Consider the following 71,765-nt stretch of genomic DNA (forward strand, 5'->3'; position numbering starts at 1 on the left):
CTTCTGTCTGAACTGTGGTATCCTGGCCCTGGATGAACCCACCACCAACCTCGACCGGGAGAACATTGAGTCGCTGGCACACGCCCTTGTAGAGTAAGTACGCACACTCCCAAATGTAGCAATACGACCTAGTCTTACCTTTTCAACTAGTGGACAATGAGGTGAAGAACTTAAAATAGAACAAGTATTTAAAGCGGACCTAGACCGGAAGTTCCTATTAACGCTGTTTTTTAGTGTGTATCTACGTCATTACCTTGTTTAGGAAGCCCTGAAGTTTTGAAACAAACAGTTCAGCCATTGCTGAGAACGCTGTGTTTATTGTAATCTCAGGGGCTCAGCGAGATCTCTGAAAGTCCCGTAATAGTTACGTATTATTAGAGGTTAGAGGTGTTTCACGATCGACAGTGTCTTCTGACTCTGGGTCTGACTCCGGGTCAAAGTCATAAAAGGGACTGCGGCGGGGAGTCGTGAAGAAGCTTTTTTTAAACATTGTTAAAACAATGTTTTGATAATGAGTAGCAGTGCATCCACCGTTCCAGAGGGGGGAGCTACGCTTCTGAGAGCTGGTGTGCTGAATAGTACTGGCGAATCACAAGACTCTGTCTTCTGGGGGTCAGAGTTCACTCTGAAACATCACGGCTGGCGAACAGCATCAGAAATGAGGATTTCAATCGGCTCGTGGTTTTTGACCATAAAAACAAGTTAATATATGTAAGTAGACCTCCATAACTAACATTAATGTGCAACAGGACCACTCTATGTGACCTTTAAGTATAATATGAATGACTGCAAACCCCTCCACATTCTGTGACCACGTGGATTGTATGCAGTGACCGTGCAGGCTTCTAAGGTGAGTAACACACCGCTTTTATGACATGACGACAGTAACGATGTCAGGAAGTCCTCTGGTACCCCGCAACCCATCGTTCAAAGGAGCAAACTCCTGGCAACAAATTGTCATTACTAGAATGGAACGTGAGATCGTGTACATGTGCGCAGAACGCTAAATTGACAATTCAAATCCCAACAGTTTGTGAAGTATGCGTGATAGAAATGTGTGCGCAGGTGGCACAATTGTTGTCTAAAGTGTTTTCAGTTGTCATTTTGAGTTTACAAGCAAGATCAGTGTCCTTGTCATAATGTGGTCTGCATGCACAAAGAGTGAGAGAAGAGAGAAGAAAATGAGCGCTCACTCTCACTCGGTGCACCATGGGAGTTCTCCCAGCTGTCTAAGACTATATCAAAAAGTAAAAAAAACAACCTGTTTTAACTTTGAAATAAAACAAAAGATGCAAATAAAACAAAACACAGGGTGGTTTAAAAATAGCTTGTTGAAGGCTGGAGTAAAAGATAAGTCAAAGTTTAGGGGCGTAAGTAAAATTAAACCAGCAGCGGATGTTCTTTGCGGTACTTTGCTAACAAGGAAGTTGGCAATGTAGCTTGATCCTCGCCAATGAGGTGCTTTGTATACAAGGAGGAGGAGCTTAAAGTCAACTCAACAGGGAGAAAATATGGCTTTTTTTCCTACCACTTTACTGATTAAAAAGTATAACAACTACATAAAACACAACTATATCTCCCCCTGCCCCGCTTTTCCCCCAGAATCATTAAGAGTCGCTCTCGCCAGCGCAACTTCCAGCTGCTGATCATCACCCACGATGAGGACTTTGTGGAGCTGCTGGGTCGCTCCAGCTACATCGAACATTTCTACCGCATCCGCAAGAACCTGGACCAGAACTCTGAAATCACAAAGTGCAGTATCAGCTCCCTTTCGTCCTACCTTCACTGAGCAGATCAGTGCAACTTCAAACACGCGTGTGGAAATGCACAGTAATCATTTATCTTGTAGGCTTTTTTTTCTTTTTTTTTTTTTACTAATTTCACAATAAGTTTCAATATTTCAGCCAAAACAATTAATCAGACGGAAAATAACTGTTCTGCAAAGTAGGTGACATACATTATGTAATCCACATTGCAGTGGGTACACTTATTAACCAGCAACACGCAAGTTTGTATTATTCATTTTCCATATCCTGTTGTTTTTGTCTATGCAGCTGGAAATAACTGATGTGATATTATTGATCTGTTTTATGCAATTGTTCAATTACCTAAGGGTAAGTTTTTCGGTTAAGTGCCGACAAAGCCGTGAAGGATCTGTGTCCTGTCTGTCAAACTGACACTGAATGTTATTGTCCTAATCGACTGGACATGTTGTGAAAAAGAGCAGTTTAAAAATGTGATTTGTTCATAAATCCATGAGTGAAAAAACTTAACAAAAACTTTGTCTTACTTTTTGAGAATTAACACTGGCTTCCCTTTCCTAATTTTTTAACCTGAGATGCTTCGATATCAGGGCAATGCTTCAGTTTTGGTTCCATCATTTAATGTAATGCAATGAGAAGACAACCTCTCCACTGTATCACTTTTATTTGGGCATTCAGCTCTACCAATCCACTTCAGGGAAACCTAGCTCAGTTTTTGGTGAAGTCTCTCATCAACCACTAGATCTTATCTCATGTGTAGCACGTCCCAAAGGCGTGGGCTTAGCCAATATAACTTGCGTGTTCTCAGCCAAAGATTTCAGAACGAGCTGTAAGCCGGTTATTGAGCCATCGCTTCAAGCGCTTTTGTTAAGACAGCTTCTTCCAGAGGGTTTGTATCTAAAGAGCTTCAGTCATGAAGATGATGGTGCCCCTGATGCTTCTGCTGGCGTCTGCTGCGGCTCTGCCCGTCAGCCCCTCTACGACCAAGTTGGCTAACCTGAAGGGTATAATTGACCACGCTAGGAAAGTGAAAGTCTCTCACCTTACTGTAAGTTTTCTTGTTTATTAACTTCTTTAACTTGTCGGAAAAAGAAACAACCCTGAAGCAATTTCTCACATTTCCTTTTCCAATTTTTTTGATACAGCAATTTGTGTCCGACGTAAAGCAGAAACATAACTGTAAGGTGAGAGATGTTTGAAGTTTTTAGTGTTGTTCAAATGCTGGGTTTACCGTTACAAAGCAAACACGGTAACTCAAGAGCCATTTTGCACATGTTTTATGTGCGTATGCGTCTCTATGTTTTATAATATTTGACATCTGTTTCCTACAGCACTTGTTCTTCTACAAAGTGTGCTCAATCCTAGCAGAGGATTTTCAAAATTTCACGTCCGGGAATGAGAAGGGTCTTTTGGAGAACCTGAAGATGTTTAATGAGGTAAGAATTTGCTCTGATTTGTCAAATCAGAAGCTGCACGCCTGTTCTAATATAGAGGGTTTTAAATACTACAAATAAGTTCAATGACAGTGATTTCTTCAGTGATTGTGACTGTGATCTCTTGTCTTTTCAGGGGAAATGTTCAGGGGTACCAAGGAATACGACACAGATGGTACAAATGTCTACCCTGATTGAAGACCTCATAGCTTGTAGCCAGAAGATATACTTAAAATACAACATCACCCAGAGCCCAAAGTCAACTGGTGCACGGTGAAACACTGGGGGACTTTCTGGGGGCTTCTACTTTGAAAAGTTTTTTTTCTTCATTTTCATGAAGTCAGTATTTATAAAGACGGCAAAGGCCAGTTTGTTTTATTCATGATTCATTTACAACACACTGTAATAGGTCACTCTTTCACAGATGTTTACTTTTAACTTATTGTATTTAACATTATGTTATTTTTTTTATTTAAGACTTTCACGTGTATTTGAATGATGAACCTTGAAATTAAAAAAATATTGAAGAATAAATGTTGTTGCTATAAGTGAACGTAACTGTGTGTGTTGCCTGGCAATTTACTTAAATGTGCCTCAGACCCAGGTGTTGCTCATTATGTTGACGAGGCTGTAAAAGTGGCTTTAAAGTTAATTCATTTCTTTATTTTCTTTTTAAGATATATGTCGATTTTATATACAACTATACTGATGGCTCCTATTACAGAGAACGTACCTTTTTAGACCGATTTAAAAACAAATGAAGGTTGCTTCATTGTCACTTTAAGGTCCACTATTACCTGAGAGGACACATTTTTAGCTTCAATATTTCACTTTATTCTGGAAAGTCATGGTACATATTTCAAAATAAACCTTCTTAAAATGACCACAGACTAATTTAACAGGGTAACACCTGTATGAGACAGAGTGAGAGTGACATGAATGGGAGGTTGGAGAGCCTCCTAGTGGGTTAATCCAGCATGAAATAAACATTTAAGATGTGGAATACCTTTGCTTTATTGCATTGGAATAAAAAAAAGTGTGAAGTAGATTTCTGATCCATTTATTAACCACAGAACAGATTAAACCAGATTTGCCTTATGCAGGGTTTCTAGGCGAGATTAAAGTTGGCTTCTGAGATTGTCTTTAATCTCAGAATTCTGACTTTAATCTCAGTATTTTTTACTTTTTTCTCAGAATTCTGACTTTAATCTCAGTATTCCGAATTTTTCTTTAATCTCAGAATTCTGACTACAATCTTCATAATTCATGCTGTTTTATTCACTCATTCATTCATTCATTATTTTTTTTAACCTGTGGTCCTAATCCCCTTCCGTACGTGTCACTGAAATAATGATGCAGAAACTTTTAGTTAGTTCAAATGATTGCTCAAATATTCATGATCAGTGTGAATCATTCAGCTCACAGCCATGCAGCATCTGAAGGAGCCTGTTTTTCACGGGGTGCACTTAGACAAACGGGGGTGACCTGGAAGTACGTTTGTGTCGAGGCTCTCTGCTCTGGCTCCCCCCCATGACTGAGTGAGGAGATCTTAGAGAAACATGTTTCACCACTCTTTTCCCCCCTGCCTTGGACAATGTACCCGTCACTCGGTGACTTGATGCAATGTGAGAGCTCGGGGGAGGCTTGCACTCGGTGGTGGCTGGCTCGCTGTGTGGCCTTCAGCTGTGTGTGTATGTGCGTTACTGAACCGTGGCTCCCTCATTACTAAATAAAAAGAATCACTCTCCTTTTCAACGCTGCTTTTTATAGAGCAGTTGGAATATTCCCAATATTTTGCATCACCTTTCCTCTTGGCTTCTTCCTTGAAGGAGCAGTCAGAGCCTTTAATTAAGTAGAGATGCAGTTTTTTTATCATCAAGATTAGATGAACTCACACAGGAGAATGACCTGTGCTATATTATTATTATTGGCTTTTCATTTGGCTTTGAAGCAGGTTTGACCGAAAGCAGATTTGATCATGAATGCAAATGTTTCACATTTTAGACACACTTTTAAAAGGTTTAACCCTTTAACACCTAACAAAGTCATGGACATTTGTGTGTCAAAGGGCCAGGAAATGATCCTGTGAGTAAGTGCTTTTGTCTTTTTTTTCCCAGAATAACTTCAATATCTGGCATTTATTTACAATGTACAATGTACTGCATGTTAAAAGAAGTGTATTAACAATTTAAAAGGAAGGAAAAACAAAAGGTTTTACTGAGGAAAAACTATTTGAACAGTATGACACATATTTAAAATAACATTTGTTTGATTCTTTTGGTTTTTCCAGCTTTCTCCACTCAAAGATGACAAAGACGCTGATTTGCCGGCTTCCTGCAACGGTGTGAGTAAACTTACCACATTTGGCTTTGACGTGCAACTTCTCAGCTTCTCAGAAACTGTTGGAGTTTTTCCGACAGCACAAACGGACGAGTGATTACAGTAATGCAAAGTGTTGTTAAAGGGTTAAAATTGCACATTTCGAAATTCAAATCCATAATGGCTGTTGGAATATATTGTTCCACATCACCCCTCCATGATCGGTCACAATCTTAAAGAGGATCTCCCATATTTTGTTATTTTTAAACAAGTTAAAAGTTATGTGCACAATGTAAAATATGCACAACAGTGACCTTTAGTGTTGAAAACCATTACTGCAATCCCAAATCAGAACAAATGACAGCATCTCAGTGTAGCGTGTGTTCATTGTCAATTAATGTCTTTTAATATAATACATGTCTTACAAATGGCACCTTTTAAAAGCTTGAGTCTATAACACATTTAGATTATTTATTGAAAACAGAAAAAGGATATAAAAACCTCTGTATAATTCAGTTTTGTTGTGATCGTTTGTGAATATGCATCATCTTTGGCTCGTTGCAGTGCGTTTGCCCCACGTCGGCCACCGTACAAATCCATTGTTCCCTCATCTTTATTTTAAGTTTTAGTGCTGGCTACCTGCGGCGTAAAGCGGATTTCAACAAATAAACTAAAAAAGTGACAAATCATAGTTTATGGATTTAAAGGAAGTGTTATTTGGGGTTGTAAAGAATAACCATATACAAATGTACAAATGCCATTTAAAGTGACCTGCTACAACCTCTGTATTCTTTCTTCTTTTGTACGTTGTATGTTGTGATGGAGTCCAGCAGGTGTCCTACGCTGTGTGAGAAGTGTTTTTGATTAAAACCCCACATCAAAGCAAGCTTTTCACTCACTGACGAGCATCATGTAAACATGAGTCTCTTAAGATGTGTAAAAGGCCGAGCTGATCCTGGAACCATCGCTGGTTGATCATTGTTTCTGTTTTTCTGTTTTCCCCTCTTAACTCACTCACTCACTCACGCAGCAGCAGCAGCAGCAGCGGCTTCTCCTGCAGCCTCCTCATTGTGTTCCTGGTCGATTAGCCTCAGGGCTGTCTTCAGGGCCTGGGGCCGGTGGGAGAAGACGAGGGGAGGGCGGGTGGCTGCATCTGCTCGGGGACGTGCTTCAGGGGCCCCACTGTGGCCTGGCTTAGTTTTCATGTCTGTCTTCAAAGGCACAACCTAGTGGAAGCAGAGAGAGAGTGAGAGTGAGGCAGACAGTTCAGCCACTGTGATGCTGTCATTGTTATGCTTTTCACTGCCGTGTTTACATGATTTCACACTCTTTAGGTCTTTAGTTTGTCCACAGTGAGCTACTGTAAGACACACACAGCAGTCCAACATGGCAGCGTCTGTGGAGAAGATGAAGGTAAATATAAATCCTCATTCCAGGCTAAATGGAAATAACAATTCATAGATTCAGGAATTCTTTTCATAAGTCTGTTTATTATCTTATAAAATATTTAAAAAATCTTATAACAGTGAAGAGTTGGACATGACTTTGACTGTCTCTCCTCCTCTCTCCTCCTCTCTCCTTCCCACTCCTCCTCTCCTCTCTTATAATCTATCCTTTCCTCCTCTCCTCTCATTTCTCCTCGTTCCTCCACTCCTCTCCTTATCTTCTCTATCCTTCCCACTCTTCTCTCATCATCTATCTTTCCTACTCTCCTCTCTTCCTCTCCTTCTCTCCTCTTTCCCTGTTCTCTCCTCTCATCACCTATCCTTTCCTTCTCCCCTCCTCTTCTTATCTCCTCTATCCTTCCCACTCCTCTCTCATCATCTATCTTTCCTCCTGTCCTCCTCTTTCCTCTCTCCTATCCTCCTCTTTCCTCTCTCTTCTTCTGTCTCCCCCACTCCTCTCCTCTCTCCTCTCATCATCTAGCATTTCCTTCTCCCCTCCTCTCCTTATCTCCTCTATCCTTCCCTCTCCTCGTTCATCATCTATCTTTCCTCCTATCCTCCTCTTTCCTCTCTTCTTCTGTCTCCTCCACTCCTCTCCTCTCTTCTCTCTGATCATCTATCCTTTCCTTCTCTCCTCCTCTCATCCCTCCTCTTGTGTCTTTCCTTCTCTCCTCTCCTCTCATTGGGTGAGGTGTAATGTGGGGAGTTAATTCTAAATTTCATCTTGTGTTGAGTGACATTTTTGTTTTCCCTTGAAGTGACCCAATGAAGGGACTTTGAAAACTTCTCCTCCTCCTCTCGGCTGCAGCTCCTCTGTGCCGCTGCTGTCACAGGTGTTTACTGTCAGAGTGTTTTCCGGGCCGACAGAGACTCACGTGGAAATGAAAAGACTAAATCCAGACTGTCAGGATGACAGACATGTCAACCGTCAGGGATTCGCCCTGTCTTTTGTCCTCTTCCCCTGCTATATTCCCTTTATTTTAACAATATTTCTGCTTCCCCCCCCCCCTCATCCTCAGCTCATGCATCCCTGCAACAACCTCTCCTCCTCCTCTCCCCCACGTCTCACTACACTGCATCGACATTTTCCTGGAGAGGATTATTATGTTAAGCAGACTGCACGGTAATTATGCTATGTTCATATGCTCTAATCTGAGTATGTGTGCAGACCTGCACTTGACCAGCCTAAGTGCTTTGTCGAAAGAAAAAGAAAATCACGCCACAGTGAGTTATTTCTAGATGGGCTAATCTTATTTCTCTGGGCACTTTGATAATGGAGAGGACTTGAATAATGAATAGGGTGTATAATACGCCTTCCTCAGGCCCCGCTGAATGAATTAAGCAAACGAACGGTTCTGTTAGTGTCTCCCGATATAATGCACTGTACCCCTCTCCTCCTACGCTGTCCGTTCAAAGCCACCATCACCTTGTTTTTTCAGACTTTTTGACTGAAAGAAGAAAAGTGGAATAAAGTGCTGGGAATCTGTTACACCTGTATACACTGAGTGTGAACGCTCAAGCACCACCTGAGCAAACACCATTATATTATAATACAGTGGTGTAAATAGGTCGAGCAAAATCTGCTCCTGCAAGAGGCAGATTTAATCCCAATCTCATCATCCTTCTCTTCCTCACATAATATATTTCACACACTGTCTCTGTAGAGTTTAGTTAGGACAGCATTGGATCAATAATCTTGTAGTTTAAGTTATTTTCCTAATAATAATCATTGATTTGATCAAAATTAAGTGTAAAACTAGGGCTGCAACTATCTATTGTCTCTTTATGTATTAATTAACTGTATTATTAACCCTAACCCAGCAAATACGGCAAACTGTCTTACCAACAATATAAAAGTTACGCTGTTATAGTGACAGGAAAAGCCACTTGAGACGCTTATGAAATGATAAATGATGTAAGTTAATCCATTATATTAATAGTTTCTGTTCCTTGAATAATTCACTTATTTCCCCTGTTTGCCACTTTGCCTGTCAGTCCCATTTTCCCCTTGAATTATGTCTATAGAGGACATTTAATAACTATAAGCGGCCTTAATGTATGCTTAAAAATCTAGATGGAAGAGCCTTCAAATTGGTGGACAAAGATCAATGAGTTAATACATTTTTGCTTTTACCTCACACATTATTTACCTTTTGTTTGTTTGTTTTGCTCATATATAGAGTCATAAGAACCGTGTGGATCAGCGCAGTCAAGTGCAGAGAAAACGTCTAAGGCAACGGGATCCAAATGGACAGAAGAAAAGACACCTGCATCACCCTGTCCTCAGGTTTCCAGGCAGTAACACAATCCATGTGTGTGTGCACAGGTATGTGATGCATATGTGGACTCAGGACTCAGCAGAGGCTGCTTTGGCGTCTGGTGAGGAGGATGATGATGATGATAATAGAAGGTGACTCACAGAGAGCTGTCTTCTTTCGCTCTGGTCACATTTTCATTTGTTTCCTGCTGGCGTCGGATGAATTATTGAGTTTTAGGGGGTGTCTTTGTGTTTGACGGTGGAGTGGACCGTGTGTGCATGTATGTGCATATACAGTACATTCTTTAGCAATTACACAGAGCTTTCATCCTCATTCTGTTAAAAAATGTCACACACCTGACCTCTCAACTGTCTCTATTATCTCTATGGAACACCACGCTCAGCTCTTAATTCTCAACCATAAATCAACATGTCTATGTTTTCATATTCATCCAAACTATCCTGTGTGACCCATGTCCACAGGAGACAAAAAAAACAGCAGTATAACCTATACCTTTTTGAGCTGCTGCTCAATTATTAACGTGGCCTCAGTCGCCACATGCTGCTAAAGCTCACAAGCTTTTCAGCTCAACTTACCCTCACAGCCACGACGTTATGATATCAGTCCGGGCATTACTGAGACACTCAATTATTCACGTGCTGAAGCTCCTTCTTTTAACCTCACGTTTACATGCAAAAGAAAAACACCCCCACCACCTCATTCATTCACTAAGGAAATAAATAACCCTCATCGCTTTCGGTTATATACATTTTATCACCATCATCATATCATTACCATTAATTATAGATATAGTGTAATTAATCACCGCTCAGCATCAAAGAGAATATTAATAAGTGCCATAAACGTATTGATCCCCTGCAAGGCTGCAACAACCCACCGACACGCAGTCTCAGTGGGGAAAGAACCCAGACGCAAGCACTTTTTAAAATTATTTTCGATTGAAAAGTGATTATTAAAAGTATTTTTATTCTTTTTTTTATTTAGTTTTTTGAATGTGGCATCTGCCGCATTTTTTAGCTTAAATTTCGTTCAGTCAGATAGAAAAAATAAAGTTAACATGTCAAGGTAATAAAAACACCTATTTTTTTCTGTCTGAATAGGCGAAATTTAAGCTCAATTATATTACCAAGAAGAAATTTTTAACCTATCACCATCATCATTATTGTTGTTACCAAAAATCCTGTATTTTGACTCGTACAAGATAACAGTCGATTCAAGCTAGATATTCAGAATTTAAATACCTCATTTGATCACATAATAATAAGAATAAAGAGAACAATACAGTAATTAATGAAAAAGCGATGTTTGTTAAATTTTGGCTGATATATTATAAAATTAAAAGCAGTCATAAATGGAAAAAAAATACTTACTGAACGAAAAACTGGAAAAATACACTAAATAACATCATTTCCTCCGCCCTGATACCTGTTGTGTGTCTCCGCCGCTCTTTCGTCCCCAGAGTCTCCAGAGTCAGACTCCTGCTCTCTCTCTCTCCGCTCCTCCACTTTTCCCCTGGTTTTTATACCAATATACGATTAATATTGCATCGTCATGACTTAATCATTTCAGAAGTCCCACGCATGCAAGACACAACCCCTGCGACATGAGGGGGGGCATCCATAATTAAAACGCCACTAATTAGACACAGGAAGGGGCCATTAGAAGCGGCGCAGGGGACGCGCACACAGAATGTGTGAAAACCGCTGTGAATGCGGAGGGCCCTTATTTTCCCGGCGGCGCTTATATCACACACGACACTATATATATATATATATATATAATTATAATCCCGGGAGAGGTTTCATAATTAAAACAGTGTAATCCAAAAATAAATAAAAAATCCATAAATCACAAATAACAAAAAGTCGTTGCTTCGGATGGATTTTTAGAAAATAACCGATTATTTATTTATTTAGTTTATACTTCACACACTTTTTTTTGCAACAAGAGTGAGGGAAAAAATAAACACTTAAATTAGGTGATGGTGTATATATACTGTTAATAACATAGGCTATATGAATCCATATATCCCACATAAATAAAAACCTATTCACATTAAAATGTTAAAATATAGCAGCAGCAGCCAAAAGCCACACTGGTGTGCATCAGTGTCATTTTAGTTAATTTGTTTGAATAAAGATAAAAAGACTGAGTGTGTCATAGTTAAATTGTTATTTCTGTCCGTGAAACACAATCACATGATTGCAAAAATCGTGGTGTTGGTAAAGTGTGAGATATTGTTGTTTAATCCTTCAAAAAAAACAACAGGTGAAAATACACTTCTGCATAATGTGAGGTGATAGGTCAACGCTGACCACGACCAACAATACAAATTCCAAATTCTATCTTTTTTCCACAAAAACACAACTGCACTGTCTTTCTTTATAAAGTATATCCCAACAGTAATAAACTCAATTTATGGTTATTTTAAAAAAACAATTAAACGTGAAATATCCCTGAATGTGACGAACTGCCAGGGTGAATTTACTGAAAATCCGTTCTTAGTGCAAGATACGAGCTCAACAAACACCAACACCTCCTCACAGTTGTTTTTTATAGATAACATCGTCGTTGATAATAAAGTCCCATATCAAAATCACAAAAATCCATCAAAGTGCAGTGTGAGTGACACGAAATGAAAAGCTTCAAAGACCAAAGTCTTTTAATCCCAGACGAGAGCTGTTGACAGATCCCTGTGAGTTATAGGCTACTTAGGTTATTATTAATCACTCGATCAAAAATGTAGTAGGCTATTTTATTCATGATGTGTGTGAAACTCAGTGCACCGCAGAGTATTTCATCCGTTTCTGTTTCTGCCGCTGGTTGCAGAACCACACTCGAACCACGTTCTTTTTCAGGTCCAGCTTTTCCGCGATGGCCGCAATTTTTTCCGAGGACGGCCGCGGCTGGATGGCAAAATACGCCTCCAGAGAGCGCTTCTCCGGCGCCGCGATGGACGTGCGCTTCCTTTTCCTCTCGTTGCCGCTGAAAAGGTCCGGCTTGTTGCTTTTCTCCCGGTACGCAGCCTCCGCCTCCTCCAGCCAAGCCTGGAGAACCGGCTTCAGCGCGATCATGTTGTTGTGGGACAAAGTGAGCGACTCGAACCTGCAGATGGTGCTCTGGCTCAGTGAGCCCACTCCGGGGATCTTGAGGTTGGCCAGCGCTGACCCGACGTCCGCCTGGGTCACTCCGAGCTTGATCCGCCTCTGCTTGAACCGCTCGGCGAAGGCTTCCAGCTCCCTAGGATCCGACTCCACGTCGTTGATGCACGCCATGCCGCCGTGCACTGACAAGGAGTGAGGGTGGGCCATGTTGGCCATCGCCTGATGCAGCTGCCCCATGGTCTGCAGGTGGTGGTGGGGGTGCTGGTGGAGGTGGTGCCCCGTCGTAGTCATCCCTTGTGGTTCCGGAGCACCCATCCCGGTCACGGCCAGGCTGGTGGAGAGGTGCTCCAAGAGGTCCCCGGCCTCCAGGCTTTGTCCCAGGTGATGGTGGTGGTGGTGATGGGACGCGATGGTGGAGGGTATGTGGGAGATGGGCACCGTGGTGGAGGAAGAAGAGGAGGCTGAGGTGCAGGGGACACTGCTCATGGTATGGTAAGTCACGTCTGGTTTGAACGGGTGACTCTTGCCGTGAGAGACAATGCTGTCAGCAGCCGCCAGAGCTTCTGCCCGTGCCAGTAGGCTCTCATCAAAGCCTCCGAATATATTGCCCTGCAGCTGCAAGCAAGAGTGCGCATACTGGAGTCAGTGGGGAATTCTGTCAGGCAACTCTCAGCATCTAAAAAACATTTTCCAAAGGCATGCAGCGCCGAGGAGAGCAGAGAACCCTCCTCAAAGCGCAGGTCATAAAAATTAATATGAAAGCAAGAGCATCGGTGGAATAGACGTGGGGGAGGAGGGGGAGATGGGAGGGGGGTGAGAGTGAGAGTGAGGGGGGGAAATAGGGGATAGAACAAAGTCCTGTCAAATCAACTTAGCAGACATTTTCCAGTGTGATATCACCCCCTCCCCACCACCACCACCTCCTCCTCCTCTCAACCCACTCCACTCCACCACCATGTCTACCGCGACCTGAACATACCTGCGGGGCGGGCAGACAGACTCTGCGCATGCCCTCCGAGCCTGAATGCAGGCCGGTGTACTTGGGCTCGTGCAGAGCCGGGTGCATGGAGAAATGCTGCTTGCCGTTCATGGTCATCCTCCTCCTCCCTGAGAGCACCTCGCAAGCAGTGTGGCCCCTGACATGTAAGCCGAAGGGGCGGACAGCTTCAGAGCTCCTCTGCTCTCCTTCACCGGACTGAGCTGTTCACATTGGCGGCGCCTCCCGGCATCGCCCCCAACCGCCCCACACCTCCTCCTCCCCCTTCTTTTTCAGCCTCCCTCCTCCTTCCCTCCCACTGACTCCTCTTACAAGTTACAAAATGTTGGCCTGTGTGCGCAAGCGTCGAATAAATCCACCAGAATCACTATAACCTGATAAAATATTGATACTTGAGACATTAATTATGACTATCCAGTATTTCATATATATTTTATATAATCATCCTCCTTGTGTGTGTTTTTTATACAAATTCAACATGGTCTATAATGACATTTTAGTCAAAATTACCACTTCTATAAACTTATTATTAGTATATAGGGAAGTATCGCTGGATAGTTTTTTACTCTCTTTCAGCACCAGGGACAGCGCAGGAGCGACACGCGTCACCTGTTGAACCCAAACTCTTTCAGAACCATGGACAGGGCAAGAGCGACTTGCGCCCCCCGTGGTCCGCACATTCCTTCAGCACCATGGACAGCACTCTCTCCGCGAACCCTATGTTGCGTAAACGCACCATGGAGAGCGCAGGAGCGACCTGCACTAACCTGTGCTGCGCAGAAACTAGAGTCCCAAATGTAAGTATTAACATGATTAAAAAGTTGTTTTTGCATAATAAGGGACCTTTAACATAGCAGCAGGTTTGGTCGTACACCGGCCAGGTTTCTGACCCAGGAGCCTTTGCCCGGCCTGTCCCCCCAAGACCGTTCCCGGTGCCGCAGCGTTACAGGCTTCTCATTTGACTGCCTTGGTTTAAACCCGCGGCCCGAAAGAGGAGCCAGGCGGGCATAGGTGAAATGATGACACTACGAGTCCATCTGATAGTGCCGGCCGCTTCTCTGGTTCCCCCAGACTCTGAATAATTCAGCAGCACGGTGGCAGGCATCCATTACCACGTTGGCATGTGCTTATTCATTACACAGATTGAAAAGAGCTATAAGGACTTTTCTCACCATGCAAACCTGTTGCAGGCCGAATCTGGAATTCATTCGAACATTAAAATCATTAACAACTCTTCGCATAGAAGACGAGGGCCACCTTTAAAAACGATTTTCAAACGTGATATCCTCAATAAAACACACTTGATGTTTTGATTTAATGGACCCATGTATGCGTTGCTGTGTAATCCAAATGTAAAATCTTAATGTATACATTAATCCAACCTTTAAAGGGACATTTTAGTGTAGAAATAAAAACAAATAGTCTGAATAAAGCATGAGGTCGCTTTTCTCACTCTTCCCCCTTTTTGGCAGCTTTCTCCACAACTGGCACCATTCATAATTGAATGGTTATTGTTTACACCTCTGTCATCTCTGTGCTTTTTATACTGGCGAAGATCGCATCTGACATGTTTTGTGAGGAGTGCTGTGACATATTTGCAGCTCCACTACACCAGCTGGCCCCAACAACTGTTACAGGATTCCCAGCACATGGTGATTGAGAAATTATTTAGACATTTTCTGAATTTCCAATGCAATAAATAAAAAAAAAAAACGTCTTTTATGTCTTATATTAATATCTCTTAATTCACTTAAGGGGCCATCTCTTAATTCATTAGGACCCGAGCAATCACACAGTGGTGATGACCTATTGGAATAAAAATAAATAAATACATATATATATATAAATATTTATCTAGAGAAAAGATCAATTTTTGGGCACTGAACATGAGAACTGGCAGAAAATGTGATAAAACATAAATAAGTATAGGGAAAACGTCAAAGTGCCTCAGAAGCGCACTCCTGGGGTGAAACCCGGTAGGACAAAGCCAAAAGTAAAAATGGAAAAAATGAAGGGCAAAAATACGTCCAGCAGATGGCAGCATTTCCTAAGGAGGTGGGTTTTCCTCTGTTTTAGCACAATGTTTTAAACTGACAATCATTTGTTTAATTAAGACATGACCATTGATTCATAACAGGTGCACAAAGCTACACTGATTTGAAGGCCATGGCATACTTTCCACGACTTGGTACATTCCACTCCTCCACTCTGTGTCGATTTATTTGGAACGTTCTGAGCTTCCACACAGGAGCAGGAAGAGGACGAGGAGCAGCGAGGACAAACGTGGTAACTGCTGCCTCAATGATCCACCACATTTCTTAGACTTTCTGTTGATGCTCTGTTCTCACCTGCTGTTCACATCCCACCTGAGTGATCCGATCACAGGTGTTCAGATTACACCACAAAGTGTCCTTGTCTAGTATGTCAACATATGTCCAAATATAAACAGTCAATAATGTCCTAGTATGTACAGCATAGAAGCCTGTTTTAGCAAATTACAGTGTTCAATTATAAATGTCACGTTTCAAATCGACTTAATATGACAAAACAGACTGGGCCAGAAAACATCAGCACATGAAAACTGAGTCAAGGGCATAGTGCCACCTGCTGGCAGGGTGGTGGCTGCGAGGACCCACACAATGCCACTTGCAGCTTTAATTTACTTTTTCTCTTCCAAAAGGATAAATATGTTTTTATGACAAAACTTTACCTTCCAGTTGTCAGGCTGTCCCTCTGAAGGGTCTGCAAGGATCCAAATGCTGCTCAGGGTCCAGCTTCCCCCCGCGTGAAACCTGAAAAAGCTCTTGCATTAAACTAAATAGACTCGGAGTGTTTTCACTTGACTTCCTTAAGTAAGAAGTGCCCTTGCATTATTGAACGTTATTTTAATATGTCATGATAATTATGTCCGTGAGTGCTGTAATTAAAACGAGAGTCAGGGGTCACACAGTGCTGTAGTGAGATTAGTTTGAAACCTTGAGTGTCAGCGTGAGTGTAACAACAACAGTAACAGTAACTTAATGGAGGTAAGCAATAGGAGGCAATAGGAGGCATTGCCTGCATGATCCAGTTGAATTTACTATCAGGATTATGCAGCTTTTATGAGTAATACAAATTAAGATATCCATCGCTCTCAGTTTGAAGTGGGCGCTTCAGGAACAGGTTTCAGAATTCCACAGTCCATAAAGTATAAGAAATATTATTTTTTCCTGATTGATTGACCAAAACACATAGAAGTAACACTGGTTAGATTTCCACAACATGCAGCCATCTGATAAATAGTTTGAGCACAACTTTGCTCTTTGAATGTGAACTACCACTTCTCTGAACTAAGAACTTAGTCATTACTTGAAATAGTCATTTTGTTATTCAAGTTCCTTACTCATTTGCACAATTGTGTCTTAGAATAACAGTGTTATCTAACAGGGGACTGGTGACAGCACAGTATAATACATCTCATATTATGAATTCTATCAATTAACATTAATCACAGTCATTCCAAAACAGAAAGAGTGAAAAAAAGGAGACCACACAAGAGATTTGAGGTCATATTTTCTGGAATGCTTTTGCTGGATTTTCCCTCCCCTCTATGCCAATGTTGACTTCTTGTTTTTTGAACTCAACTTTTTTTTTTTCTCCCCAAAATCCAATCCAAATATTATTTTTTCTTTCCTTCCTCCTTTTTTTTGATCGTCTTACAAGCACCCCATTACTACATCTTTATTGGCAAAAGCAAACATGCTTGTAAATTAGAAATCCATTTTTTTTTTTACAAACGAAACACATGAAGAAAATACATCCACATCCTGCAAATATAAACAGTAACAAATCCAAAACTATTATCCAATAAACATTTTACATTTTTTACACTATTGTCGTGAGTAGCATACAGAGGATAGTACAAAACATGTGGGGTGGGGGGAGAGAGAGAGAGAGAGAGAGACCACCTCTGTATCCTCACTTACACAAGCAGGGACCCTGTCACTGCAGGTTTGTCCTTTAAAATTGCCCCTCCCAGAAAATATATATATCACATGATCAAATCATTTCAAAGAACATGGTGTGAACACACCTGGACCTCAGTCTGACTGACGCAGTGAAGGTGAATATCAATTCAAAGTTATTGATGACAAGAATCCTCACAGTTGTTACCACGACTGCTGTAGGTGAGAGGAAGTGAATTAGAATTAGTTACATTTACACGCAGGCAGAAATACGTACATATTACGACCTGCGTGGACGTGTTAATGCGGACTCTGCATTCTCAACTTATATAAGACCAGTGAGTAAGGTTAAATCTGTAGGTTGCATGTTATTACGGTTATTTGTTCTCATTCCTCCCACCCAGAGGATTCTGTCATACAGTATAAGTTAAAATAAAAACGTAGAACACGTCGTCAAATGCAGGCAAAGCTGCTCGTGAGAGTATTGCCTCTCAACCGAGTGTTTCCACGCTGGCAGACGAGAGCAGCTCTTTGAAGAAAACAAGAAAGAAAATGCCACTTAGATGACAAAATGTTGGGTTATCAACAGGCGAGCTGGCCTCAAAATGCATAAACTGTCGTCAATGTGCAGAGACGCTATGCTATGTCATCAACCGACTCAATATCAAACATTTTAAAATGAACTAAACAAAACAGGGTGCGAGTGTGTGTGTGGGAAAACAAACAAACAAAAAAAACAACAGTAATTTTCCTCTTTCAAGCATTTACAAAATTTACAAAAGTAAATCACAAATCTTGTAAAAATCCAGCCATGTGCTGACTGTGTAAGGCAAAGAAATTATGTATATTTATATATATATATATTCATGTAAATATATATATATATATATATATATATATTAAAATCAACTGTTAAGTTTTACATTCAGACACCAGTCTATGGATCGTTTCTCTTTTTTTGTTTTTGATCCTTAGTGTGACCAGGTGACAAATTAAAAAGAAGTGGAAATTGAAATTGACACTCGTAGAAAATGTTTGAACACAGAGTGGCACTGGACAATGAGTGAAGAAATAAATACACACACGGGGGAGGGGCGAAACTGTATGTGACATGCATGGAACTGTCTATTTGTAAACATTGTTGTGGAGATTATTTTGTATTTTTAATCTATTGCACTGGTTTCCTTCTGTACCTGCACTGGCTCTAATGTCGTCGCGGTACAGTATCAGCACCTTTGAGTGCTGGGCGACGGAGAAGAGGAAAAAGTGGCTCTGCCTGCAACATGCACAAACTAGACTGTGTTCATGCCCAATGACAGCCACTGCTAATCATATTCAAATCCTTTTTTTTCCATCTTTAAAAAGAAAAAACCACCATGCCATACTGTGCCAATAAAGAAAAGGTATGGCGCAGTGCAATTTGTGCAGTGGAAAAATAAATAAATATCTTGATTGATTAGTGATGGAATGACTGTCCCTGAAGGGCAAGGAAAAAGATTTTTCAAAAACTGGTGAGAAAAGAGCTTAAATACCGTAATGTATAAAAATACCTATTCACAGTAGACACAAATGTTGTGCATTACTGATATATTTATCATCTGGTAAGCACACTCAAACTTACATATTTTCTATCTATGAGAACAACTCAACATTTATCTTTCTCAGCAAAAGTGAGATGTATTAAATAATTTAATCGAGGGATACAAAAGAGAGAAAAAAAACAAACTGTCTCGACCCTCTAAACTTCCTTTGATGTACAGTAAAGATGTTGTCACTTCAAATATAGTGTCTAAAAAATTACTGAAGTTTGAAAAATACTGGAAAGGAAAAAAAAAAAAAATGAACAAAAAAAGTGAGTTCTGTTGTGTTGATTTTTTATCTGCAAAAATAGGTCAGTCTGCTGGAGAGCGCGGCGGGCGCCTTCACCGTCTCCAAGATCGGCTCTCGTACTCGTCGTCTTCATCATCGTCCTCTTCCTCCTCCTCCTCTTCCTCCTCACCGGGCAAGTAAGCACTTGCTTCCTTCTGGTTGAGAGGGGGGACGTTTATTTTAGTTTTATATGCTTTTCAGGCATCAGAGTCATGATTTAAACTACAGATTGTAGATAAAAAAACTTTTTCAAACAGTCCAAAAATTAGCCAAACATCTGTGCCGCCATCTTGCACAAGTGACAACATCTGTGCAGTTCTGTTTCTTTGTGCCAATGTGGAACCTCACAAACCTGTATTTGTCTCTCAGAAACCACAGCCACTTGTGTCTTGAAGCTGTTATTATTTACACTGTTTATTTATATCTAAAATTAACAGCTTTTTTCTAATTATCTATTGCCTGAAGTAAATGAAAGTGAACTCAACACAACAAATTCTGTTTATATGCGTCTTATAGAGTGAATATTCCAGCATCATTGGATACTTGGCTTTTGGGAGATACATATTTAATAACTCGTGTCCTCGACAGAAAATGTGTCTCATTTCATGTGGATCAGCAGCCACAGGGAATTCCTCACCTTGCATTAACATGCATCGTAAGACAAAATTAACGTTACATACTTATAAAATGCATATTTAAGTGAAGGAGTCGGCCTTGGAAGATGTAAAAACTTGCCTCAAATCATGAAGATATAGTATGAGGAGTTCATGTGACAGTAATGTGTTTTTACTCAAAGGGCTTAGATGCTCTTAGTACAGAAGAGTCTGAGAGCTGAAGTTAAAAATTTAGGAGCACAGGAGAGAAATGGAGAATTAAAATTCAACTAAAACTTAAAAAAAAAAGTTTCCATATCTTCAAGAAAGACTTTTCCTGATTTCTGTCATGACATGACGTTATTTTAATGTGACCGTGTTTGTATGTAATGTCTCTAACCTTATTGTCCTCATCTTTAGACTCTTCTTCCTCAGGCTCCGTTGTAATGGAGGGCGTCTTCGGTTTGTACCAGGAAATCTGCAGCACTCGACCTTTGAACTTCGCTCCTTGGTTAGCAGCCTGGTAGAAGAAAACGGGCAGAAAACGGCAAGTTATATTTACCGTTTTCAATGTTTCGAGAGTAACTACAGAATAAGAGTCATGTGACTTACATTCTCTGCTTCACTCCGTGTTTTAAAGGTCATGACAACACTGGTGGCGTCTTGATCGCGTAGATCCTCAATCTCCCCAAATTTCTAAGATAAACAAACGAAAAATTAATTTTAGTGTTTGTTTGATGATCACCTGAAACTCTGTGTTCAACAGTTTGTCTTTAGGGCCTTACCACAAAGTGTGGCATTAGCTCTTCCTTCTCTTCCTGAGTGACCCCCAAAATGGCCAAGGCTCTGGGTCTGTGGTCGACCACCATGCGGTTCACGGCTCCACCGCGGCCCATCATCTCCCTGCTTCGCGCCCTTCCGCGGCCCATGTGCATCGAACCGGGCTCGAGCGCCATCTTCCCGCGGCCCCGACCTCGACCTGAGGGAGACCGGATCAAACCCAACCGCGTTGCCTTAAAGAGGACAAACAGAAGGTAAAGAAATTATTCACTGACTTCTGTGTGTTTTAGTGTACAGACAAATGAACCACAAATTAATCTTAATTTGTTTAAAACCATGTGCAGTAAATACCTCATCTACAGTGCTGAAACATTCCCCGCACACACTCGACTCCTCCTCCTCTGCCACTCTATGCCCTCTGCCATTAGTTGTCACTCCTCCATTTTTAAAGTGGCGTCCCCTTGCTTCCTAACCACTCTCTTACATCCTACATCGCTCTCACTTCTCTCTCTAATTGTCACCCTGTGATTTTCTTACAAGGACCAGTGGCTCAAACTTTAATGAGATGGGGGTTCCATCAATGTAGGACCGGTGCCTGATTCGGCTTTGTTAGTGTCTGTTCCTTTGGGTTTGCTTAAGTGGCTGCAGTTTAATGTGTGCATGGAAGGTTGGGCCAAGCTTTGGATGGATCGGGGGAATATAATGCATTTTTAATAACAAGCTAATTTAGGATCCACAGGGGTAGGGGGTTGGGGGGGTCATGCTAAGAAGGGTGTTGCTAACAGCACAAAAGCTGATCTTCTGAGCCATTTGTTTTCTGTGTTGCTAGTTTAAAACAGCAGAGAATGGAGATGGGGACCTGAATCTACACAGTTTTGTTAATTTTTTTTTTTTTTTTTTTTGAGTATTACCTCCACCTGTAGCAGCCCCAGTTTTCTCTTGAGATCTGTTGTGTCCTCCCCAGAACTCATCTTCTTGTGAAAGTCCAGCTCTGCATCCAGTAGTTCCTTCTGGGCCTGGTCACGTCATCAAAATAAGAAAATAAGTTCAATTCTTTAAGAAAAATTAAGCAATGAGGCTTAAGTAGTGGACTATACAAGAGGGCCCAAACTTACGTCCACCTTGGTCTTAGTCTGACTATGGTTGGACTTGTTGCTGGAGACCTGAAAGGCAGGATTCATTTCATTCTGTAGCTGGGTGATCTTGTCCGATAGCTCCTTCAGGGTCTTCATGATGTTGGCTCTCTCTTCCGGTTTCATGCCTCGATTTTTCTCCAGACGGTTTATCAATGCCTGCAGGGGAGGAAGAACAATGAGTGAAACACAGAATGGGAGTAAAAGGCAGGGGAAGTAGAGGAGAAGGAAATGTCTTACCTTCTGACACTCGATCTGTGTCTTTAACATCTCTTGCTTCTTCTTTGTCATGTCCTGTTGAAGTTTTAATGCCTCCTAAATGGAATAAAAAAATATTACATTAAATGCTACTACTATTATTTCGTCTTAGTAGTAGTCCGCTTCTCACTGGCGGCTCTCAAGAAAAAATAAAAAAAGAATAATCCAATTGTCGAAATATGCATTAAAAAATGAAGCAACGTGCCTGCTTCTTCTTGAGGATTTCCTGCGCTTCTAGTGCTTTCCCCGTTTTCCCAAGGCTCTTTGAGGACAACTTGAGTGCTGTGGAAGCGTAAGGGCTCTTCTGAGTGGTTGTCATTGCCGGCATCACCTAAGAGCCACAAAGAGGGAGAGGGCATCACATTTAGGTAATCAGAACAAGATGAAGAGAGCAGAGGCAGGTTTAACACCTTAATGACACTTAATGTCCAATTGAGGGAAGAAAATATGCCAGAAAGAATCTGACATTGAAATAGGTTGCAGATTGGATGGATAGTGTTACCAAAAGAAAACGTAAATGGCCACTGTTTAAAAACCTGGCCTCATGTCTGTGAATGCCTTCAAATTAAAACACAAACATGTGTAAATGAACAGTTGTGGTTATCTGGTGGCTAATCTTGCAGCAGGATAATGCCCTCTTGTACCATAATTATTTAAAACCAACACTAAGGCTGAACAATTCGGGTAAAAACTAAAACCATTCACACAACGTACAGTGGCAGCGTCTGTGTTTGGGCCGTCCATCTTCATTGCAGCAGTGTCCCCAGCTGCGGCTGCCAGACGATGCTTTGGTATAGTCTTGTTCAAGACATAAGCGGTCGGATTGTGCTGTTTTATTCCCTGCAGAAGAAAGAACAAAGAGATTTAGACACATGATATCAGAAATGTAGCAAAACTGGGATCAAGCAAAAAAAAAAGTATGAAGGATTTTAATGTTTCAGCGCTTTATGTTTAACCTTATGTATGTTGCTGTGCTGCAGCCCTTGGTTGGGAGCTGATCCCGCCATCTGACTCCCCGTGTTCTGGTCCTGCTGCTGAAGCCCCGTGGTATTGGTGCCGGGCTCGCGGTGCCAGTACACGCGGATGAATCGGTTGTTTAGGACCGCCTCGATGTTGGATATGGCTCGTCTGGCCTCTTCGTTCTTCGTGTACTGAATCAACGCTGCCTCTGGGTCGCCACCAAACACAACCTGGATTAAGAAGAGAATATGCAGGTGAGGCACACATACGCGGTGACTGCTTCAACACCCCATTCAATTTGACAATTCATTAATGTACCTTTGCATTAAACACATTTACCTGTATATTGACAATGGTTCCAAATTTGCTGAAGTGCTCGTTGAGCTTGGTGATGTTGTTGAGCTCACGAGGGATCTTGCGCACCTCCAGCTTGGTGTTCACATACTGAGTCCTCTTTGGAAAACAACTCTTATGTTGATTGTTGAAGTTTGTCCTGATACACACGGGAGGACAATAAAATAATCAGTAAGTGAAATATAATCCACATTGATGACCTGCAAGGCCAAGCCTTCATACTGTATTCCTACAAAGACAGGTCTTCACTTCAACCTGCTTGACACTCGAGTGCTCATGATTAGTGTGCACCTTTTGTGTGGTTTAGCTTTATGTGCACCTGCAAAACTCAGCTGCTGACCCACGAGTCATGCAGGTTTGAAACACAGCTCTCTGAGCAAGTATCTGTAACTGAATTCTTACTTCTCCATCCAGGGTTTCTTAGCTGCTGGTACATCAGCTGTATTATGTCCGAGGGCTCTCTTCCTGTTGTCCTGCTCTGCATTGAAGCGCGACACGTTGTTTCCTGGAGTGCTGGCTGCTGTGACTGGCTCGGTCTGGATCACTATGTTTGCAGCTGGATGATTCACATATCGACACAATCGGAGACAAAACAATTGGTACGTCATTAAAACTTATTAAAACTAATCTTCAAATTCTGCCTGTTTTATAGATTTACTTACAGAATTATTAATGTAAAGAAAAATTTGTCAAATAAAGTAAAACAAATGTCACAACACCTACCTCTGGATCCTTGTCCTTCATTGGAGGTGAGGCCGATGAGATTGGAGCGCTGGGTCTGAACTCGGGGAATGAACTGACGGTACTGGTTACGACCTGCTACGGTCAGGCCTGGGGATTCTGGGTTGTAGCCTTCTGGATCGTAGTTATCTAATGAGAAAGAAAAAAACAGAATGTTTAGTTGAAATAAAAAAAATAAAAATAAAACAACAGTAACAATCATGAGTTTAAAACTGAATTAGTTTCGGTCCAAGTAATATAATGTTTTAATACAATCGCACAAATAACACAAATTCACACCAATTTATAAATATCATAAAATGCTAATTTACAAAACCTATTTTAACACAAATGCAAGATAGGGCTATTTAATGAAATCCTTAATATTAGAAATAATTGCGAAATCCAAATGTGTAATTCAATAAAATTACTGAAATAATGTGCAGATTTGCAGAAAAGCCACTCGGTCTACACATTCAAACACAACAGAGTTGTTAAATGCATAAAGCTACAATGTCTGTTTGATTGATAAACAGTGCAACCCACTGGCCAACTGATGTTACTACTGTTTTAATATATGCATGGACACACAGACCAACTTTAAATGTAAACAAAAACACAGTAAAAAGCAACTCAACCTATCATATCATATTTATCACAATTATCAATAAATAAGGAAAACTTTCACAGTCCCAATCTGAACAGGAAAAGCACTGCTCCTTACATTCAGACTGGACATATTGGGGATGAAGAGGCACAGATGACACAGAGGAAGGAGGAGGAGGCTGAGGAGGAGGAGGAAGAGGAAGAGTAGGCGGCAGCCCCACACCAGGTGGTCCAATTGGAGGAGAGGAAGTGATTGCAGACTGGTGGTTAATGGTTTCGATGCCACTGGTTGCTATCAGTGGAGGTCCTGAGGGAGACACAAGGCCAAGCTATCACAGTGAGTCTTTAATTTTTAATGACTTTAAAATTGTTCTCATGCCACACTGATTTTGTTTAAACAGAGAGGAGCAGTGGTGGGAAAGTGAAGCACCTAATGTGTCATAATCTCTCAAAAATCAAATATTGGTGGTGTTATTACATGGCTAAATATAAAATGCATAATTTAGTTTGACAAAGTGGGCCATGGTTATTACAAAACATCAAAACGGGTCCTATCCAGTGCAAAAATGTAAAGAGAACCAATTGTTTTTTTGTTCTTATTAGGAAAACTAAAATGTGTTTTGTTCAATCCTTATGAATCAGCTATGGACACGAAAAAGCATATAAAAGATTCTCAGAAGTGGCAACAAATCTCAGTGGATATGTAAAATATCTACATTGAGAAATTGGAAGTGGATGAAAACTGTTTTTACGCTGTAATTAGTACTTCGGAGACCTTTTTCCACGATCTTTCATTACTGTGCTATCATTAGCACGTTAACATTTGTACAAGAAAAAGGCAGAACATCTTACCAGTCATGGGGAAGATGCCCGGAGGTGGTGGCTGGCCATAAGGTGGCATCGGAGGTATCCTAAGGGAAGGGGGCGGCTCAGTGATTGGAGGCATGGGCAGGCCAACGGGGGGCATGACCGGTGGGGGCGGGAAGGGAATAATATTTGGTAGATTGACATCATCCACAATGAGAGGGTCGTTGCCGTGGTCAAATAGACAAAGGTCCCCGCGGACGCAAAATCCTTTTTCTGTGAAGACAAAAGCAAATGCAACTTTTAGGCCACAAGGGATTTTAAAATCACAAACCAGGGTCAAGTGTAAGGGTATATCACAGTACGAACACTTTTTTCTGCAGTTATTTAAAAACTGCATACATGTTTCAAGTATTTTCTGGATGTGTTCCAGAATAGCGATTGAAAAAATATTTATCTAAATCTAAGATTTTTGCACTGGGAGTAAATAAATAAGTATTGTCCAACTTTAAAGCAACAGACATATGATATATTTACCCTACAGTCTCATTAAGGCTCTAGTCCTTAGTGGGTATGTTTGAGCACTGTGACAAAAAGCTGTATACTTTAGGGAGAGGGGGTAAGTTTAAACCCTCTTGTGTCTATGTGAAGAGTTGGGAGCAAGCCTGCTTGCTTTCCTGCTTTCCACTGGGAAAAGAGTGAGTGCTTAACAGTGGTCATTAGTGATGACACTAAACAAGGCAATCAATGACCCTCCTGGGGAGATTGAGACAAAGGTAGCCAGAGCAAACCTTACAATGTCCATGTAATGGACTGGAAAACAGGTCTAACATTTCAGTTACAGCGTATTAACAATAACACTGCATGTTACTCTGATGCCAGTTTAGAAAAATATCTGCTCAATGCAACAGCTGTACAGTGCTCATTGCTATCGAGTCATAACAGATAAACTAAATAATGGTGTTGTATCATAAGAACTGTTAAGTGACAGATTGACTTTCTTCCTACCATCATAATCCCTGCAACGCTGTTTGAGTGAAACGATCTTGTTGTTGAATGGCTTCCCCATGCCGTCTTGTCTCTGGGCGTTGTAGTAGCTAGACCAGCTATCTGTTGTACTATCAGGCAGGTGAGCCAATGTTGAGACGGGAACGCCACCAGGTCCTGAGATTCCAGTGGACGATGAAGACGTGGAGGAAAAAGGGTGCGTGGGTGTGGGCAGGAGAGGGGCCGAGTGCTGCTGCTGCTGCTGATGCTGCTGCTGCTGGGAGCCTGTGTTTGAAGAGTTGTAGCCATCAGTATCCTTTCTCTCCACCTCAAACTTTGACTTAAAGTCTGTTAAAGACAAGCAGAAACACAAGCATTGTAACAAAACACAAATAAATGTCGCACAAGTTTTCAACATGGCAACATCCCTCATGAAGCAAAACACTTAAGAGACAGAAAATAACCTGGCATGAAATGAGGCCAATTCCAGCCTGTGTTGCTGAAATCCAACAGATGTGAGTGCAAAGCTGTCCACATGTTTCCTTATTGATAAAAACTTTCAGCAACAATTTTGCAAAGCTACATCCAAATCTCCAGTCAGTTTGCATCACACCCAGGAAGTCTCCATCTGCTCCTCTGCATCACTAACGCACAGCTCAGCAATGGCAGCCTGAGCTCCAGGAGCTTGTTTCCCTGTGCTGTTGTTTTTGGTTGTGTGGGTGGGGTGCAGGGGGAATGTTCTCACCTCTGCCTCCTCTGTGCTCCCTGTCCCTGCTCTTCCCTCGGCTGCCACTCCTACTCCGGCTGCGGCTGTAGCTCCTCCCACGGGGGCTCCCCCTGCGGCGCTCATGTCGCTCCCGCTCACGGTAAGAGTCGCTGCTGTTCTTCACATGCCGATCAAAGTCACGGCGCTTGCGCTCATCTCTTCTTCTGTCGTCACGACTCCTGTGGGATTAGCGAGTTAAAGGGAATACATGTTTTTCCTGTTTGAAATCCAACATTCTAGTCACATTTACTCTTAAAACCAACTTAAACCAAGGACACAAACTGTATCAATGCACCTTATTCATTTGCTGCAGATGAAACTCCATATTTTAAGGCTATTAAACTCTGCATGGTGCATAATCCCCTCCAATCCCAAGACCCTGTTCAGACCTGGTATTAACATCGGTCCTCATTGATCCAATCACAGCCAGATCGTGCCACGTACAGGTCTCAACTATCCTAATGCTTCTCGAACACTTCCTCAGCTCTGATCACATTTGGAGGAGGTCTGAGGATGTAATTGTCCGCATTCTTGAGCTGGATGCATTAGAGACCTCCTCAGCTGACGTAGTTCCAGTTTTTAACACTAATCAGCAGCGTCATTTATTTGCATCCACTGCAAAAATATTAACATTGATCATATACATTTTTACAGAATGAGAAGAGCTTTGATTCAGTAAAGTTCCTTTCATCTCTTCTCTCCCTCTCTCTCTGTCACTTTCACTCACAGACAGTCATGACAACCGTTTAAAATACAGTGAATTCCAGATGCGTTCATAATGTCATGGGAGACACATTCAGGATGTATTTTAATACCATGTGTGAACAGCTGTACTTGGCCACGATCGGACAACTGAGGACGGATGTTGATACAAGGTCTGAACGGGGCCAAAAAACAGCAGTTTTTACACAATAAGTAGAACGAATTAGTGGCATGCATGGTATGGTCACACTGTTTAAATTAATGATAATAAATTAAAGTAAAATATAATTTATATGACCAGATGACAACTCAACTGTTATTACTGACAGTCTAAGAGTTACTGTGATGTCATGCATGCCTTGTTACAGATAAGGGACAGGCAACCAGTGTTTTCACTGAGCTACAAGCAGGACCTTATGGGATTTGGAACAAATCATGCAAATGCATCCACACAGTATCTCTACACAAGAAGAAAATTATGGATTTTCCATCTGTGTGTACTGCTGAACAATTCAGCTGTAGGCAGGAACAAAAATGATGTGCAGCTCACATATGAGACACACATCTGAATATGCCTCAAACACAGTCATTAAGCAGAGCTGAATCCCCAAAGCCACAGCCATACCTGGACTCGTTGAAGTCAGAGCGATTTCTCTGAGGACTTCTCCTCCATCTGTTTTCTCTCTCCTCCTCTGGAGTTTCAGCCTGATGGGTAAAATAACAGTTACTACTTAAAACTCACCTTTATTTCATGTTTTGAAAACAGAATCGTATTTAAGGGAGATAATATTGTTTACAAGGTCAAGTTATCGGAATCATGACATGCAATGATATACAGTATTTATCAAATCTAATATTTAAATACTGGAAAGGTATTTTGACGTATAACTACAGGAACATACCTCAACAACATCAGGTTTCACTGCAGGTGGTTTGACCTCCTCTTTTGGAGCCTCCTTGGGAGCAGGACTTCCCAAGTAGTTTTTTGTTGTGAGACACTCAAATAGTTTATCCACAAATCCTGTCGTCTCTGCAAGGATAACTCGTGTGAATAGATGTCATCTTCACTTGTATGCAGTTTCTCAGCATCGTCTTTCTAAGAGGTGACATTTGGAACGATATGCCCTCTAGTGGACATATGCTAAGAGATATTTGTGGACAACTGAACCACTCAGCTGTAAGATGATTTATTTCAAAAATGTAAACACACGTTATGCTTTTATAAAGAGCACTGTTTATCTATTGAAGGTTATCAATTGTTTTTCTTTTTTAATACTTCAGTTGTGTCATTTACCTAAAGAGGGAAGCAAATACGTTATGTTTCATCTTTCTTTTTTAAACCGGTCTTCGTGAATTCAGCCACTGTTGGGGAAAGTAATTTCACTCTCAGACCTCAATCGTGCCACCGGCTATAGTTCCAAAATGACTGATGACATAACTGCAAAGCCTGTTGTGTGTCTGTGGGATTTATGAGCAGAGTAATATGAATGTTGTTCTCTTGTTTGCTGAATGATGGAAATCTGTGCCGAAGGCAAAACTTCACTGACCATTGATCGTGAGGGTCAAAGCTTGCCTTCAATCACACTGGTAAATAAGTTTTGTATGTGTGAAGTTCATACCTTTCTGTAGGAAGACATCCAGCTGATCTGCACAAAGTGCTTTCAGCTCCTTTTCCGGTTTGTCTTTCTTCACAAGAGCAACCACATAGTTGGCCAATGCAGAGGGGTCTGCATCACATCTGCAAGTTAAATGTGTGAACATGAGCAAACCAATTTTGAATGCAACATAAAGGGAAAACAAATGGGTCTAACTGGGGTAGAAAAGTACAATTAAATGTATCGAATGCAATACAATGCATGCCGGTGATAATTCTTTGTCCAAATATTTGAGCATGCAGAAATGGTCACAATAGTTGGAATGATTAGTGTATATAGCTATTACTCCTACTATTGGGACTCAATTCTTTCTCACAACAACTTGTCATTCAACAACACGTGGTTATTACTGCTTGTTAAAGCATAACATAAATAAATACACACAATAACTCAAACCCTGCTAGGTCACAAATTATGAATTAAAAAGAAATACAATAAAGTAGATGTAAACTGCTATGGGTTTTTCTATAGATGATGCTGAACTGTCAGAAAGTGTAGCAGCTTCGCTGCACGTTTCTAACACTCGTGCCAGACCATCAGCACAGTTTGCTTGACATTTACACAACTCATCTTCTTCTGATTAAGTCCGGCAGGCTCATCGGTTATTTAATGTGTAATAGCGCACGTTCGTTGCAACAGCTGCTTAATGAAATGCTTAATTTGAAGTGTGTGTAACTATAGCAACTCACAATAGCTTATTCATTTAAAAACACCGAGCCACGCATACAATATAACTTAGAGATCGAGTTGAAAGCTATTTAAATCACAAGTAGCAGCATGCAAGTAATCTGTTGCAGTTTACTGGGATGCGATAAAGTTACATTATCGTGGGCCAACTGCGTGCCAACTAACCTAAAATAAGAGTGGGACTACCACGTAACACCGTGCACACAAGTTCCACTTCTTTAGTTGATAAATAAACCCTACAGTCTCTCTTTAACATGCAAGGCCAGTTAGCTGTGAAGGTGGCTTGCTAACTCGTGCAGGGAATTTGTCATCAGTTTGTAGCCAAGTCTCCATTGATGCCAAGCTAACCCGCTGGCTAGCCAGCTAACATAGCTACGTAGCATGCGAGCAAAATGTCATTTCAATTCAACACTCACATTGGCTCCAGGAGTTTTGCCAACCACGACTTCAAGGCTTCCACATTCTCTATGATCATCGTGAGAAAGACTACAGTGCTGTCTATTAAATGAAAGTGCGTTTTGACAACAATACTCTCATCGTCTATTAATTTATAAGCTTTTGGGCCTTCAGTCTCTCTTCACTCACTGGCAGCCTGGTCGTAGAAAGCGCTTTACGGCATGGCAACACAAAGCGAGCTGTCGTAAATCCGGCACTGACGTACGATGTCCCGTTATAATAAATCGTATTGTGTCGCTATTCATCTTTGATCTCTTTGATTTACATGACTGGGTTTGCACTTTTGTATTTAAAAATACAACATTAACCAAAATTATCACGATCGTAATATATCTAACATTGTGATGTAAATATCAAATGACTATAATTCCCATAACACCCCGCGCGACACTACTCGTCGGTGTCATCAGCCAGGCACCGGCGGCGTGGATCTCTTGTAAAACTGTAAACTATTTCTGCTGTCTAAACAACGGAATAATAACGAGCTGGGAACTTTGGGCAAAATGACGGTAGGTCCAACGCGTTAAGTATATACAGTTACAAGTGGTACGTGCGGTTTTAGTGGAAGTGGATACGTTATTATTGCAATGTTAAAACATTTACCGTAGCTATAGCCTAAGTTAGCTAACAAGCTAGCTGTCGAGCCAAGTGCAGAAAAAAAATCTGACAACTGGAACGAGAAATAACAGCTGTGTTGTTGTTAAAACGAGTCTGCCATTACATGCTTTTCTTTTATGATCTCATATACTAATAGTCTCCTGTTATGACTGAGTCATTCGTTGTAAATTGAACATGTGTTCACCTGGATCATTGTTCTGTTTTTTTTATTTTCTACAATTAACCTTCGTCATTAAGCCATTCGTTTTTAACTGCTTTTCCCTTATTCCAGGAACGGAAAGGAACAGCAAAGTTGGACTTTCTGAGGAAGATTGAGTTGGAAATCCAGGAGAAATGGGAGAAGGAGAAGGCTTTTGAAAATGATGCACCCTCAACAATTGGGGAAAGCACAAAGTGAGCATAGTGATGAGGAAGAACTTGGTCAGAACAGACAACAGAACTAGTCTGTCCTGTATCAGTTGGAAGGCAGTGTGTGAAAGAACATTTCCATAATTTGGCAGTTGTACTCAGGAATGTCAGAACAGTGTCAGTAGGTGCACTTCCTTTTATAGATGCCTGAAGTAATTATGAGATGGAAAATTCCTGTTTGCAGTGTGCATCATTAGACACATGATGTAAAAGCTTAAAAACGAAATATTAAAGCCTTTTGGTGTTAAATACTTGTTTTAATCGGTTGTCGTTTTGTTCCCTCTAGCAAAAACAAGTACTTTGTCACCTTCCCCTACCCTTACATGAATGGAAGATTGCACCTTGGTCACACATTCAGCCTGTCGAAGTGTGAGGTAGGTTTGCATGCAATAGCAGAAAGACACAATGCCAAAAACAACCTTGTATATCTATGCTTGTGATAGTAAAGTTGGTGCTTTTCTTGCAGTTTGGTGTTGGTTATCAGTCGCTGAAAGGGAAGAAATGTCTCTTTCCATTTGGGCTACACTGCACAGGAATGCCAATCAAAGTAAATATTTTTCTGTTCATTATATAAGTTTTGCATTTTTATTCACTATTATGTGCAGGTCTAAAGTTAAATTATAATAATTGATTGTATGGCTATTTAATACGTTTAGATTTTAGTTTTTTTTTTTAATTTAGTTTAATTGTTCATATCTGTTTTTTGTTGTTCCTTTTCCCTCTTTCTGGTAATCATACATTTATATTGTATCCATCAGGCCTGTGCAGACAAACTAAAGAGAGAGATGGAGCTGTATGGAAACCCCCCTCAGTTTCCAGACGAGGAGGAAGAAGAGAAGGAAAAGCCAAAGACCTTTGATGAAATAATCATCAAGGACAAAGCAAAGGGCAAGAAGGTTGGGATTTGATAACATTTTATATATTTAAATTAAAAGTGCCCTTTAGAGCATACCTATGCACACACTCTTTGATGTCCCATACCATACACGTTGTTCAGTTCAGTCATTTTATTCATTGACTTTATTTTTAGTCATATAACAGTGTAAATTCTCTTTTCTATTTTCTATTTTAGAGTAAAGCAGTTGCCAAATCTGGATCCTCCACTTTTCAGTGGGACATCATGAGGTCTCTGGGTCTGAATGACCAGGATATTACCAATTTTGCCAGTGCTGAACACTGGCTGGAGTACTTCCCTCCTCTGGCTGTTAAAGACCTCAAGCAGATGGGTGTTAAGGTAACAAAAATATAATATTCTAAAGCAAGCAGTCTGCCGTCTTTCTCTTTTTGTACCAGCTTGTTTTTGTTCACATACAAGATAATACACATTGTCAATTATCTGTTACTACTCAGTCGTGAAACAAAGGAGCAACATTTTATCCAACCACTTAAAGAGACACACATTCTTAAACTCTGATTACATGGACTGCTTGACTTATAATTACATGGATTTATTCATTATCAGGGTCATTTTATTTAGCAAATGGCTTTAAGTTATTTTGACTAAATCCTCGTCACAGGTCGATTGGAGGCGTTCATTCATCACCACAGATGTGAACCCCTTTTACGACTCCTTCGTCAGGTGGCATTTCATTACTCTGAAGGAGAGGAAAAAGATCATGTTTGGCAAAAGGTAGTGTTGTTTCTTGTTTGTTTATATTCTTTGTGGCTCTGAATGCACATAATTTTGGTTTCAGATAACTCTGCCTTTGACCCCTCTGCAGGTACACCATCTACTCCCCCAAGGATGGGCAGCCCTGCATGGACCATGACAGGCAGACAGGAGAGGTACCTGGCTCAGTGAAATACTGTCCTAGTTTTGCACAAATGTGCTTAGATGATCAACTGCATGTCCTACATCAAACATTAAAATAGTCTGTGTTTTCACAATGTTGCCACAGGTTTGAGACTCTTTTTTTTTTTTACCCTGCCCTGTGGTTTGATGCTGAAGAAAATGCTACATTAATTTGAGATGTTTCTAATTTCCACAATAACATTTAATTCTCATTTGTAGGGTGTTGGACCTCAGGAGTACACTCTCATCAAGATGAAGATCGTCGAGCCATACACAGCGAAATTCAAGTCCAAGGTCTTTTACAGCAGGTAATTCATAAACACTGAACACTTCCAAATAATCTTAGTTGGGAACTTAGGTCTGTTTCTGTTGTTGAAATTGTTGTCTGATTCGGACAATAATAAAATATTAATCCTGTCCTTCCCATAGTGGTATGAAGGGTAAAAACATCTTTCTGGTGGCTGCCACTCTGAGACCAGAGACCATGTTTGGCCAGACCAACTGCTGGGTGAGACCTGACATGAAGTATGTCGCTTTTGAGACAACAAGCGGCGACATTTTCATCTGCACCAGAAGGTCTGCCAGGAACATGTCTTACCAGGGCTTCACCAAAGAGAATGGGGTGGTGCCAGTGATCATGGAAATACTGGGACAGGTAGAATTTGTTTTATTCACTCCATGCTAATTCAGTAACTCAATTACTTTGTATGTATGGCTATGGTACAGACAAACTGCAAAGCTGATTCCTAACAAGTGTTTTTAATGTATAATGATGCATTAACAATGATAAGTTGTAAGAATTGGACTGACACTTGGTGACTTTACCCTTGATCTCCAAAATCTCATCAGTTCATCCTTAATTACAAAAGAACATTTGAGCCAATGTTGAAGAGGTTCCCTCAAAGCTTCTTTTTGCATTCAGAAAGAATGAGATGGGCAACGAAAAACTTCATCATTGTGTTATAATGATAAACCACACTCCGCTCTCCATCCTTTTTGCTTCTTTGTAGGATGTCCTTGGCTGTGCACTGAGTGCGCCTTTGTCCTCCTATAAGATCATCTACGCTCTGCCAATGCTCACCATCAAGGAGGACAAAGGTATGGGTTAGGGAGTTGGGGAAAACCTGTTTATTTATTTTTCTATGGTTTTGTAAGACAGAAATATGTCACGTTACAATGTGGTTGTTAAGCATTCTTTGTCGGTTCTGCTCATACCACTCGGAATACCTTTAGTGGGAGGTTATATTACACTTGCGTCAGTTGACAGTTGCAGAGTAGTGCAACAAAAGCTTCTTTATCTGTTTTTGAAATTAAAAATTTAATCTTGCTCTGTTGTTGTAGATAATATTTTGTGCACTGTGCTGCAGCTTGTATTGCTATTCTCAAAGTAACAGTCCACAGTCAACGTAGTTATAAAAATCTGTATTGCTGCTGTGTCAAAGAATGAAAGTGAAGACTGCTGTTTGTATCGTGTATCTGAATGATTAAGTTCAAATATCAGAATTCCGTGAGCGTGTGAATATGCATTTTTCGTTTTGGCTTTGTATAATGTATCCTACAGTGTAATTTTTAAAGCTTTAATACCTTTTATGTGTTGGCCTTCTGTATGTTTTACTTAGGTACTGGTGTAGTTACCAGTGTCCCTTCAGATGCTCCAGATGACATTGCTGCTCTCAGGGACATCAAGAAAAAACAGGTTAGGTGGCAGAATGTAAACACTTGCATCGTTTAAGCACATGCTACATTTTGAATTCAATTCATGTTTTTTGCTTGAATTTCTCAGGCTCTACGTGAAAAGTATGGAATTGAAGACAAGATGGTGCTGCCTTTCGAGCCGGTAAGCTAATCTGCTAAAGTCTGTGAATTTTTCAGTTCTGGTGAAAATACGTACATATGAAAACAATTTCAAACTATTTGTTTTTTTTCCCCCCACGCATTTGCAATTGTTAGGTCCCTATCATAGAGATTCCAGGATATGGGAACCTTTCAGCTCCTCTGGTGTGTGATGAGCTGAAGATCCAGAGCCAGAATGACAGAGAGAAGCTGGCTGAGGCCAAGGAGAAAGTCTACCTGAAAGGATTCTATGAAGGGGTGAGTGAACGTGGTTAACAAACGAAAAGCAGCTGCATAGTTTAGCAAGTCTGCAAACCCCACATGGATTCTACTCGAGGTTTGAAACCTGTATGATTTATCTCCTCTGTGATACATACCTTGAGGCTTGACTAAATTATTAATTAGCCAGCAATTAGTTATGTATTGCCCACACACAGTTTGAGTCTGTCTGACAGAAAATTTTGTGCTTAAGAGCATGCTGATTTTGTTAAATTGCATTCACTCACAGAGACACGTTGATCAGGCTTTAAATTATTAATTTTCATCCTTTGTGAAGTACATGTGTATTTTTACTGTCACATCATGATTAGTCATCATGTTGAAAATTACAAAGTAAGCTGCTTTCACTGTCACAAGACAGAAGATTTAGTATGGAGAGGAATTTAAATGAAGGCACATGAATTGCCACTGCAGAGCATTAATCATGTGTCCACATGTCTTCTTGTTTCAGATAATGCTGGTTGATGGCTACAAGGGGCAGAAGGTCCAGGATGTCAAGAAGCCTATCCAGAAGATGATGGTGGAGCGGGTGAGACGTTATCCAATATAAAAATTCACAATTACAATTACAATGTAAAATTCTGACTTTATCCTTGTTTGTGTTGGTTTGTTTCATATGTCCACGTTAACGCATCACAGGGTGAGGCCATGATCTACATGGAGCCAGAAAAACAGGTGATGTCACGTTCAGCTGATGAGTGTGTCGTGGCTCACTGTGACCAGTGGTAAGTACAATGTGAATTTTCATCTTTATTTAACTTCCATGGTTATATAAAATTGAATGGCAGTATTACAGTGGAATTGACGTGATTATGATGTTTATATTTCTTCAGATGCTGTATAATTTTCAAATGTGTCGCATTAAATTCAAAACAAGTATTTCCAACTGAAGAGTAATAGTCTGAAGCCTTTTTCCATCTGTCTCAGGTATTTGGACTATGGTGACGCTGAGTGGAAGCAGCAGGCCAATGAAGCCCTCAAGTCTTTGGAAACGTAGGTCATCAACTTCACTCCTCATCATATTTTACTCACTGTGAAGTTCATGAGGGTTCTGGGTTCTGGTTTTTGTATTAAGTACTCATGTAATTAGGGAGTTAATTGTCTGAGGGGACAAATAATAGCATCTACTCCCTGTGTTACTGTGTAGTTTTTTTCTCATTTCACTACAGATTTTGCGACGAGACCAGGAGAAATTTTGAAGCGACTTTGGCCTGGCTGCAGGAACACGCCTGCTCCCGTACCTATGGACTTGGTAAGTGATTTCCTCTATGGCCCATGTGTGTCAGGACTACAACTTTAATTTTATTTGTTTGATGTTGCCCTTACCATCACTTCATTCTAAACCAAATATATTTCTTGCGTTTGGATTAAATTCCCTGCCAAGGATGAACATAACCTTCTTGTGACTGATATTTATACTGCATGGTTATTTTATGGTCCATAGATGGAGACAGAGGACTGATGATAAAGCAGCTTGCAACATTTTGCCTTTCTATTTCTACAGAAATGGACGCAGACTGAATGGCAGCTGCTTACAGTACATTCTAGTGCACTAAAGTCTAGGCATGTTGTGAAATACTGTAGAAATGTCTTCTCACATTTTCAGAATGTAAGATGTGTTTCTAACGGCTTACTAGAGAACCATGTTTTATTGTTTGGTGTAGGTTGTGACGATTACTTCTACCGTAAATCCACAAATGTCATTAATTCACTGAATGATTAAATGCAAAGATGCAAATTATTTACCGAAAAAACCTTGAGCCCAATACTAAATAATTGATAAATTATCAGTATGATTTCCTTTGTAACACAGTGTTGAAATGTGTGATAAGGTGCATTCATTTATTTATTTTGCATCAAAAATTCAACCTTTAATCTACATCATGCTTCATCGTGCTTGTAATTGGAATTCACTAAAAGCGCTCAGCGCAGTCTCCCTGCACCCATAAGCATGGTTTCAGTGCTTTTTAAAATGAAATAGTTTGATTTTCATAGTCTTTTCTCCAACATTTGTTGCTCCAAATTTCAACAAAATATAAATTTGAGCAAAAGTCGCATTTCATTGAGGAAGAAAAGGTTCTGATGTCTGTAAAAACAACAGGTTGCCCACGTGTTGTAGTTGAGTGTAGTTCATCTGACAATAAAGATTTTCCTTTCCGTTTGTTTGCCAAGGATTAGCCAATAAATCCCATAATTTATCCCATTGTTTTGGTGTTTTTCTTGGCACCAGCTTGTCCGGATGAAACGTACAACATAAGATCATGACAGTGCAGTGGAGACAAGTGTCTTTCATAATTTGGTCTCTTTCATGATTATGCGTCTCTGTATGTGTGCACGTTTCCTGGTTACCATAGGAACGCGGCTGCCTTGGGATGAGCAGTGGCTGATTGAGTCACTATCAGACTCCACCATCTACATGGCTTACTACACTGTGGCCCACCTTCTCCAGGGAGGTGTGCTCAATGGACAGGGAGCTTCACCGCTGGGCATCAGGTATCGACTTACACACACTCCATATTATTTCTTTAAATATAAAACAACCTTATATAAATATTTGAATTATTGTTCTCATCATTTCATAGCACTTTCATTTTTCAAGCATCTTCTCCATGCAGCACTGAGATAAAATGTTGAAGGGGAAATAAAACACTGTCAGTCTCATCTCACCTCACTCAAGCCCGGTACATCCTATATTATAACCCAAATCTTTTTTTTTCCACAGGCCAGAGCAGATGACCAGAGAAGTGTGGGACTTTATCTTCTTTAAGACGTCTCCATTCCCCATGACTGACATCCCCAAAGAGAACCTGCAGAAGCTGAGGAGGGAGTTTGAGTACTGGTACCCTGTGGACGTCCGTGTGTCTGGCAAGGATTTGGTCCCCAACCACCTGTCGTATTACCTGTACAACCATGTGGCTATGTGGCCCAAAGACAGGTGAGTTTGCAGAATTAAATGATCTTTGCAGAAACCAACAAACAAATGAGTAACCACATTTCTCACATAGAGTAACACTATTATAGCTTTTAAAAAGCGAACAGCATCCTGGTGGTAGTGTTGATGATGCTAATCTGAAGATTCTCAAATACAGTGGGAAGTGGCCACAAGCAGTGCGAGCCAATGGACATCTTCTCCTCAACTCTGAAAAGGTATGGCAAACATGAATATTTTTAGTTTTTAAGAACAAAATGATAGTCTGATCCCAACTGAGGCTTCTGCTTAGACTTCTTGTAGACATGAAACTTTAGTAAGTTATGACATTGTTGATATACATATTTTTTAAAACTACTCTTCACATATGCCAGAAGTTGACAAATGTTTGCTATAAAAAAAATTAATTACCGTGTGCTGTTGATTTACAGTTGCTTTGAAATAGATCTGAACACAGTCTGTCACACGATGCTTTAATTCCTCTGTGCTTTGTAATGAATTTAGTCATACTTGGGTGGGCGTACTTGACAGACTCTCCACTGCTAACATCTGTGTATCTCTTTACCAGATGTCCAAATCAACTGGAAACTTCCTCACGCTAAGCCAAGCCATTGACAAGTTTTCAGCAGATGGTACATTCAGATTTTATTTAAATCAGTCTCCTTTCTTTCTTTCTTTCTTTTGTTTTACTTGCTCTAACACCTTTTATGATTTTGGTTTTCAATATTTCCCTCATATTTGCTTGATACATGGGTGAAAATACTGCACCAGGTATGCATAAAAGGTGATAACGTTGTTCTTTCATAGTGCATGGGCCATTAATGCTTGATTATACGATAAAAATCTTATACCCTCTCGTGAAGTTAATTAGAAAATGCCCCATATTCATAAGTGGCTGGCTAAAGTGATGATATTGGGTGCTGTGAGCCATTCTTATGTCAAATGTCTGCAAGCAATGAATTTGAAACTGCAAGGTAATTCTGTGTGTTATATATAACATATAATAGGTGTAATCTGTGACGCAGTGTATGTTCAGTATGATTGCTCTACTGAAACAAAGGAATGTCCAACATGTTACGATTAGTGATGGAATCGTGTATAATTGTCTTTCCAGCAAAGCAGTTCCCGCTGCTGCATTGGCCTCCAGGACATAGTTTCACTAAAAAACAATAAAATATTTTGAGCTGGAGAGGTGATGTACAGTGGCAGGATTGTTTTCTGAAAATGTAATCTGTGGGGGGCTGTGAGTAAACTTTTATATCCATCCTTCCTGCCCTTGGAGTATCTGAACACTCGTCAGTCTGTCCCGTGTAGATCATTTTACTGTTGCGACGTAGCTGAATAATGCACAGATGTGTATGCTTTGTGTCTGGAAGCTGTCTCACCTTAGGAGAAAGTAAAAAAAAAAAAAAAACCTCCATGGCCTGACAGCAGACAGACTAATTAGGTTGACTTCCTGTCTAAGAGCTTGGCGATATCTCTGCAGGATATTTTAAGTTTTAGTATTCCACCAAGTCTGTAAACTTCACCTGGTTTTTAAAGTCTTCTGCTGACTAGAAAAGCCAATTGCAGTGTTGGTATGTTTATCAGAAGATCAAGGAGACCTGTGTAACAAAAATCCTATTTCATCTACTGTTCTCCCTTGTACTTCAACACAACTCACCATTTCTTCTCACAGGTATGCGTTTGGCTCTGGCTGATGCTGGCGATACAGTGGAAGACGCCAACTTTGTAGAAACCATGGCTGACGCAGGCATCCTTCGTCTGTACACCTGGGTCGAGTGGGTGAAGGAGATGATTGCCAACCAGAACAACCTGAGAACAGGACCCGCTGACACCTTCAACGACCGGGTCTTTGCCAGGTAGATGTCCGACTTTATGTGAATGACAGTTGCCAAGATTTAGAGCTCATATAACTTATGCAAGGCTGAGTGCAGGGTTTTCTGTGTTGGTAACCACCTCACCAAATTTGAATGAAGTTGCGAAATGTTTTAAATCAGCTTCATTCTTTGCGCTGAGACGGTTGGAGCGTGGCCTCTACAGCCGTTGCACACTCACACACTATTCTGGTCTACCCACTAAAATGGGGATCACAGTGTTTATACAGAAAAACTCTCCCATAACATGTAGAGAAACAACATTTTAACAGTTTTGGTAGTTTAACGTCATTGCACATAAACATAACTAGTTCAGCAGCAGTCATACACCCTCTTTCGCCCTCTTCCTCTTTATCAGCAGCACCTGCAGCCTCATAGCAGGAGTCTGCTCCGCTTTCTGTTCTTCTCTACTTAATTTCCTCATCTTTAGGACATTAATATAATGTGACAGAGCTTTTTGGTGTGTTTTTACATCCAAGTAAGTCACATTTTGTTAGGTAAGATTTCTTAGCTCGCAAAACCAAAGGCAGTAGTGTAGGCAGGTGCTGTTTCTCACAGCAGACAGACAAAGTGTTTATAAAGTGGGCCAAGGGTTTTTATTTTAGTTTTTTTCACATGTTCTCAGCCACTATTTTCTAACATATATAATGTGTGAGCAAGAGAAATTCAGAATTTGCTTTACAGGGTCTTTAATAATTTTGGAAAATGAATGATAAAACTTGTTCTGTTTAGTGAGATGAATGCAGGCATCTTGAAGACTGAGCAGCACTACGACAGGATGATGTTTAAGGAGGCTCTGAAGAGTGGCTTCTTTGAATTTCAGGTAAATAACATTTATTTAGAACAATGCTCTCCGTTTCTGTCTTTATCATCCTTACGTCCAGCATGCTTTGATGTTGGATTAAAAGCATAGTGCATAAAAAGGCTTAGGATGCAAATCTCATTCTGAACATGTGGTGCATTCACAAGATTAAGTATTTGTTTGTGAACACTTTTTTTGAACTGTTGGATGTTCCGTTTGAGCAGGCAGCCAAAGACAAGTACCGTGAGTTGGCTATCGAGGGCATGCACAGAGACCTCGTCTTCCAGTTCATAGAGAAACAAACTCTGCTGCTGGCCCCCATCTGCCCACACCTTTGTGAATACACCTGGGGTCTGTTAGGAAAGGTAAGATACACATATTCTAGATGTAAATCTGTTTTTATCCTCTCCACATTTGTCTTTCAACTTTATCTACCTTGTATAGTTTATGTCGAAAGAAAATTATGTGAGATATTTACATTTCCTCGTTACACATGGGACCAGAACAATAGAGGCACACAGGCTTCATATATTCCTGCAGTTCTGCCAGTCCCAGTGCTAGTTGCCTGTGTGAAATGGCTACGAACACACATTCTCCCTCTGTTTTCATTTCATGTCCACCCGGAGCTTTTTTTTTAACACCATGGACTGTTTTTTCTCTTATCAGTATTGAAGGAATACACACTCTGTTGAACACTCCTCACGGTGCAGAGAGCCAAGAATATTTTTAACACTCCAATTTATGAATATGAAAGGGGTGCTGCCGCACTCTAGATGGGTTTTTCAGTTGTCGCTTAGCAACAACAAAAGCCCTACAAACAGTGTTCTTTCCACTCGTGTGTTCAGCACTGTCAGTTTAAGACCTAAGAGGCACTCATTGGACACATTGAAAGACACAATAGTGTGCAGTTTGCACACGTGTCCAGTTAATGTGGTGTGTGCCTAATTTTGTTATGAAGGTGCTGCAACCTCCGGCTGTGTAGTTTAATTGGATTTAAAACCTCCTGTGGGCACTCAAACGGCAAAGAAAAAAACACTTCAAATGCTCAATCAACAGTCTCTCCTCATCAATAGCCTTATCACACCTGACCTTTCTCTCTCCCTGATAGACTGGCACTGTAACAAAGGCGTCGTGGCCCGTGGCAGGTCCAGTTGACGAGATTTTGATTCATTCCTCTCAGTACCTGATGGAGACCGCACACGACCTCCGACTGAGACTCAAAGCTTACTTGCTTCCCCCCAAAAGCAAGGTAAAATATGTGTGTTGTGTTCTTGTTTCACATACTTTGCTACCACTCTATCATCTCGTAATAGTTTATTGTCCTTTGTCTCTCAGGTTTTGTGTAATGGTTTCATTGTTGTTTGATGGGCAGCACAAAGAAGCGGGTAAAAAAAGCACAGAAAGAAGCTCGAAAACTAGCATTGTCTCGTCTGAATCTTTTGTATAATCAGGATATCAAGTATGTTTAAATCACTTATTGAATTATGTATTATGTAGACAAAAGTCAGTGTTTTTGTTCTTAAACTTTATATATAGGTTTACATCCCTTGGAGTGGATAAATAGGTCTAACAGTTTCTTAATTCTATGGTCAGTTTATCTCCCTTTTTTGTAAAGTGCGACAATCGCATCACCACAGTCTGAAGGAGCTTTTTTTCCCCCTGTCTGTAATATTTTCTGCAGGATTACACAAAAAGTTCTGAACCTAATTGTACTGACCTTGTTGGAAGAATACAAAATAGGCCAGCGAGAAGAACCCAGTAAATAATCTGGATTTGTCCAAAAACATACTAAGAATTAGAAATGTTTTCTCTGAAGTCACCTTCTGTCTGAGCCATGGCACCACGTGTCATTTTGGAGACATATTAAGTTTGTCTTGTCTTTTATAGCAGAAAAGCTTATTATATTGTTTAATAACAGGTTGGCAATTCAATAACTTGTTGTACCCAATTGTTGAAGGAAGAAAAGCAAACAAGTGTTTACAAGCCTTGAAACAGCCTGTATCTTGTGCTGCATTGCTGGTGCTATTGATTTGATGCCATGTGTTGGTGCCATGGTTGCAAATAGGATGATTGATTGAAATACAGTTGTACAAATTAACACATACTTTAAAAAAACATTTATAATGATTTTTCATTTTATTAAATGCCCGTAGAGCAGTTATCTCTAATTTTCGAAATGTTTTATTTATGTAGGTGATATTAATTGCATAACATACTGGCATGCATACAGTAGAGAACCAGAGCAGACTTGACTGTCATGTATAATAAGTTCACAGATGCCCACACAAGGAACACAGCATTCTTCTTGATTACTCCAAATGCTTGTCTGCTTGGGTATAGGGGTTGTTTGTTTTTATTTTGGCTAAAATAGATGATCTGAAATCTGTCTTTTTACACCAACAGAAAGGAGACTCAAAGCCAGCCAAGCCTTCTCACTGCAACATCTATGTTGCCAAGACCTACCCTCCATGGCAGCACAGTGCACTGTCCTTGCTCGGCAAGCACTACAAGGTGAGAAACAAATAAAACAGCCGAACTTGAGCTGGGTATCATTACTGGTTTCTTGAATCAGTTAAATTCTGATTATCAAGGTCCTGATTCAATTACACTTCCAATTAAATTTGATTTCATATCTGTTCATTGAGAGATACTTCCGTTTGCGTACCAATATGCTGGATTATGAAAGATCTTGACTGAACTGACCTCAAAGTAGTTACAATTCCATTTTTTTAATTAAATAGTTACCCAGTATATGTCTCACTCTCTTTCTCTCTCTTAGCCGTCTTTGTTTTTTCTTGTCTTTCCAGAACAACAGCGGCAGCCTTCCAGACAACAAAGTTATCGCCAGTGAGTTGGGAGCCCTCCCTGAACTGAAGAAATACATGAAGAGAGTCATGCCTTTTGTAGCCATGATCAAGGTATGTTTGAAGGCGACAGAGGAGACGCCACAAACACGTTTTGTGTCTGTGTAAAGGATTGTTTCATCCACCTCTAATGTGTACATCATAAACACACCTCAGCCAAAACCTTGGTTGTGTCAAATGCCAAAGTGTAGCCAATAAACGGTTTGAACAACAAAAAAATTTTTTCCTGCTAAAACTTTACAGCTTTTATTTTTTTAAGCTTAGCCTTATGGCAATCAAAATATATAACACATTCTAGTATCAATTGTTAAGTACATTTAAAGTCAAGTCACTAACCGTCATCAGGAAGATGCTTATTAACATTTTAGATGTCTCATCACAAAGGTGCTCAGGGCCTGGTTCATGTGTTACATTTTCTTCTGCAGTGATCAATAACAATGAAGCTAATAAATAGTCATGAGTGTAGTTTATGTCCACACTTTGTTTCTTATGCGGGTCATTCATCTTTTAAGTCGCTTTCTCTCTCTACGCTTTTCTGGGTTCATGGTTTGATTTGGCGTCTTTTTGTTCAGAGCCTTTTCCTAATCTTGAGGCAGCATCTCCATGACGATGACCATTCAGAATACTACTTAATTATTATACCAACTGTTTTCAGCAGGTGGATTAAACATTAGTTTTGTTAAGAACTCAAACTGAAAATGTAATCTGAACATTTTAACTAAATGTATGTCCTTTGTGTTGTGTAGGAGAATTTGGAGAAGAACGGACTCAGGGTTTTGGATCTAGAGCTGGAGTTTGACGAGCGAACAGTCCTCACAGAGAACCTGGTCTACTTAACCAATTCTTTGGAGGTGTGTTCAGTAATTATCTGGCTTATCTTTTACATTAGACACAAAGTTTGTGAACCCAACACAGATTTAACCACAGAAAAGAATAAACTAATCTCTTAATCCAAATTCCCATGTGTCTGATTGATCATAGCAATCAGACACATGGGCCAAATGTGCCACACAAAAGCCACCAAATCTGTCTTTTGTGAAACAAACACAATAACCTTGAAGAGCAGAGATATGGTTTGAATGGTTTGAGAATTTTCGTTATGGACTTCTTTCTGTGCAATCAAAACAAGCCTCTGTTGAATTCAAACCAACCTTATCCACATTGTTCTATGAAAGATGGCGGAATATAGAAAGTTCTTCAACTACTTTACAATCCTTTCACCCGGCGCTCTCACACTGACACACATCACTGACCCTCTTCTTCTCATCAATTCTACCCTACAGTTGGAGCAGATAGACATCTTGTTTGCATCTGAGGCTGACGACAAAGTGAGGGAGGACTGTTGCCCCGGGAAACCATTCTGCATTTTCAGATCAGAGGTAATTTCTCTTGGCCACGTTGGCTGCTCTCAAACTGACTTTGTGAATGTCAGAGGACAGATGTAAGTGTGATTTTGATATTGGCGGTGAGGTGTCAGTGCAGAGGCCAAATGACACTAAAAGAAAATACCTTTCCCAGCCAGAGCTTATTCACCCTGTCGCCATCTGGCAGGCACTGCAGAACTAACCGCTGCTGTACCATCAGCCGATAGAGCAATTCCTTTCCACGGGCTGTGACTGTCTTTATCCTCCACACTTTCATGACTTCATTATTTTTTGATGACTTGATTATTTATTAATCCTTTGCTATAACTTGTTCTTTGTAAGAAGCATAAAAGGACTACATTTGTCATTTCCGTACACGATTGGGTGTAGCATATTAATTCGATTCTTGAATCTTTTTCATTCATATGTCACTTTTTAAGACCTTATTTTGCTCTGTTGAATATTTGTTTTATTTTTTTTCCTTTATGTTTGAATGTGTACATCTCTTGGCTTTGTCACTGAACTGTTCTTGTCATTCTTTTTACTGCCTAGCCTGGAGTGTGCGTGACCCTCGTCAACCCTCAGCCATCCAACGGCATGTTTTCCACAAAGATTGATTTACGGCACGGCGACAGCAGAGACAGCATTGTCCGTAGACTATGCAAGGTCAACAGACTCATTAAAGGTTAGTAAGACAAATAGATTTGCATTCTGAATTTATTAACTGTGTTTCGGACCCAACGTGGGCATGAAAACATGAAAACCAAAAAAATCAACTGAAGTTCAATAACTGATTCTATTCCTATCAGTTCTTTCCAATCATTGATCACAAAAAGAGGCTCCAGTGCTTGTAAATGTGACATTATGCCAACATGCGTTAAATAGAAATAAGGTTTTCTTATTTGACTAGTTTATTAGTCATCAAAGCCTATCTATTTCTTTACGAGGACAATTTAAACCCTTGACCCTTTATTATAATATTATATCGCATAAGCAAATTATGGTTTTAAAATATGGTGCCTTTTTAAATATATCTAAAAAGAGATAAAAAAAAAAAGTTCACACCATCATCATCATCACACATAGCTATTTAAGAGAAACTGAACAGATGCAATGTGTGGAAAAACGAGACAGCCTGTGTGGTTTAAGTATAAAAAACTGTAAATGTGCCCTATTTATTGTGATGGATAGCTTTGTGCTGTAACAATAAGATCACTATAAAAACAGTAGCGTGCTCATATTGCATACTTGGTGAACATTTGCAGAGATATATTAGCTTATAAGTGGTGCGTTAGGAATAATAGAGAATATACAGTTAAGGACGTTGTCACTGTAGATTCAGTGTAAATATACATTACATTCAAAATTCTATGGAGTGCAGTTGGTAAATGCAGATATTGTTTTCGTCAACGTTCCTCTTAGATTATTACACCACCATGCTTTCATCTTTCTTATGGAGTTTGCCTTTTAGTTGCAGCCCATTGTCTTTTGATTAATTAATGATTTTTTTTGGGGGGGGGGATATTAAAATAAGACAAGTACAGCACATGACCCACTTTCCATCACTCCTCTACTTTCTTGTCCTTCTAAATTGGTTCTCAGTTTTCTTTTTATCCAGTATTTCCGTCCTTCTCTCCACTTTTCCTGTGTCTCCTTTAACTCTGCCCCCTTCCCTGCCACCAGACATGTCGAGAGTGAAGTTGATGAGGTATGAGGACCCCGTACTGGGGCCACGCCGGGTGCCTGTCCTGGGACAGGAGGAACAGGGCAAACTGCCCATTTCCAGCAAGTCAGTGTTCACCATCAATCTGGAGGAGAAGAAGGTCACTCTGGCTGATAATGGCCTCACCGTGGACATCGGCGACACTCTGGTGTATTTAGTTCAGTAGAGTAGCAGTCACTCGCTGATGAGCACACACAGGCACGGGGGGGGGGGGGGGATGGCACATTCAGCAGTGGATCATTTTGTGATTTTGTGAGGTTTTAATTCATCATGAAACGCAAGACAATTGGCAATTTTGGTTCAAAGCCATAGAACACCGACTCAAAATTGTACATGCATCATCGAATGATTAATCTTTCTCTTCAGAAAGTCAGATTTGAAAGCTCGTCTTCACACACGATTGTTTGTTGTGTCAGTGGATTTTTTGTGAAACAAAAACAATAATGTTATAGTTTTAAACAAAGTTGATATCGATAAGAAACATCATGAAAAACATAATATTACAAAATACTTTAATGATTCAGTTCTTTCTTTCTTTCGCTGCTGAATGCTGCTGTGGGGGATATCTGAATCTAAAGGGACCTTCTATCTTTTTTCAATAACAACTCTTTCAGTTGTGCATTCTGATCTGGGTTTAATCTGAGCAAAACAACAATGGTTTGGGGTTCTAACATATGAAATTCTGTGACTATCAGGTCTTAAGTGCTGAAAAATTCAGATGATACAATTCGCAAAAATATCCCCGACTCCACTCCATTTTTTGCTATGGGAGTTTCAAACCAGGATTTGTATTCTGTCTTTTCATCGTCTCTAAGGTTAAAGTTGAATTTTGTATGTTTTTTTTCTCTGTGGGCCATTTATCTTCTCTGATATAGTACAATAAAGTAACTATTTGTATAATCAAGTGGTTGAATAATGTTTTGTTTCATTTTTCCCTGAAAGGCAATGAACAGCCGTCTACTGCCATGTTCTGTTTTGTTGCCGACCAACCACTTGGTATTATGTTAACACATCAGGAGCCTTCCTTCCCCTGCATCTTCCCCCCACGCCTGTTGTTTTCATATAGATGGTAATTTTGCTGCTGTGATGTTTTACACATCGGAGGTAAGGAACATCGTTCCCTTAGCCTGTCAGACAGCTTTTACTGTTTTTCTCAGTGTGGGTGGCACGTCTGACTTGTGCTTTTCCAGAGAAATAATAAACCCATTGAAAAATCCAGCCTCTTGCTGTTGTTTCTCCTCTGTGCTGCTTATTTATTCTAAGGGGAAATAACAAGTGTTGCACGAAAGAATGAAACAGACCTCGTCTTTGATGTGGTTGTGGGGAAGTAGCTAGTTCATCATCAGATCGGCTGTTTGTAGTGATGAGGAGTCTTAAGTCAGGATGCTCTGACAGATTTTCTAGTCTAATGAGACTAAAAATGTAATTTCTTATCACCTACCCTTAATATTGTGAAATGTGATGATGTGAAGGGTAACAATATAGGGGCAGATGAAGGCAGTAGGGCCCAGCTCTACGATGAGCAAACGAAGGCACTGCACTACATCCCAAATTTGAAAAAATACCAGAAGTATTTTATTCGGTATATCAATAATAATGTGGCTTTAGATTTCAGTATTTTAAACACCGAATGTTATAGCTCAAGAGTGCAGCTGTAAGTCACACAAATCGAAGCCGAAAGCCATGCATGATTGCAGCCAGTTAGTTGACCCTCTAGTCTCAGAGCTTGAAAGGATCTTCCATGGTCTAAGGATCCTGGTGTGCAGACACTGCAAAGTTTTACTTGAGGTGAAGACTAGCAAGTTGCCAGAGTAGCTCCTCTATGTGCTGACCTAACACTTCTATCAATAAGAGGTTTCTTAGTCTTCAGTTTTGAATAGTTTGGCACTACTGAGTATTAAATCCATTCAACTTCTACTGCTTTATTCTCCACAGGAGGGTCTCGATTGAAAAGTGATTTTCTCCGGAAAAGAGTGAAAGAAAGAAGAGAGAACACTTTGTACACTGAGAAACGACAAGATTCTCTGCAATTCTTAACAACCACTTTGCATGCGAGTGTGAGAACTGAGCCTCCAAACCATGGTGGTTCCAGTATGTGACCTTCCACCACGTAAATCTTTTTTGTCCCCCCGTCACTCACACACACACACACTCTTACATTGTCCTGTATCAGCCTATGTGTAAAGGTCAATTTCAGTACTCAGGAAATAGTCCCCTCTAAACATGAACCACAGGTGTTTCATTACTGCTAAAATGCGTCTTTCACTTCCTGGCTTCTCACTGTGTGAGGCTGTGTTCCTTCCTGCCTTAGAGGTGAGTCTAACATTTACTGTACATCTATTTAGATGCATCATTTTAAATGGAGGCAGTCATGGGTCAAACTCACTGAGATTAGATTTCTTGCATTTCACTTTGTGCATATATAGTTCTGCAAATGAGAACGAATATTGATTACTTGATTTAATTTCTCACTTCAGTATTCAATGCATTTAATTTATGCATATTTGAAATATTCTACAGCCAATATTGTAAATAAATACTGTTCTGACCTGCAGCTGTGCTAATGTGTGTTACATGCAAAGATTCTGATTATTTTGTACCAGGTACTATTTTGTGTCCATGTACTGTGATGTGTATCTGCCCTCTCTGCATTTGCTCGACAAGCAGGGGGCACCGTAAAGTCTCATCACACACAAGACAACTAATGCATGACTTATCTCTGTCACACAGCTTCTGGCCGAGTCATACAACTGCTGGTTTATCTGCGCCGACACACACCCTCTCAGTAGGGAAGTGTCATTCTACCTCCCCCTCCACCTCCTTTTTGCTGACTCCCCTGCTCACCCTCTCTCCTCTTTTCATCTCCTCGCTGGATGCCAGGAGCTTCTCGTCATGGAGCAGAAGACAGTCACACACCAGTAAGTGTTTCTTTGTCCCGAGTGGTACACAGTGTTGTCACCACTGAGCACAATGGAATACAGCCAATAGCTTACTCATTCTGTTCTATTATTGTTGCTTTATTTCTTCTTGTATGCCTCCATGAACGTTGTATAAGTCCTAAATGAGATGAAAGCATGAATACGTCTGTTATATAATGTAAGGTTAATGGTGGTTTGATAATATTAGTTGGCTCCATTGGTGTAATTGTGGTGCTGTATTTGTGAGAAGCCCGTCTGAATGAAAAACATGCTGTTCAAAGAAAGATGAAATTAGCTGAATGAATTAAATTCTGACTTGCAGACTAATTGGTTCATTTGAGGCAGTTTCTTTTGCTCATATTCAGCCTGAGGTTACAGTATCACTGGCATATTGAATTGTGAATTCATTCATCAACTTTCTATCTAAAGATAGATTAATTGAGAAAAACAATTATTTCCAATTTTAGACCGGGACTCTCCAAAGACTCAACGTCAGTGTTTGAAGAGGACGGGAGTTTCACTCACTCGAGGTCAAACAACACCTCTGCAGTGACAGACCCTATAATCACACAGCCCGGACTCGGCGTCACCACGACAACCATCACCACCGTCACGCAGACTGGAGGAGGCTGGAGCAGCGGCTTGTTCGACGTCTGTGGAGACAAAACTACATGTTTGTAACATGAGCATAACAACACAACACAGTGTACAAGTTCACGATCCTCTCACTTTTTGTGTGTTTGCTATTGTAAATTAACTGAAATAGGTCATATTAAGTCATAAAATGGCCATAATCTATCATCCCAGCAGAGTGAGTCAAACACAGTGAGCTGGAGCTATTGTACAGAAATGCAGAACACAAACAAACCTGACAGTACTCACTACCCCTCTCAAAAGAGGAAAGGTTTCCAATGGAGAACCTTTAAAATATATATACGGAATAAAGCAGATCAAATGAATGACTGATACTGGTCTGGTTCATTTTCTTCCAGATGAGGGAAGCCAAACAGAAACCTAGAACCATAGCTTGCTCTGTCCCTTTACCCCCACACATGGTATAGATATATAATGTGTTTAAGTCTCACTGCTCTTGCTGCTGCAGACACACTTGCACTTTCATTCTCCACCTGTTGATGGCATGTATTATGGATGTATGTGCACGAACACCGGGTGTAACAAACACCATGTGTCCATGTTCCACACTGTTTTGAATACAAAAGGTCTCTGTTGCACATATTTTTCTCCTTTAATTAGTTGGAAGTGCTTTTGCATTTATTGAGAATAAAGGTGCAAGTCTGAAACAATCTCACACAGCAACACGTACCTAACACTGTGTCGACCTGTCTGTGCTTGCAGGTATTCTCGGAGCGCTGGTGCCCTGCTGTTTGGACCTGAGTATAGCTCACCAGTACGGTGAGTGTCTGTGCATGCCGCTGTTACCAGGTTCCACTTTTGCCATGCGAGTTGGGATCAGAGAACGGTACAAGATACGAGTGAGTGCATTTTGCATTAAAAGAAAAAAAGATCATATTTTGCCCAGTGTAAGATTTGTGCTACTTATTTAATTGCCCCCTAAGGACAACAACATGAAAACAGTCACAGCATGGTTTCTGCTCATAAACGATTATCCGTAAAGTAATTTTGCAAAAGCAAATAAAGGTGACACGATAATTATTTGGTGATTTACTTGTCTCAAGCTAGTTTTTAGACGACATTAAATGGTAGTTGATTATATCAAAAATATGAAATTTACAGAATTAGAGGGACTATTCGGTGAGTTTCTGTGTTTATATTTTTGTGTTGTAATAAGGGTTCTGGACATTGTTGTTGCTGCAGTGGACTCCCTCCACATGTGTTTGCATGTCTCATGTGTGTGCATGTGTATCCACAGGGGAGTGTGTGTGAGGACTGGACCACAGTGTATTGCTGTTACCCTCTGGCTACGTGTCAGATGATAAGAGAGATGAAGTGGAGAATGAAGACTCAGACATATCATGTGTCCACTGCCCTTGAGTGCTCCTGAGGAAAGTCCAGAGAGTAAATGAGTCTTTTCCCTTTTTTTTTACAATCCGATAGAGGCTGCCAAAGACCTGCTGTGATTTGTTGTATGAATCGCATGAAGAATCGATACTATAAGGTTCAAATTTACTTTTAAATGCCCCTGAGGATGCCCTGGACAATAAATCAAGTCTCTCCAACCAACCTAAGCCTCGATTAATGGGGTAAACAACCAGTGTTGTTAAATATTGCTGTTGGACTTATTCTAAGAGTGGACACATGGCTGTTTTTCTTCATTCAACCATTCATCAACAGCATTTTCAGCACAAAACGCTCATGTTTATGTAGTTGCAGAAGCAGTCACTGGGAGCAGATACATGTAGCACCGAGAATCTGATGTAATTCTCAGACACCGTTCATCCATATGTTAGCTCGAGTTACTCTCAGCTGACACTGGGATGCAGAGACAACAGTGATAACCACTGAAGCTTGCATTCACACCTATGCTGAGTCTCCAAAGTCTTTGGACTGTGAGAGGAAGCCAGAATACCCCAAGAAAGCACACACATTACACAGAAAGGCCCCAGTTGAGCTGGGGTTTAGACCAATATCCTGACTCGCAATAGTACTAACCACCTGACTCTCAGATACCAAAACTTGTATCTTGAGCCTTGTTCTGTAGTCAGAAAGCACACAGATGAGGTGAAATCCTGTTATGATTTGTGCGAAACGCTCACATTTAAGTCAGTCTCGCGTACCAAAGGTCACCAGACACATTTAATGTGTTCACATCGCCCTCAGACAAAGAGGGGAAGATGATGTGCAGAAATATGAGGTGTTTCGCAAATTGAAAAATGGGAATAAATCTTATTCTCAGTCTCAAATTTGGCTGTATGTCACATCAGTCTTACGTAAACATTCCCTTGGTGTCGTGAACAGAAAAGTAATACATTTGAGAGCCGATTCATTTCATTGTACATGTGTGCGAGTCCATTCAGTATGCAAAACACCTGTCTGAGGCCACAGTGGAGCTCAGATTGCAGTTCAACAGTTCAAGTACAGTGTGATGATGACAAAGTCTATTTCCATATTTCTGTTCTTCCTTCCCCTCATCCTGTTCTCTGACTCACCCTCAGGCTGTTCAATCATACTATTAATCCAGTCCTGATGGCTGCGGTTCCCCCGAACCTGAAATGCCACCCGGCAAAGATGGATATGAAAATGTTATTTTTCCACAAAGCAGATGGGTCCTTAAATGCCAAATATGTAATTTGTTAACGTCTACAGATGTGAATTATAAAACCCAGTCCTATTTATTCATAGTGCACTTCACTCTTCATGTAGTTAATCTGTTCAATTACAATAAATGTGATTTTCAAACCACTGTTACTCTCACTTCTGATTATTTTGTAGGCGGTTTTGTGCATTGGACGTCCTCATCCCTAACCAAGGACAATCCGAAACAAATCAAAGCCTCCAAAACGAAGGTAATCCACTCCTGTAACACCAAGACAAACTATTTCAGATTGAAAACATTGATCTGCACATATTTCTTTCTTGTGCTTTATACCCGGAGAGAAAATACCACATTGCTTTCCACTGTGAGGTGTTTCACTCGTTAGTTTATGTCCCTCTGTGGACATTTTTAATTCAGACAGCCAGCCCATGATATACCACGCTGTAGGAGCAGATCAAAGAAGCAACAGAAAACAAATACACATTTTTGCAATTCAAATCATCCCAACTGAAAGACATTCTTAAAATATGTTTACATCTTTGAAGCTCAAAATAGAGACTATAATCATACTGATGAGGAAAACAATATCTATATGCTGTTTAAAAACAGGTGTTAGATATTCGTCTCAAACGATAGGGCCCCCAGTGTTCCCTGATGACACCGGGACGGATAAATGCTCCGGCTGATCCTCTGTTCTCTGCCTTATGGGGTTTTTAGCGAGCAGGATCTGCCGAGAGCAGCGCTGCCTTCAGGCGCCACGCAGCATCTCTCCCTCAACCAGATGTTATCACCTCAGCATTAGGTAAAAACTCTGAGTGTTGAATTTGAAATCTATTTGCTTTGCATGTCCCACTATTCATTTAGACTTTATATCTATATTTACATCCCTTTTTTCATAGTACCAACATGAGGACTTATTAGAACTGCAGTTCCTAACATTGGTATCTCCCTCCCAATTATTAGATCGCCATACGTTTCTCTCCACAGCACGATATGGAGACCTGGCTGTTAACTGCTTCACTGGAGCTCCTGACAAAAGGAATAACACTCCCTATAGAAACACTTTCAGTGATGCCTGCAGCTTATCCAGCATTATTGTTATCATTATTGTGGGGGCAGTGTTTCTGGAATTAGATGATATTATTGCACTTGTCAGCTTTTCCTTCCTGTGAGCACCACAAACGCAATTCCCTCACTTCAAACGTGCTGTATGTTGTCTCATGTATTAAATAAATGTGACTGCACTTAAACCCAAACCGCTGCCCTGCTCATTATATCACACACACACACACTCAGCCTGCATTGCCTTACGTCATTTATATAAGATATACGTCTGTGTGAGCCATTAGAGGGCAGCGTTGCCCCAGATCTTGCCCCAGCTCACTGTTTACCTCACTCACAGCACCCTCAGTAGGGTGACATTAGTCTTAAGTGCTGATCTGGGGTCAGAGTTTGCACCTCCACAGCAGCAGTAGAGGTCACGATTTGGAACAGCGAGGCCTGTCCCAAGTCAGCAGTTGGACAGGGACCATAAAACTTCTGCTGCCGCTGCTGCCTCAGCAAAAAGACGTCTATCCCTACAGAGGCATCAGGTGTAAAGTACAGGCTGTTATTGACATCAGCCCCCACAGGGTAGTGTGCATGTGGGGGCTGTGCAGCTAAACTGGCTCCTCCCATGAATGTGCTCAGGGTAAACTGTTACTCATGCAGATGAAACACTGACATAGAAAATCTGATATTGAACATACAGCACAAGTGAATGAAATGAAGTGGTGATTGTGCTCCTCTTGCTCTCTTGTAGCTTCTTTTCATTCGTTCCTTTTCTCTTTTCACTCATCAGATTCAGTCAACTTTCAACCATCAGCCCCTCCATCCGTTTCACTTTTTCCTTCCTGACACCTAATCCTTGCGTGTGTTTTTGACTAAAAAGAAAGGACATAACAGTAGAGAGAGGTGTGGAGAGACCTGCTAAGCTGGAGCAGTTGTCCCCCCTGGTGATACTTCTATCCAGGACAACAAGCACCACCTGGGGTTTGCATAACACACACACACACACAAAGAGTTCCTCTCATGTGATACTACTGTATATGTTCCATCCTTGCCCTTTCTGTGTGTTTCTGTTTTGTTCTGCCTTCTCCTATCTTGTACGTGTCTACATTCAGCTGCTGTTTAGCTCCCTCAAACAGGAGGCTATAGACATTTTGTGCAGCAGTGTGTTTGCTCTGAGCAGACGCGTGTGTGTGTATTTTTTTTCTCTAAAGACAGACAGGAGGAGGATTTAGTTGAAAGAACTTTTAAAACCACTGTCATGTACAGGGCGGTTATTATACGAGAGATTTACCTGCTTTTGTAGTTTTTGAGCCACAACAAGACGACACTCCTCTCTGCTAAAGAATAATATCCGTAAATGCCATGCTTTGACAAAAAGAGGGACAATTATTTCTTTCATAGTGTTCCTTTGAGGTCATTAAACCGTGACGGTTGCTAGAACTAGAAAAACTTCAGATAAATGTTCCCACCACAAATAAATATGAGCTATGTTCACAAGTAGTTGTATTTGTATTTTTAAATTTGGACATCCTTTTCATATTTATGTACAGTTGAAGCTATATAAAATATGTTCATGTCAATGTCAAACAAGTCTGAAGCAAAATTAGCACATTATGCAGTGCTGTGGAATAATGTGCCACAGTTAAGAAAGAAAAGTAACTCTTGAATCCATTATGATATAAATAACACAAAGCTCAAAGTTAGGATATAAATGTGCTGAATTCTAGGTTTCTGTGACTGGTGATTAAAGAGAGTATTAAGACTTTCTGAAAAATATACAGAAGAGGAAATGCTTCTCGGTTAAATGTCAAGAATGTCACTCATTCTTGTTTGAGCACCCTAGAAAAAGTAGCTGCTACATCATTTTCCTGATTAATTTCACCCTCTCTCTCACACTGATCCTTTGCACAGCTATGCCAGGATGCTGATTTATGCACTTCCCTGGGTCTTTTTTTGTCAAGTTGTAATTTTCCACAACATTTCTCCCCTTTTCTTTGGGCACCTGTGGAGTTCCAGTGGTGGCTCACACGTCATTAGTGAGAAATTATTCATCTTTTGGGCCTGGATGCCTCTAAAGCAGCGTTCTTGTTGTTGCAACGATGCAACCAACGTTGCCTTCTCCCTGCAGACTTAAAGGGCACACGCCGCGTGATGCAAGTCCAACAGAAAACCCGAGGGGATAAACACTCTCTTTGAAGGTGTCACGGTGGCCTCTCTCTTGTGACAACTTCAAAGAAGTTGTTTAGGTGATGTTTTTTCCCCCCCATTTCCCTGTGAAAAAAGTGAATTCTTAATAGAAATCACTTCACATGAAAGCATGTGCTTATAGGGCGCCGGGATCTGGTCTGTTCTTGTGGCAGGGCATGACCACAGCCTCACATCCGTCTGCAGGTGATGTGTGAGGGCCACACATTTTAAGCAGCAGCACAGATAACAGCTGAATATGTTTTCTCTGCACCGGGATGTTCCCTCCCTGAGCTGATAAACATGATTTTTCATGGCCCTCCCCACTCTCCAGCCTGCAAATCTTTACATGCAGACCAAAATTCCTCATTTTGTTCAATATGCCTGTTTGCTCTCATGGGATTTTACTATTAAAATGTCAGCAGCAGCAGTGAGTGCCTGGAATCTTCAAGTTAAACACGTCACTTATTTTATTTTAGTAATTCTTCCAGTTTTTATTGTAAGATAAGCTACTGTCATCACTTCCCTGGCTCCAGCTCCAGCTTTAATGCAGAGCCACAAAGGTAATATTCCCACAAAGAAAGCTGTTATACTGCCCTTTCTTTCTTTCTTAAAACTGATTTTTTGTGCCCCCAAACAATATTTACAGGGTTTTCCAAAACCTTTATGGTGTGTTTCCACCGGCTCGACTCGGCAGTCGAGTTAAGTTGCATTTCCAATAGAAACACATTATATTATATTAGCATTGCATTGCATTTTGCGTGACAGCTCAGAAAACCCCCTTTCCCTCCAAAAATAAAATATATATATTCACTCAGAATAAAATATTTATTTTTGTGCCGTAAGACAGCACACAGTGGTCAGAGCTGTCAGTGTAGACCAGCCCTTACATTGTCCTGGGAGATTTACTGTTCACTGTCCACTCTATTTACCACTAGCTGATATGACACATGCAGCTCTGACACGAGTACACTCTGCGATATCTCAGTACAGTCGGCAGCAGACGACGGCAGATGACTGGTTTGCAAGGAAAGGTGGAGAGCTAGAGATAGATAAACAACTCTGCCAGTCTTCTTGTTTTCCAGAAACTTATATGGAGACAAGTTTATTTAAGGAAAAATATCCATACTAGAACAATTATCAGGGTTAGAATTGGGTTTAGGTTCGGTTTTGGCATCTGCTCTAAGCGTCGAAATGCTCTGCCAGTGGGTTTACATCGGAGTCAGTTGAAAGCCAGGTGTGCCTGTGTGCGTGCGTGCGTGTGCGTGCGTGCGTGCGTGTGGAGCCTCATAGCTGACATAAATTGAAGGTCTGTTACAAGTTGGCATGTGTTGTTGCATAATGCTTTTATCTCTATGCACTTCCACCGTCCAGCCATTGATGTAGGCGTTCTTTCATCTGCTGGCACCTCGACATTGAGTGTGTGTGTGTGTGTGTGTGTGTGTGTGTGTGTGTGTGTGTGTGTGTGTGTGTGTGTGTGTGTAAGCATGCACACCTGTGCATGTGATTACCACATGTCAAAAGACTGCAGTGCCTTGGTAAGCGTGGAAAAACATGTTGGCGTGCAACTGTGACGGCAGTGCACGCATAGAAAGAGAGAGAGAGTGTGAGGAGTGAGTGATGCTCAGTATTTGGGATTCATCCTCTCTATCCCTCATTTCTCTCACGCTCCTCACCCCTCACCCTCTTCCCTCTCTGCTTTATCCCATGCTAGACTTGTAGAGCATGGATTTTTGTCATTTTAAACACATCTGCTGCAGAACTGTTGAGTTCCTTGTTTTGGTGATGTCGTGTGTTGTGAGTGTATTGTTATTCTGTTATTTACGTGACATTCATATGAGTGTAAGCATGTCTATATTTCATCGTTTGTCATTTTGAATCATCGTTGTTTTTCCGTGTCAGTGTGATCTATAGCTTAGTTCAAAGCAGGAGAAGACAACACTTCTATACTAATCCTCATTAGCACTCTAATTTGCATGTCATATTTCAGTTGGATGACTAGACGATGTTTACACGCATACAAAAATCTGATTATTGTTAGTAATCAGACCCAGCCTGTTTACATGACTTGATGGTTCCAATAATAGTCCCCGTATCCATGCAACAGCCAGTGATTAATGGCTAAAAAAACGTCTGCTCTGATTAATTCACCAATATTCAAGGTTCACATTCAGGTTTCCCCTCGTGACACTTATGTGGTACTATACCTTGTCATTTATGAATTGCTACAACCAATATAGCGGAACATGTACAATGTTGTCTTCTCAGAGGACGACCACCAGTTGTGAAAGGACGCGTTGTCCAAATGAGAGCACACATTGATATGTTTTTGCTCTGGGATTATTAATAAATAATGAAATGAGGACAGAGGATGCTGAGAAGAAAAAAACGTGCTCTGCATGCCAGAAAAATGTGGCCAAAAAGATAATAGTTTAAATAAAGCAGACAACTTTGAATTATTAATTAAGTCATGTTTTACATTTGAAATATTTAGTTTTGCCCAGTTTACCATAAATAATAACAGTGTTAAAGTAGCACAATCCACTCTTCTGCCGTATTTGCTTTATTTCCCAAATCCACACTGTGCTGAACCCAGATTCACAGGATTTTCTAAGAATTAGCAGAAGATCAAGTTGCAGGCTTCCTCTTCTTACTTTTTCATTGCTTTTTCATTTATTATTTTTCAGAATAAGGCCCTTGATTGATTGGAATGATCCCAAAGAAAACAACTGAACTGTTATTCAATTTGCTACTGTGTCCACATCAATATCATTTGTTACCAACAGATAAAGCAAATATGTAATTATTGTGGCTCAAACAGAGGATTTGAAAAGCCGTTTACTCATCGTCGAGGTAGTTATTTTGTGCATATTCTGCCCCAGTGTAATGTGTTTATTAACCTTAGTGTCATGCGTTTGACACAATCTGAAGACGGTGTGAAACAACCGTCAACCGTCAAACAAAGATAATGTTACTTCTAAAGCTCCTTTCATGTGTTAAAATGTCAAATCAAAACACCAGTTTTCCAGAGTGAGAACAACGACTGGAGAGTATAAATAAACCAGAACCAAACTGCCTGTCTCTCTATAAACACAGCCCAGGCAGCCTGGGATCGTGCAAGCGTGTCCAATCTAGAGTGTCGGGCCGATGCAAACATCTTTTGAGGATGACGCGTCAATCAAATGAAAATAAAAGAGAGAAGGAGCGATGAGGCATGGAGGAAACTGACTGGTTGAAGTGTCATTCAGTGCACAGAGGACACACACACACACACACACACAAAATGTCAAAATGTGTGTATACATGCAAACAATACTTGATGCATGTGCCCTTATTCATAAAAATAGTCAGAAAAGTTTATTTTACCCTAAAGCCGATGGAAAAACAAATGTGACGGAAAGACACTAGGTCAAATAAAGAGACATGCAAAGGAAGAATATCCCGACAGACGAGCAATGACAGCAAATAAACATACTTTAGGGTAGACGCTGACTGTGAGAGACACTGTGAGTGATTGTTGCCCCAGTGAGAGACAAAGAGAGTGAGGTACACAGTGGCAGCAGGGATTCAATTATAGAACACTGCACTCGCTCCCACTCACAGGGACATCAGTGAACATCGCTCTGTCTGTGGCAACAGAAAGCTTGAGGACTGTGTATGTGTTTGTGTGTAGTTTGTTTGTGCAGTGCAATGTACGGAACATGTGTGCGCCATCCCAGTGGGGACTAAAAGCTCTCCAGGTAACAAATGTCTGTGGTTTGTCGTGAGTGTGACCTGCAGCAAGGCCCGACGAGAAAACCAGAAAATAAGCAACAAGCTGGCCCCAGGCTACAACCACTCATCCCTTTGTTAGCACAGATGAGAATTTAAGCATCAGGCGAGACCAAAATAAAAAAAAAGCAAGACACACAAAAAGACAAAGACAGACGGGGAGAAAATGTTTGTATAATATGTGAGAGTGAGGGAGGGAGGGGAGGAGAATGAAGCCTCTAATCTACTCACTCATCCTCTTCTGTGTTTCTGTGACAAGTTGGAGTGTGTGTGTGGGGGGTAAAGAAGTTGATATTTCCTTGTTGACATTTGGTTGAACAATGTAAGGAAATGAGCAGGCGAGGATGAGAGAAGAGGCAGAGACACACATACTCTGAGTGAAATCAAACGTTGGTGAAAACAAAATGACAGCCGAGTCTGACGGGCACCTCAGATCTTTCACACAGGTAGTGAGGAGAGAAGTATTTTAGTCTATGTAAAGTGTTCAGGTGATTCTTTGATGTTTGTGCAGCAGAGTTCCTTTTGCTTCTTTCCTGTTTCTTGCAAAAGTTGACTCCACATTTACATATGAACACATGTGTTTGCCCGTGCAAGTGCAGCCGAATGGAACCAATGTGGAACTAAACCGTTTCTCTTTTGGAAGTGGCCGTCCCAGGAATGTGAATCTTTTGCCTCAGTAATTTACCCTGTGCTGTTACAATGGAGCCACCTCTCCCCCCTTGCAGTAATAATGCATAATAATAAGATAAGAGGAATGTGAGCATAAGGTGTCGAGTAAGAAATAAGGACAGAGTTCAAGAAACAACCTCAAGTAAGAAGCAATGGATGATTAAGTGTTTAATTTAGCTGTAATTATTGGTCTCGGAGTAAGAGCAAAACTCATTTCAACATATGTTATTGTGTTTGACTAGTTTGTTTGCATGAAAACACAGAAGCAAGTGAAAACTAATGTTGGACATTGGTGTTAAGAGCACAGCAAGGTGGTTTAGATCGTGAAACAGGGGAAAATCAATAACTCCTCAGTGCCTTTCAAAAGCAAAGTGTCCTTGAGGCTTCCTCGTTTCCTCAGCTCTTGTGGTCATTTGATTGTCTGTGAACATGACCACATCCCCTGCAGCAATTTAACCCTAATTAGCCCTTTTAAAAAAGGCGACTAAATGATTATAGCCTTACAAATAGGCTGCATTTGCATATAGAACAAGTTAGAGTACTATCTTTACAGCTTTAGTTTGGTTTTAACTGAAATAAATGACAAAAAAAATATGACTATATATACTACAACAGTCAGGAGAGAGGTCTTTGCACCAAACTATTTGAATAATACAAAGTAATAGTTTGAAAGAGTGATTTTCTGCACTCCTGTTATCTTTTATTCACTAAACAGCCCATTACCTTTGGTCTCTACCGCCGATTGACAGAAATGTAATAGAAAATAACTGTCAGGCATATTGATGATGAAAATAACTCGGGTGCAGCTTTGAAAGTACTTAAAATATCACTGTGTATTTTTTTTCTGTGTGGATTTCTTGTTTGGGAGCAGAAATGAAAAGGTATTGATTTTACATGACGACTAAAGAAAGAAAAAATGGAGGAAAGAAAGAAGAGCACAGACTGGAGTAAAACAGTTGAAGGTTCACATTTAACATTTTCAGAGACAAGACAGAATCCTTCTTCAAGGACTTTCACTGCGCTACTTTAGTGGTGCAGTTTTCCACCAAACGTTCAAAATGATTGAAGTAAACCCACATGATGGTGTGTAAATCTGGGGCTTTTGGACACATATTATTGGTATTTGGACCTGTCTCGGTTGGCTAACATACAGAGACGGACAACCATTCATTCTTACATTCACACCTTCACGGTCAAGTGTCCTCACTTGAACTGGGATTTAACCCCCATGACTTTCTTCCTGTGGGTTAGGGTTAGGCAACAGTGCGAGCCACCCCTCTGTGTGACCGTGTTGCCCAGGGCTTCTTATTACGCCAGCCAAATGATACAAAGATACAACAAGAACTTTTGGAAACACCTTTCAACAATGTAATAACCCGCTCTGAAAACTGTCACCCTTTATCTAATTATGGCATGATCTCCCCTACGGAACACAGTTTTTTTTTTACTGTTTCACTGAAGTCTAACTTTTTCTCCCACAATAATATATTTTGTGAAAGTTAGAAGTTGCTCTCTTGGACCAGACTGGAGGAACTTGTATGCCTTAACTTAAAAAGAGAATTAAGAAATGATTATGACCATTTGATCCATGAGCTGATTTTCTATTAACTATGTTGTACTTTGTATATGTTTACAGGATGTTGAACATTTTTCTTGTTCCATCTTCAATGTATTCCTCCCTTGTTATCAAACAATACCAATTTCTCTCCCCCCCCCCCCATGACATCTTGTCACACTCTCTCCGTGCTTAGCAATCATGCAGAGAATAACCCTCTATAACTGTAGAGTCAGGAAGAGTCAGAGCAGAGTTGAAGAAAGGGAGGCGACCTGCATATGTGTATGGCAGATAAATTGGGTTTAGAGGGAGGAGGTCACGGTGGGGGGAGAAAGTGAGGAGAGGGAAAGAGTTACGGGGCAAAAAAAAAAACATCATCCGCTATGGTGGTGCACGTCATGACTGTTCAGCCTCAGTGTTCTGAAAGGACTGTGAATGTGATTTGTAGTTAACTGTATTCAAAAAGGTGGACAGAGGCTTGTGCTTGCAGAATGAACTCAAGTTTTGCAATTTGGCTGCATGGTGCCATGTCAGTTTTTGAAAATGGACGTTCACAGGCAGCTGTCAATCAAACGATTTCCACTCGTGTGCCGTGTTTTTTTTAAGAATTGAAGAAGCAGCGTTTGAGACCAGAGACTCCTCAGGGAAAATGTTTACTGATATTATAAATGAAGTGATGAGAAGGCTCATTTTCCCCATAGATTTTCATTCAAGCTGAGATTTTACGTGTGGTATTTAAGGTCCAATAAGTAATCTACTTAATTGTGTGTAATAGATGCATTATAATTACGGCTGCGGAAATTGCAAATTAGCTCCAAAGAGCAGGTGCCGTAAAGCAATGAAGCATGTTATTGCAGAACATGAGGAAAATTAAAAAATCTCCTAACACACTGGACCTTTCTCCTTCTTACTAATGCTGCTAAAGTGATGGTGTGGATGTGGGCGTGGCCAGCACTCAGCTGCATAATTGAGTGCAGGTGTGACGATGGCTCATGAAAGCAGCCACAGGTGAGCTAATTGGCACAGCTGTGGCTGCTCTGAAATCATGCTCATGCTGACTATGTGTGTTATATTATATTCAGTAGCTTGGCTGGAACCGGAGAGGACTGACTGCTGCACACACACACGCTGCTAAGTATATATTATTTTGTGTGAATCCAAATTAAATTTTATGTTCAGCTGCGAACGAACCAAGTGTGTGTCGAGAGAAGAACTCACAGTGCTAGTACTTCCACAGAGGGTGATGTGATATTGTTGTGCGCCAAAGAAAACATGGGAGAATTGTTGCCGAGCTCCATTTGAGCTGTTTAGTGTCTGAGCTAAAATGTGTAAACCTGATTTTATTGACTACCAACTTTGTTGGAATCTTTGGATAATGTGATACCTGCTGCATTAGTGAGCTATAACCTGGTATATTTTGATTATATCTTTAGCTTCTTATGCATTTACACATTTTGATTGGTGAAAACTGTTGAAGACTATATCAATATCATAGTAGGCCTGTGCTATTTTTGGTTGACATGATGGATTATCATTGCCAGTAGCCCTGTTTAATTGCTCCTGTCCCGATTTCTATTTGGTACACAGAAATTTGCTTTGCTCCAGCTACGGCTGCATTGTTGTAGGTCTGTTGGAATTAATTTATTCACATCTTTTGTTGCCAGCCTGATATCTCTTGTTTTTGGGCTTATTGTAGAGGATTCAGGAGGAGCTGGATTGAGAACAGGCAGAACAACAGAGCAACTGCCAACCAAAAGATGGTAAGCTGCTTTTTTTTTTTTGCTGTGAATAAAAAAACATTAGCACACATGCGCACACACAGGGGGCTGAACATGTTGAGATGTTCCAGTTCTGGTAGTGTCTCCATCTTTCTGTTGCTTCCTCTCTGATTAATTAGTATTGAGGCTGAGCACGTATAGCAATAGTAAATATTTATTAGATGCCAGCACAGTCCTAAATTTGTATTTTTGTGTTGTATTACACTGAGGATTATGGAGAACTAACCCAGAACTATTGTGAGGAAATTGAAAAATGATCCCATTTTGCATGCTCATGTAGTTATAAATAAACATCAGGTCATCGGCAGATTTATGTGGATCCTGAAAGTCAATAAACTATTACTAGACTAGATTTTCTTCTTGTGAACGTTCATAATTGTACTGAACCATAACAAATTGAGGTAGACAAGTATAACCTTAATTCCAAATGCACACACTTTCCATTTTTCTTCTCTTCTCTTTAAGTTTCACAAGTCTTCTGTTGCATAGTATGTGGAAAAAGTGGCCTCGGAACAATGGCCCTGCAGAGAGAAAAGGTTAACAGAGGACACAGAGGATGCTATGAGTTCTCTCCTGATATGATTAATGGAAATCTACATCGAGGTGAAGGACTATCTGAGATCGAGTGCAGAGCCCGAGCCTCAGACTGTCAGCGATACCATTATAAGACCAATTCTAATGCAGCATTGAAAAAAAAGGGGTGAGACAGTGAAGATGATAAATAAATGTGACAAATGTGGGAATTCATTTCCAAAACACTGTAGCCTTTTTTTTTAACTGAATAGGCAATTCAGGAAAAGACTGAGACATCCTTATCTTCATGACATCTATAATTTAAAATGTGATGTTATTCATCTGCAGTGTCTTACCATAAGTATTTTAAAAGGTAAATACTATTTTCCACCTGGAATATAAGCAGGGATCTATTCAATCCTCTGCTCAGTGTACATCATACTCACTCGCTGCCATGTGTCTGTGTCTCGACTAGGAATCAGACAATGACTTATTAAAATGTAAATAAACCTCCTTCTGCAGCTAAATCTGCAGTGAGGAAATGTAGAAGGGAGGGAGGGAGATTTGCACCTGGATCAACATAACATGACTAGTCAGATTTGTATCAAAAAAGAAAGTTTAGTTACACTTTAATATCCTGTAAAATGTAATGCATGTATATGAAGGTGCTCGATATCAATTATACAGTAATCATCTATCGTTTGTTTGTGTGCTGCCATTGCGTTTGTATTGAATTAATTATGATCTGTTTACTTGATTTCAATCCACAGTAAACTCCATCTTCTCAAGTGACATCTGCCACTGCCATTTCTGTCTTTGCCAGACCCTCTTGAAAGGGTTGCTGCAATCTGGTCCTCCTGGTCCTCCTCCAAAGCCAAGTAAGAAAATCATTTATCGAGGCTGCCAAATGCTGCTTCAGTTTTCCTTTGCTTTTTTTCCTGTCTTTTTTAAGCGTCTCTGCGAACAAACCAACAACAAAACAGACAAGGACACACAGATGTTCAATTAAACAAACAATACTTACTGGGAAAGCATTGTTATTATGTAACATTAACGCCTTTTGCTTCCCTTTTACTTCACCAAACAAGACTTTGTCTGTTTATTTCCTCCCCTTCTGCAGCCCCCAGGTTGTGTAATATTAGTTAATCCATCGTCTTCCTCGACCAAAACACACAGTCAGCTTACCGCCGTTCCTCCTCATCTGTTATTTGACTCAGTCCAGCCCAGTGTGGAGCTAATTTGGGTTTCGTGAGTGTGACTCCAGCTCAGCAGATGAAAATCTGAGCTAATGTGACACATTCACCCTTGCTGATAATGGCCATATTGATCACATGTTATTGCTTCACAAAGGTGAGGGGACATAAAGCATACCGGCTTTACCCTGTGATCATCAATCACAAATCCTTCTTTTAAATGCAACAATTTCTTACTCATCATTACGTGTATTCCTCCCATGCCAGTCTTAAGCTGCCATCTTATTCATCATTCTTGGATCAATAATGGCTGCTTTGTACATATTCATTACATTTAATTCATAATATCTTATAAATGTAGTAGTTTATTGTGCTCCTTGATGCATTATGAATGTTAGTTCACTGATCCTTAAATCAAACTTTATATTTTTTGACTCCTTTGTTACCCTATTTAACTGTGAACTATAGGGATGTGTCCATTCACTGGCCATTTGCATCGCTCCAAGAACTGCCACGTCCATCACAACCTAAGCTGCCGTTACTACAGACGCACTGTGACAATTTAATTCCAGGTTTAACAAGAAGGAATTGTCAGCGATATTCTTTTTATACGCTAATCAGAGAGAGGTTTGCCCATCTCGAGTTTGCATAATATACCCTGACATGACAACTGCATTGTGGTTTGGAATAGAAGGATAAAACGAATGACATGGCTATCCTTGGGGTTAGGATGGGGGAATAACGTTTTGATTTTTTTCATGCAGACATTTAGCGTTTCCCGTCAGTGAGAACGTCGTCTCCAGGGTTCTTCAGAGCTGGAGTTTTTCCACTCCACGGTTTTCCTGTCTTTTATATGATGTACCAGAGTAAAGTTAACAGACAACTTAAGACGCTGAAAGAGTCCCACCAGGACGTGTCAGGAGGTCCATCCATCTCAGTCTTTATTCGAGGTTTGGATTCTCATCATTCATTCTTTGTATCCACTGGTGCAGAAGGGATCTTTTTTCTTTCTGCTGTCTACTTTCTCTCTCTTTCTCATGTTCCTACCTGATGACATATAGGGTCATATTCAGTAACATTTACTGTCAGTAAAAGTGAGAGAGGATGCTGTGTTTCTAAAGCTGGCCAAACTATGATTTTAACCCTGGATTTTGCGTAAGGGCTGAAATTCCTCCCTTTATATTATAAAGTTAACAAAAGTAAAAGTAACAACAACAGTCCAAATGCAAAAACACCATTTTTTTTTAAAGTTTCAGCAAACAAAATAGTACAAATCAAGAACGCAGCATGCTTCTGCCTTGTTAGCATTCTTGCTTGTTTCCTGGGACGTTTTCTTTTTATATTGACTATAGCCAGGATGATCCACAGGAACCGGCGTGCCAATGTTTACGCTTGCACTGCAGCACTCTGTGGCTGTGACTTTACAATCAGACTGTACAGTATGATCCCAAGTGTTGGCTTTACATCACGGACAGTTTAATCATAGAGTGTGAATTGGAATAAAAAAATTAAATAAAACATTTTTTTTGATCGTACAGTGTGTATGCTCAGCTGACCTGCTCTTCTTGTCAAGACAAGGACACAAAAACACATCAGAGAGAATTGTGGCAACAGCATCTTTGAATCCCCCGATGCTTAATTATTTCCCTGCCAAGTATCCCAAATTCTATCATTTCCCCTGTTGAAAGTAATCTGTGAACAATCCCACACTCCGGTACATCAGTATAACAAGATCGGGATTAAAAAATGAATCTGAGAACTTGTCACATACCCTGTGGCGCTGTCTCATGGACCCCTGGGGTCCCCTGACACCATTTGAGAATCACTGCTATATCCAATATTATATTGTAGTTGTGCAGTGCTCTTAGTCGGCCTTGCTTGCCAGCCATTTTGAGGAATGTCATTGGAACTCTTGGCAACTTACTACTATCCTCCCTTTCTTTTGTTTTGCTTAAATACTCGTAACAGCGTGGACTAATGCACAGCAATGCCAATCTGTAGATCCATAAAGCTGCAATATCTCAGAAAACATTGGAAACACAATATTTTATAATCAATTCACAGTTCCCAAAAGATTAATCCATGACTTTTTTCCCCTAATGCCATCCACATGTTGACATTTTGGCAGTTACGCTGGCGACGAGACATATGGCGAACGGCTTTATGAATCAGTCTTGGAAGAATTGCTTTAACATTTGGTTTAGATAGCCACAGTGCCAAGAGACCCCCCCCCCCGACTTATTCTCCAGAATCACAATGAAGTTGACATCTGTGCTTTTGATGTAATGAAGATGGATTATTTGCCATGGGTACACACACACTCATATTCTCCATTGTCTTCCGGGCTAATTGGCTATTGTTAAATAAGATCATTAATAATACGGGGAAAATATTAGACCTGCTTATCAACATGCTAACAAACAACCTTAACAACAAAATCAAGCCACTTTCTTAAAGACAGTACCCTATACCTGTGCTCTGTTGGACTGTTTGGTAACTGTACCTCCAAGGCACTCTGTATTTTTAAGTTAATCATAGTAAGTGCATATATTTATATACAATAATCCACGTCCTCTGTTATTATGGATGAGGAAATCATCCATAGTCTATTTTCATCTCAACAGGAACATAATTTACAGAATTGTGCTGCATGAAAGGACATTAACTCCTCAGGAAAATGTTTACTGACATTTTGATTTTGCAACCAGCAGAATCAACCCCCCTTCAACCCCCCTCTTGGTGAAGTGCTTCTTCCTTCCATATTAAACTGTTTGCAATGTGGGGACAAAATATCCACCAAACGTCCACCTCTCTGCTTATTCATTTTTAAAATACTCTTCACACATAGTATGAATATCTACTGTTTCCTGCCTTTATTTGCCCACACTTATGTCCGAAATTTAATTTTGGCTGGGAATACACCCATGCATCATCTTTTTGAGTGAGAGTGAGAGAGAAATCACATCCCGACTGCAAGTTTCTGCATGAACTTAAAGTTCCAAGGGAGTTGAACACTATCACCACAACCATTCAGCTAATTAAAACGAGATAGAATATGAGTCCCGGTGAAATATTAAATATTAACTTGACTGTGACTTGCAGCATCTATCACTTGATAGACACTGTAATTAAGATAATGAAATTTAAATGTATTAGTAGTTCTATTTAAATTGTTGCCTTGGAAGAGATTTTTTCTGTCGTGACAGTCTAATCTAATTTGGTGCCAGTGGTTTTCTGCTTTGTCATCAATTAGGTTTCTGTAAACTGTGTAAAGTCTTTCTGTAATTTACCATCAGAGTTTGTTTTTGTGTATAAATTAAGTCATTTATATGTTAATTGCTTATTCGCTGGGTGCTTTTTTGGGGGGTTGGGGAGTCTGAAACAATTCTGTGTCTGCAGCTGTTGCAGTGATGTGTAGATTTAGAGTCGGGGGGGGGACTTGGGAGCTGTCTGACAACTTTTTTTTGATTTGTCAGGGCTGTGTGAAGATTGAGTCCAGTGTGGATCAAAACACACTTTAAGCACTACCAAGGCCACAGTGTCCCATGGCTGGGATGGTTTATGTGTGATCTCGACTTCATTATGAGCTTTTCAGACAGACAAACTGCGTCAGAGACACCCATAGTTTTCATGTGTCGTTTTTTATTTGAAACGGAAAAACAAAAAATACAGGGTTACAAGATTTCTATCCGGTTGTTTTAAAGTGGAAATTGATTTGAGAAACAGCTGTGTCCACACATTGTTGTGCTGCGTGGTAGGTTGTAACTCTCTATACTTATAGGCTGATGCATTCCATTCATTTCTAGCTGTAACACATGAAAGTAACGAGTGAGACACTTGTAAATTAGATGACACAGTCTAACAGTCTAAAAACCTATTGTCAGGGCTGCAGATATTTTTCTTTTTCGCCCATAGCCTTCACAAAGGATATGACATTAGTGTCTTCAGGGATAATTCAAGACATGATTTTTCACAGCCTCATCACTCCTCATGCCTCTGCTCTCTGTGGTTCTTCCTCATAGTCCCATGCATTTCTAATTACAGCCTTTCTTTCTCCATCTCTCTTGTCTTATCTTGTCTTCCCCCCTCACACACACACACACCCTACTGCCTGCCTGCCAGCTGCCTGAGTGCAGAGTAAGGGCAAAAAAATACTATCTGTCTGAGTTTGTGCTCGTTGAAATTGGAAAAGACAAAGAGAGAGGGAACTTTGGATAGCAGTAGTTCATGTCTGACATTGCAAAGCTCTAGTTTTACACACCCAGTGATCAATACCGCTTTGTTCACTTACTTTTTTGAGTAATTCAACCTTTCCCTTTATAACACCGCCTCCTTGTGCCCGTAGCCGGTGTAAAGACGTTGAATCCAGAGTTTGTGACTGATTGCTGTTTCACTGTCGCACTTAAAATAGGTGCTGCTGTAGTGAGCGACAGTGATTGCCGTCCCCCTCCGGGGAGGGTGTCAGAAATAGTATGCAAACAAAATAATGAGTTGGGCGTCTTTTAAAAAGTGAGACTCTCACCTTTTTGTTTGTTGGAAGAAGGAAAAGGGAAAAAAGCAGGCGACGAAAATAGAGTACAATAGACGGTACAACACTGAAATAGGTTGCAAGGACTAATGCTTCCTCCTCCTCTCTCTCACACACACACACAGAGCGAGACTTGCCAAGTGTAATGCACATAACTCCTCTGGGTGCTCTCACACCCTGGGGGAAAAACAATCAAATTTAACATGCACATGCCCCCATAAACACAGAATGACTTCCATAATTAACATCCACTGATGCAGGGTAAAGGTAGGACATGGCACTGTCGCAGCAGATGGTTCAAGGCAACCGAAAATATTCACTAAATGTATCACTCACTTAAGAGATCGATATCACACAGCTATAGAGTGAATTATGTTTTATTATCTTCTATTTTTATTGTTCTCTTTAAAGGAAACACTTTTTTTTAAAGACGGAGTGCGTTGCGTCCTTGTTCCTGGCACGTCAAATCAATGCAGTTAAATTTAATGGATTTGATTCAATTGTGCCAGTATTCATTGACAAACAACAGTTTGTTTACCTGCTCAAATATAGCTGACATTTCTATATTGAAACATTTTTATGTATTACACTGAGGCAGCTAAGATTCATGTTATTTTGAAAAAATAGCATCCTGGTGAGATTGTGAGTCTTTTCATTTGAAAAATACTTGTTATATCAGATTCTAGTTTAGGAAAACACCCCTTTCATCACTGATAGATGCAGATCAATGCAGCTTTTATTATCTGTAACATTACTTCCTACATGTTGTGGGGATCTGTCTCATATATCAATGGTACTTTGGCCTAATTAACACTGCTGAAACTTTAATGCAGTACTAATAATTAAAATAAAGAGGATTAGGATTCACGCAGAGGTGTAAATACATGCATATTCTATTTTTTTGGTTCTGTCTTAAGTTTATAGATTATAGATTGTGACCAGTTGGGTAAACTTGGACTTGATCAGGTGTTGTAAGCAACAATCAGTGACAGAGAAATGAGCTCAATTCATTTGTGTTCTCATTTATTCAGTTACTTGGGAGAAAGTCACATTTAAAAACATCTATTAAAGTAAAACTTGCAGTGGAAGTAAGAAAACCAGGAAGGTCAGAGGTATAAAAGCTTCCCTAGTTTATCTTTATATACAAAGAAACATTTAATTCATTTCTTTTTATTGCTTAAAAATGACTGGCAGCCCGTGGCAGCTGCATAATTTAGAGTCTTTTGTATGCTCTGTTTCATGACATTATGCTTTCGCGATTAGATCTT

General features: G+C 40.4%; 5 protein-coding genes across 5 annotated transcripts in view; 3 read left to right on the forward strand and 2 right to left on the reverse strand.

The window, feature by feature from the left end:
- The window catches only part of rad50 (RAD50 homolog, double strand break repair protein), a 16,437-nt gene extending 14,219 nt beyond the window's left edge, over nt 1-2,218 (forward strand). Inside the window, exons 27-28 of the mRNA XM_083910395.1 lie at nt 1-93; nt 1,603-2,218. The exon at nt 1-93 is cut by the window's left edge and continues 41 nt beyond it. Coding sequence (XP_083766521.1) covers nt 1-93; nt 1,603-1,789 — 280 coding nt within the window. The 3' untranslated portion in view covers nt 1,790-2,218. The remainder of the gene's footprint in view (nt 94-1,602) is intronic.
- A 9,798-nt stretch (nt 2,219-12,016) lies between these two features.
- pou4f3 (POU class 4 homeobox 3) lies at nt 12,017-13,439 on the reverse strand (the record flags this gene model as incomplete). The annotated part of the gene is made up of 2 exons (XM_083910684.1): nt 12,017-12,958; nt 13,323-13,439. 2 exons carry the CDS (start codon nt 13,437-13,439, stop codon nt 12,017-12,019), a joined length of 1,059 nt encoding a protein of 352 aa, XP_083766810.1.
- Nucleotides 13,440-18,202: 4,763 nt separating this feature from the next.
- rbm27 (RNA binding motif protein 27) lies at nt 18,203-30,701 on the reverse strand. The gene is made up of 21 exons (XM_083910208.1): nt 30,575-30,701; nt 29,436-29,554; nt 28,719-28,846; nt 28,442-28,521; nt 27,094-27,293; nt 26,370-26,696; nt 25,410-25,637; nt 24,676-24,864; nt 23,955-24,101; nt 23,634-23,787; nt 23,217-23,370; nt 22,874-23,107; nt 22,632-22,757; nt 22,123-22,248; nt 21,900-21,974; nt 21,642-21,818; nt 21,438-21,542; nt 20,532-20,759; nt 20,359-20,442; nt 20,147-20,266; nt 18,203-19,308 (listed from the first exon to the last, which is right to left on the reverse strand). Exons 1-21 carry the CDS (start codon nt 30,631-30,633, stop codon nt 19,207-19,209), a joined length of 3,162 nt encoding a protein of 1,053 aa, XP_083766334.1. The 5' UTR covers nt 30,634-30,701; the 3' UTR covers nt 18,203-19,206.
- Nucleotides 30,702-31,013: 312 nt separating this feature from the next.
- lars1b (leucyl-tRNA synthetase 1b) lies at nt 31,014-47,304 on the forward strand. The gene is made up of 32 exons (XM_083910746.1): nt 31,014-31,123; nt 31,504-31,625; nt 31,927-32,014; nt 32,107-32,187; nt 32,399-32,536; nt 32,713-32,874; nt 33,158-33,270; nt 33,362-33,425; nt 33,652-33,740; nt 33,862-34,087; nt 34,443-34,530; nt 35,052-35,128; nt 35,216-35,269; nt 35,383-35,523; nt 35,996-36,073; nt 36,184-36,269; nt 36,472-36,537; nt 36,714-36,796; nt 37,899-38,037; nt 38,267-38,479; nt 38,634-38,691; nt 39,042-39,105; nt 40,152-40,335; nt 41,083-41,173; nt 41,377-41,517; nt 42,261-42,401; nt 43,556-43,663; nt 43,960-44,070; nt 44,763-44,867; nt 45,300-45,395; nt 45,933-46,065; nt 47,064-47,304. Exons 1-32 carry the CDS (start codon nt 31,118-31,120, stop codon nt 47,267-47,269), a joined length of 3,552 nt encoding a protein of 1,183 aa, XP_083766872.1. The 5' UTR covers nt 31,014-31,117; the 3' UTR covers nt 47,270-47,304.
- Nucleotides 47,305-49,356: 2,052 nt separating this feature from the next.
- plac8l1 (PLAC8 like 1) lies at nt 49,357-52,044 on the forward strand (the record flags this gene model as incomplete). Its single annotated transcript, XM_083910483.1, has 5 exons — nt 49,357-49,416; nt 49,834-50,021; nt 50,489-50,694; nt 51,378-51,514; nt 51,913-52,044. The coding sequence occupies 5 exons, from the start codon at nt 49,357-49,359 to the stop codon at nt 52,042-52,044; spliced, it is 723 nt and encodes a 240-aa protein (XP_083766609.1).
- Between the last annotated feature and the right edge of the window lie 19,721 nt (nt 52,045-71,765).

The sequence above is a fragment of the Microchirus variegatus genome (genome assembly GCF_963457635.1).
Source record: "Microchirus variegatus genome assembly, chromosome: 2".
NCBI lineage: Eukaryota > Metazoa > Chordata > Actinopteri > Pleuronectiformes > Soleidae > Microchirus > Microchirus variegatus.

Excerpts from the sequence above, each read along its gene's own strand:
- rbm27 (XM_083910208.1), bottom strand. The coding sequence starts at position 30,633 with ATGATCATAGAGAATGTGGAAGCCTTGAAGTCGTGGTTGGCAAAACTC. Across the intron at positions 24,102-24,675 it reads CCAATATGTCCAGTCTGAAT|ATAACTACGATCCAGAAGGC; the intron begins GTAAGGAGCAGT and ends CTTTCTCATTAG. Across the intron at positions 23,371-23,633 it reads AAGAAACCCTGGATGGAGAA|GACAAACTTCAACAATCAAC; the intron begins GTAAGAATTCAG and ends CGTGTGTATCAG.
- lars1b (XM_083910746.1), top strand. Across the intron at positions 38,480-38,633 it reads GCTATGTGGCCCAAAGACAG|TGGGAAGTGGCCACAAGCAG; the intron begins GTGAGTTTGCAG and ends TCTCAAATACAG. Across the intron at positions 45,396-45,932 it reads TCTGCATTTTCAGATCAGAG|CCTGGAGTGTGCGTGACCCT; the intron begins GTAATTTCTCTT and ends TTTACTGCCTAG.